Below are 72,089 nucleotides of genomic sequence, written 5' to 3' on the forward strand. Positions count from 1 at the left end.
CCAAACCCAGGGTTGTCTCCCTGGGATTTAGAAGGATCAGAAGGAATGAAAGTTTTTGAGACAATATTGGAAACTGCTGGGATGGAGAATGAGAAAGGCTTCTTGCTGCTTCTGGGTCTAGGATTAGAATCAACGTCCAAAACTCTAACAATACTCTGAAATCGTTTCAAGATTAAAATGAAGTAACAAAGCCTCCCATTTCTCTGTGTGATATTGCACAGATTATGTCTGACTGCCTCACTCACTGAACCTTTCAACCCCCTTCCCAGTCTTTCTGTCTCCTCCTTGCATCTTACTGTCCCACATCACTTAGTGTTATCAGCAAACAGAACACAGGATCCCATCATCTCAGACATTCAGAGAGACTGTGTCCAGTGCACTGTAGGTAACAGAGAATGATTCCCTCCCATCTTCTGCTGTACAGCTCGTGTCTGTCTCAGAGTCAGCTCTGAAACATCTCCAGGACACTCCCATCCTCCCTCTGCCTGTCTCTGACTCTGTATCTGTGTCTGTAACTCTCTCGCCCTGTCTCTGAAATGAGCTTCCCCATTCCGTCATTCACACTGAGGACATTACAAAACTGCTCCATTCCCTGTAACCCAGTTTGAGGTGACACTGAAGACATGAAATGTCCATTATAACTGTCCATCACTCAGTTACTTTCCAGGCCAGGCCCCTTCCCCCAAGGACATTGGGTGACTATTTTGCTCTTTATGACAAACAGAAAGCCCTCAGCCCTCACAGTCCTATTTCACTGGAATTCTGTAAATCATATTAATTGGCGGGAAGGAAGTTTGTCTGTGAGTGTTTTACTGAGATGACATCAGCAATCATGTGGAACACTTTCATCCTCAGACACCTTCCCAACGACAGTAAACAGTGTCTGCTTGTATCATCCTGACGTCGCCTGCTCTTCCCTGTTTCCTCCATTGGCAATTTGTGTATCATCGGCACATTCTGATCATGTGTCCTGTTCAATGGAGGGAGGGAAAAAGTAAAGGTCTCTTTCCACTGTCCGCATTGACTCCGTGACAGATGCAGCACAGGGAGAGCTCTGTATGATGTTGCAGTCAAATATCTGAAGGACAAGTATTCCCCAAGCAGAGACAAAGAGTTAAACTCAGTTTAAACTGTATCCAACACACACCCCCACACACAGACAGACACAAAGACATATGCCATCTCTCTCATACTCCATCTCCCGCTCTCTCTCTCTCCCATACACCATCTCACTATTGTTCTTTCCCACACCCAATCTCTCTCTTCCCCCTTTCTCTCTCTCTCTCTCTCTCTCTCTCTCTCTCACATACACTATGTTGGTTTTGTTCTTGTGTCTAAATGAAACAAGGGACATGAGTGGAGAATGGGATTAGGGAATTCAACTCCACCTTCGGCCTTGATCATGTTGCCTGCCAGAACATGCTTGAGGGGCCGAATGGCCTACTCCTGCTCCTGTCTTTTATCATCTATTGTCTATTGTTTCTATGTGATGTCTACAGGTTCATTGACAAGACCCACGATGGGTGAGAGAGAAAGATGTGGGGATGACCAAAGAGGCTGTGACCTGATATGGCAGCTTCACTGAGTGGGCAAGTCATTGGCAGATGGAATATAACGTGGAGGAATGTCCATGTACAGCACAGATTTCCAACCTCACTCAGTGACAGATTAAAATCCTCATTCCCTGCCCAGTCCACACTTCCTGACCCAGGGAGGTTTTGTCCCTGAGGGAGGGCAGGTTTCTGTCTGGATATCATTACATTGCAACATGAAAATACTGAGTGTAACAGAGTTTGCTACATCCCATCATGTCATTTACTTTGCTGTCTGTGTGTTGTGAATTATATTTAAAACGTTGGCAGGTGGAATAGAATGTAGTGGGATGTGATTTACAAGAAGAATAGAAAAAGTAGAATTTTTCTATTTAAAATGGTGAGAAATTCTGAAATGTTATTGTCCAGGGGCTTTGTCTGATCTTGTACGTTAACATCAGAAAGTTAACATGATGGTAGTGCCAACAAATAGGAGGACAAATGATACATTGAATGTTCTTATCAGGTGATTGGGTGAGGAACATGATCTTAACATGACAGTTAAGTTACAGACTGGAATCATATCGAAGTGTTCGGGGTGGTTTGTACATAGAATAACAGATAACTGGGAGTGAGTCACAAAATAGAATATAATTAAAGGTTTTAGGGTATTTTATAAACAGAGTCACATATACATGGGAGTGAGTTACACGTTGGAATCTAATCAAGGGTATTTAGTGTGGATTTTTTAAATGCAGAATAATGTACAGAGTCCCTTATCAATGGAAGTCAGCTTCAGATTGGAATTTTATCGAGGGGATTTGAGTGCTTCTATATACAGACCTGGCCAACAAGTTGGAGTTGGGGTTTGTAGACAAGCTGGAGTTGGGGTTTGCAGACAAGTTGGAGTTGGGGTTTGTAGACAAGCTGGAGTTGGGGTTGACAGGGTCTGTGAGAAAAGGGGAGGTAATTGCAGCAATAGCTCGACCTTTAACATTGCTGGGAATGCCACTGAAATCTTTGGAAATGGCTAGAATTCAAATGCAGCTTGAACATGAAAAGGAAATGCAACATTGTGAATTGCAATTAAAAGAAGAGAAAAGAGAAAGGGGGAGAGAATTTCAAATCAGAAGTTAGAGGCAAGGGTGGGGGTGGAGTTAGAAGGGAGGTTGCGTGAGCGGGATAGTGATCATGAGCAAGCCCATTGTAGCCAAAGGCCAGATGGGTATCTGTTTAAATATGTCCAAGCATTGTCTAAATTCTATGAGACAGATGTAGAAGTGTTTCTCAATTCATTTGAGAATGTGGCTGAACAAATGAAGTGGCCGGTGACCATGCGGATATTGATGATCCAAACAAAGTTGGTGGGTAGAGCAAGTGAGGTATTCGCATCAAAGGAATGGATAACGCTCTGGCTCGGAAGGTGAATAGCTGTTAATGGGGACTGTCAGTTGGTAACAGTGGGGTCTGTATACTAGTAGACTATGTGATAACACGGCCCGGCGTGTAGGGTTGAGGAGAAGGACTTGGGAGAGCTCAAGCCCTAAAGTTGTTGAACTCAATACCAAGTCCAGAAAGCTGTGGAGTTCCTGGGCGGAAGATGAAGCGCTGTTGTTCCAGCTTGCTCAGAGCTTCGCTGGGGCACTGCAGCAAGCCTGAGACAGAGATGTTGGCCAGCGAACAGGGTGGGGTGGGGACGTGGCAGGCAATTGGAAGCTCAGCGTCATTTTGTCGGGCAGAACGTAGGTGTTCTCCAAAGCAGGCACCCAGTCTACGCTTTGTTTCCCCAATATACAGGAGACCACACTGTGAGCAGCGAATACAGTAGACTAGACTGAGTGAAGTGCTTCACCGAGAAGGTGTGTTTGGGGCCTTGGATACTGAGTAGAAAGGAGGTAAATGGACAGGTATTACACCTTAGGCAGGGGAAGGCGTGGTGAGGCTGTGGGGTGGGGTGTTGGTAGTGAAGGAAGAGAAGCCCAGGGTGTCCCAGAGGGAACGGTCCCTGTGGAAGGTTGACAAGGGAGGGGAGGGGATTGCGTGTCTGGTGGTGACATCTTGCTGGAGGGGGTGGAAATGCCAGCTACCGATCCTCTGGATGTGGAGGGAGGTGGGATGGTCGGTGAGAACAAGGGGGAACCCCTCACTCGCGCGGGAGGGAGGAGAGGGGGATGAGGGCTGAAGTGTGGGAGATGGATGGGATCCGTCTGAGAATCCTGTCAACAACAGTGCCAGGGAATCCTCTGCTCAGGAAGAAGGTGGACACTTTGGAGACTCCCTTGTCGAAGTCAGCCTCTTTGGAACAAATGTGACGGAAACGGAGGGACTGGGAGAATGGGATGGAGTCTTCACAGGAAGCAGGATGTGAGGATGTATAGTGCAGGCAGCTGTGCGGTGGGTTTATAGTGTATATTGGTGCCCAGTCTATCCCCAGAAATGGAGACAGAGATGTCAAGGAAGGGAAGGGAGGAGTCAGAGATGGATGAAGTGAAGGTAAGGGTCTGGTGGAAATTGGAAGCGAAATCAATAAATGTTTCCAGTCCTAAGCTGTCATGGACCAGGCCAGAGCCCCTCAAAATATCTGAAAATGTAGCCTAGCCCCTAACTTTTTCCTATTTTAAAGGAAGACGTGAAGTGTGTGTTATCGATGTGATGCAGCTGTTCAAACCACTCGGCTTTAAACAGAATTTATTTAAACATTCCAGTTGAAACATGAGCAAAAAAAAATGGACTTCAGAACTTATATCCGACCAGATACAGTAATTATTATTAATTAACTGTTCCGAGACTGTCGCATTCCATAAAATACCACTTGGCAAAAAGATCAATTCAAACACAGATTCTTCCAGGCTGGAGGGAACCACACCCAGAGAGAGATTTCAGATAAAGACAGAGGAATCCTTTCCTGAAGCTTGTAACTCCCCTGGACTCTCACATCTTGTGATTGCTCCAGCTAAAACAAACTAGAAATAACCTGAACTGGGAGACCTTGCCACTCCCCTTCCATTATTAAACTACACGCTTCAGCCCCTCCGCCTTTATGAGCTCTCCTCAATAAAACCAAGGAACACTAAACTTCTGTTGTCCCACAGACGGGGGGAGGGAAGCAGTGCCGATGATACCGTCGATATAACGGAGACAGAATAATGGGTAGGGTCAGGAACAGGAGCGGAACAAGCAATGTTCCACATAACCCACAAAGCGGCAGAAGAAACTGGGGCTAATGCGGGTTCCCCTGGCAACCCGTCTGACCTGAAGAAAGTGAGAGGAGTCAAAGGAAAAGTTGCTCAGGGTGAGGATGAGCCCATCACAGGGATAAAACAGAGAGCTTTACAGGGTAGAGGCCGTTCAGTCTCAGGGAGTGGAAGGTCAGGACAGATGGTGAATACATGACAGGGAGGTGGGGCTGGGCTAGGGAATGGAGTCAGAGGGAACGGGAGGGGAGGAAGGTTCCAGAAGGCTGTGGGGATCTCGAAGTTGTTGCAGCTTGTGCACCTTGATGCCTCAGAGGAAAAGGAAAGGAAGAAGTTTCTCGGGTGGTGACAGGTGATACTGCAATGTAAGTCTCTCTCTTCCTCTTTCCCATTGCCATGAGCTCTGTGCTCCAATCTTTTTCCTTATCTTCACCTTCCTGTTGATCGGCTTCTTTGTCTTCACCTTCATCCCAGTGCCGGAGACTCGGAGAAAGATCTTTGACCAGATTGTGGCCATTTTCTGCAGAAACCCTTCTCTCCTGGACCAGGAATTCAAGCAGAACAGCACCGCACTCGCACACCTTGATGATGGCTCCAGAGTGTGAGAGAGGGAGTGTGAGAGAGGGAGTGTGAGAGGGGGAGTGTGAGAGATGGAGTGTGTGTGTGAGAGATGGAGTGTGAGAGAGGGAGTGTGAGAGGGGGAGTGTGAGAGAGTGTGAGAGAGGGAGTGTGTGTGTGTGAGAGAGGGAGTGTGAGAGAGGGAGTGTGAGAGAGGGAGTGTGTGTGTGAGAGAGGGATTGTGTGTGTGAGAGAGGGAGTGTGAGAGAGGGAGTGTGGGAGATGGAGTGTGTGTGTGTGAGAGAGGGAGTGTGAGAGAGAGAATGTGAGAGGGAGTGTGTGTGCGAGAGAGAGGGAGTGTTAGAGAGGGAGTGTGTGTGTGTGAGAGAGGGAGTGTGAGAGAGGGAGTGTGTGTATGCGTGTGAGAGAGAGAGAGAGACAGAGACAGAGACAGGGAGAGGGGAGGAGTGAATGTGAACATAAGGGAGCCAACAGTGGAATAAGAGGTGAGAGGACAGTTTAAACTCAGCCTCACGGTTCACTTTAAATTGACTCTTTAGCAGCTGTTATGGCTCTCCAGCTTTAAATTTAAAAAGTTTTGTGTGTCTTTTTAAAAACTCTATGACAGTGTTTGAAGGGACATAGGAGGGAAAAGATGGAGAAGGAGAGAGTGAGAGAGTGAGTGAAAGGGATTCCAGGAATCTGACTCCATCTGGTGGAAGTTACTGGGATGGGGAGGGGTGGGAGAGCGAGTGGGTGTTACTGGGATGGGGAGGGATGGGAGAGCTGGTGGAAGTTACTGGGATGTGGAGGGGTGGGAGAGCTGGTGGGAGTTACTGGGATGGGGAGGGGTGGGAGAGCTGGTGGGAGTTACTGGGATGGGGAGGGGTGGGAGAGCTGGTGGGAGTTACTGGGATTGGATGAAAAGACGCAGAGACCTCTTCCAGAAGGAGGCAAATATTTCTCCAGATGAAGAAAGTGAAACCCATTCTCTCAGTAAATAACACATTGTTGTGCGAGCGAGCTTGCTGTGCTCCTAGTGTCTGCTTGTTTCGCCCCTAAAAGAGTGTTCAGCTGCTGTCATTGAGTGAAAGCACTGGTGAACAGGAGAGAATGCTGCAAAGACAGCAGGGGTTATGCACGAAATTTTGATTCTCCTGCTCTTCGGATGCTGCCTGATCTGTTGTGGTTTTCCAGCACCACACTCTCAACTCGGATCTTCAGCATCAGCAATCCTCACTTTCTCCTAGAACGCTGCCAATACAGAGCAGCCCCTGGAAACAATTAACATAGACCCCTTTTGGAAGATTTCTCTTAAGGTACAGTTACACTCAGCCAGGTCTCTCCATTCCCCTCCCCCACCAACATAAAGGACGAAGCTTCTGGTGAGAGGCTGATCTTTCTGGCTATGAGCCAATTTGCCAGCGAGGGGATTCAGGGCAGTGGTCATCCATTGGAATGTTCAGGTTCAAGACCCACCTGCAATGGAGCAGAACATGTCCAAAAAGCAGGTTTATTTTTTAAAGACAATAATTAAAATGGAGTTTGATCACTGAGTGTGGCTGGTTTGGTTTGCAGCTAAAACCCATGAAGGAACACCAAGAGCACAGTTGTAAATGTAAGTTCATTAACTTAGTCATGTGGAAACATTGGTGCTTTTGCTAACTTCAAGTCGTGTCCGTTGAGACTTTCTGCGAATCTATTTCTATCGTTACAGTAAGACACAAGCAGCTTAATTGCCTGTTGAGGGAGTTCCTGCTGTAATTTCTGTCTGACCGTGACCCCAAAGTTGTCTTGGTGGGTGCACTGAGCTCGGCACGGCCAGCCACTGGGACGGTTTGTGAGCATGTACAAATATTTTTTCGACTACATCTATGTTTCTTATTCCCCACTCCTCACAGCTGTTGGGGTTCCTGGTAAGTGTGGGTTGGAAATAGTTTGAGACAGAGTTATTGTTTTGAGTCCAGGATGACTCTTCTTCCAAGTCCCACGGAGTTTCTCTGGGATTTCTGTTTCTCACTTCAGCTTTCCAGCAGGGCAGAGTTTCTGCATTTATTTTGCACCTCGTTCGACATTATTCTATAATGTTTACATTTGTTGGTGAAAAATGTCATGGTTTGTTGAAAGTTTTCACCTTGCGCTCATCAGGACCATTTGCAAGAATCCCAATTTTGGGCAAAGCCACCATGTAGACTTCACAAGAACATGCAGGATAACTGTTGGTGTTCCCCTTGAATTGGTATTCTTGACAATGGACTTGATGACAAGACAAAAACCACCAACAAGCTGAATTCTATTTTCAGTAAGTCATAGACTTGGAGAGATCAATGATCGAGGGAGTGGAGGGGGGTGGGTTGGGGTGAAGATTTAAGGTGAGGTGCAGGAGATTTGGGAAGGGATGTGAGGAAAGATTTTCTTTACACCCAAGATGGGGAGGGAATCTGGAACTCACTATCTGTAAGCGGGGGCAGAGGCAGGAGCTCTCATAATGTTGAAGACATATTGAGATGTACACTTGCAATGCCAAAGTATTAAAGTGTATGGGCCAAGTAGTGGAACATAGGATCAGAACAGTTAGCTGACAGTTTATGACCAACACAGACTTGAAGGGCTGAAGGGCCTTTTCCTGTTGACACAACAGACGGTCCATTGCTACTTTATCTCCTCTCGACAACAGCAAATCATCATCGCCGTTATTTCCACCTTTTCTCAATGATCTGCATTTGTTAAAAACAAACTTGTGTTAAGCATACATTTCATTTCTGAAGATGTAAAATCAGCCCATCCCACGCTGTAGGCAGCAGCATCTACACCCTATCCAGTTGCTGTGTAGAAATAATGTTCCCTTGTGTGGAACTGAGTTTCCTTCTCTTCTGATATCAGGCAGGTCTTGTTTTCCATTCCTCTGCTACAGGGGACCATGTTCGCAACTATTCTCCCCTGTTCCTGAACCCACTTGAATTCGGAATACCTTGATCAAAACTCCTTCCAGACTTCTCCGCTCCCAGGAAAATAGCTCCATCTTCTCCAATCTATCCAGGAACCAATTCTCATAAAAACCTCATTCTACACTCTCAAATCACTTCACATTGTTCCCGAGATGTTTTGCCCTGATTGAGACACAATACTGCAGTTAAGGTGGTTTTTGATACAAGTTACTTGTAAAGTCCTTGCTTTCTGTTCCCTACGCACTTAACGTCAAAGCACAAGATGCTGCAAACTTTATTCTCTGCTTTCCCAACATGCCATGCCACCTTCAATGATTTGTACTCAGATCCCCGGAGTTCTCTGACACCTTGGAATTGCAGCCGTTTCTTTTTATTGCCTCTCCTCACACCTGCTGCCAAAATGGATTAATTCCCCCTTCTCAGCATTGCCTTTTGTGTCCATGCATTCTGCCTTAGTCCTTTGGACGGTTAACACTCCCACCATCAACACTTTACAATACTCTGAAAGAATCGTCTCGTCCACAAAAGTTGAAACTGTGTCTCGTACATTCAGATCTGTGTCACTGATATTCATCAGGAAAGCCCCAGGTCCTGGAAGAGAGCCCTGGCTCTCCCCATTATATACACACATCGGGGAAGGCAGCAGATGTGTTAGGAGCAGGAGTAGGCCATTCATCTCCTTGAGTCTGTTCTGCCACTTCATGGGATCATAGCATCCAACAGGAACCTTAACACCACATTCCAATTCAACCCCCAATAAACCGAACACCCACCCCTTGTTTATCAAGAATCTATTCAACTCTGCTTAAAAATATTCCAAGACACTGCTTCCAAAACTTTGAAGAAGGTGTTAGAGTGCTTCGGGTACAGGGGAGAAAGTGGGAATGGGGACTGAGTTGGATGATCAGCCATGATCTTATGGGATAGTACAGCAGGATGGAAGGGCTGAATAGCCTACTCCTGTTGTTATATTACAGGTTTCTGTGTTTTGACAACAGTTTGAGGAATACAGTTTCAAAGGCAAACAATCCCACTGAGAGAAAAACAAACTCCTTATCTCTATGTTAAAGGGTCAATGATTCAGTTTGAAACAATGACCTCCCATGTTCTGAATTCTCCCCCAGGAGGAAATACTACCCTCTCCACATCCATCCTGAATCCTCGTGAACTTTATGTGTTTCAATCATGTAGCCTCGGATTGTTCTGAACCTCAGTGGACACTGACCCAGCTTGTCCGACATTTTCTCTGATGACATCAGGGACAGAAGGATTCGAGGGGATGTGAGCAAAACATGAGGGTGGTGGGAATCTCAAAGTCGCTGCCTGTGAGACACAGAGAGGCAGAAACCCCCACCAGGATTGAGGGGTGCACTTGTGATGCTCAACCATACAAGGTTATGGGCCAGGTATTGGAAATGGGATAGAATAGGAATGAGAATGGTGGTTGTGTTTCACTGGCGGAGATGGGATGGGCCGAAGGGCCTCCTTCTGAGCTGCAGATCCCTATGACCCTACTCCAGTCCCCTGTATAATTGAAGGGTAACCTCCCTACTTTTGTATTCAGTTCCCTAAACAATAATATCCTATGAGTTTCCCTGATTACTTGTTGTACCTGCAATATTAACCTTCTGTAATTCATGCACTCGTACACCCAGATCCCTCTGCACCTCAGAACTCTACTCTGAATAACACGGTGGCTCGGTGGTTAGCACTGTTGCCTCACAGTGCCAGGGACCCTGGATTAATTCCAACTCTCTGCGTACCGTCAGTGTGCAGTTTGCATATTCTCCCCGTGTCTGTGTGTGTTTCCTCTGGGCGCTCCGGTTTCCTCTCACAGTCCAAAGATGTGCAGGTTCAGGTGGATTGGCCATGCTAAATTGCCCCATAGTGTCTAGGTGGATTAGCCATGGGAAAGGCAGGGATACAGAGTTCGAGTAGGGGGGTGGGTATAGATGGGATTCTCTTCAGAGGGTCGGTGTGGACTCAGTAGGCTGAATGGCCTGATTCCACACTGTAGGGATTCCACACAACAGAAGCATTGTATTTATTACATTCCAATCTAATGGAACTGGATCTGAATCAATGGAATGTTGGTAAATGAGAGCCAATGTGCCAACAACCTCACTTCTATTTGACCCAAAGGATGGCGTCCATCTGGATCCTGGGGATTTTCAGTCCACAATTCCAAATATCGTCATTGGAAATATCTTTAATTCCTCTCTGCATGACATTTCCTGATTTGTGACTATTTCTGGGTCTAACGTTTCTCCCTAAATTGAAGACCAGCATTTACATAGCACCTTCTCCACGCTACTGTTAGCTCTGCTTTCCCTCCACAGATGCTGCCAGACCTGCTGAGATCTTCCGACAATTGTTGCTTGATTATCCATTTCCCTTCCTACCTGCTTCTTTCCCAAGCCTCACTTTTTGTTGAATCAACGTTCACTTTCTTGACTCCTTTCTTTTTTAACCATCCAGAGATGCTCTTGCAAAAACTTTTCGATTAGATTACTTACAGTGTGGAAACAGGCCCTTCGGCCCAACAAGTCCACACTGACCCACCGAACTGCAACCCACCTGTACCCCTACAATTACCCCTTACCTAACACTATGGGCAATATAGCATGGCCAATTCACCTGACCCGCACATCTTTGGAATGTGGGAAGAAACCGGAGCACCCGGAGGAAACCCACGCAGACACGGGGAGAACGTGCAAACTCCACACAGTCAGTCACCTGAGTCGGGAATTGAACCCAGGTCTCAGGCGCTGAGACAGCAGGGCTAACCACCGTGCCACCCTGCCGCCCATAAACTTCTGATACTTCTAGAAATGTATCCCTTCCTATTAATCTCTCAATATTTCTTTGCTGGTTTTCTTTATATCTTTTCCAATCTCCCAAACTGCCAGCAAACTCTGGACAATTCCATGCTTTCCTCTTTAAGATAGAAACATTTTGAATTTTTCTTTTCTGCTTCATAAAACCACAAACTGCAGCTCAACCCAGTCCCCGTGCCACACCATACAAACTGGAGAATGGGACACCTTTCTCAATAGTACAAGAGTACATTCCAGAGAATACAGGCAGGTCAGTTTAACACCAGGGCTGTGTACACTTGGAATAACCTGGAGCAGATCAACACAAATCCAATTGGGGAGGATGGATATGTTTAAGGAGAGTCAGTGTGGATTTCAAATTAAACTAATGTGACTGTGCCTGATGAAAGAAAATAAATGATTGATGAAGGTACGGCTGTGTCAAGTGTTTCACAAATTATTACCTGAGAGGCTGGTTAAAAACTGAAGCTATTGTAATAAATTGCAGAAGGCCACCATGGAGAAATACTGTATTCGGACTGAAAGGTGCAGTGATCATAAATCACTGTAACTGGCAGACAGCAGAGTGGAAGCCATGTTGCTTTTATTGCAAGGCTCAGCATTTTATTCTTGTTTTATATATATTTATATACGAATGCATTTGGCATTCAATACCGAGAAAAAATGTCACCATTTTCTTTGAAACAATTTTGGATTTGGCAGAGATAGTGAGGTTGATACCAGCCAACAGCATTGGGGCCCAGGCAGGCCATTCTTAATATTAGTAGGAAATAGCAGAAAGTGGAGGATGGGACTGAACAGACTTAACGATAAAATGATGGAGTCTGGCGTAATAGGCCAAAGAGAGGGAACATCGAACGAACTACAGAGTAGATACTGCTGTCACTGGAAATTTGAAATATAACCTCAGCAGGTCTAGTAGCATCTGTGATGAGAGAGCCAGAAACCAACTCTCCCACACCAGTCTTTGAGCCATCAATGGCTCTCCCTAATCTGATTGGCCCTATGCCAATTAACTCGTGGCATCGATATTAATCCAGATGGCTGAGGTTTCAGCTTCTTTATTCGACACTGAGCCCCTGACAGTGACCAGGTTGAACCTTGTTTCTTGCCTGGTATATGTTGCTTATACCTACGTGGATCCTGCCCATCCCATTGCAGACTTGTCTTTAGCCCTGACCATAGACCCTGAACCCCAGCATGGGAAGGCAACACAGCCTCGTGGACTCACATTCAGTGACAATCCCTGTGAGACCTCGACTACAATTCCAGTGCTCTCAGTTTCTCCCACTTGATTGGCTTTCGGTTCCTCTGGTGTTACAGTCGTTACTCTTGCCAAAGAATGAGCCTCCAGTTCTGCGGCAGTCTGTGTCCCTGTCCATACCTCACTCGTAATCACACTCTCCTGTCTCAGAGCACTGACCAAAATCAGACAATCCAACCCTCCTAGTTGCGACGGCCTCTTGGTGCAAATTATCCAACGACTCTTCCCCCCGAGCCAGGGCAGTGTCTATATGTCACCCTCCAGCTCATCTGCTGCAGCTGTGACAGATTGTTCATGCTGCTGGCCTTAATGTGTTCCAATTAACTGGTTCTTTTTCTCAAATTCAATACATTGAATCATGGAGTCCGACAGCACAGAGACAGGGCCTTTGTCCCAAACTGGTCCGTGCCAATCAAAATGTTCATCCCCTCTAACCCCACTACCCTGCGCTTGGCTCATATTCTTCTGAAATAAACTGAACATGCACAGGCACTCCTACACACACACGCACACACAAACACACACTCCTATGTCCACACACACAGTTGTACACAAACACACGCGCACTCACAGACAAACACTGCTGCACACACACACACTCCTACACACACACATGCACTCACGTACTCTGACACCCACACACTCCTACACACAAATACACGCAGGCACGCTCTCCTACACACACACACACTCACACATGCACTCTCTCACAGACTTGTATCCCTTTACACTCACCGACACACATATACACTCTCTCTCACGCACTCACATCCCCCTCCCCCTGCCCCCGTCAGTTCAACACCGGCATCTCCAAACCATCCTTTCCTATCCATGTATTTGTGCAAATGCCTTTCAAATGTTGTTAACATACCTGCCTCAGCACTTCTTTTTAAAATTAGATTCCCTTCAGCGTGCAAATAGGCCCTTCGGCCCGACAAGTCCATGCCGACCATCCGAAGAGTAACCCACCCAGAGCCATCTCCCTCTGACTAACGCCCCTATCACGATGGGCAACTTAGCATGGCCAATTCACCTGACTTGCACATCTGTGGACTGTGAGAGGAAGCCCATGCAGACACAGGGAGAATGTGCAAACTCCACACAGACAGTCGCTCAAGTAGGGAATCGAGCTCAGTCCCTGGCGCTCTCAGACAGCAGTGCTAACCACTGAGCTACTGTGCAGCCCCACTCTGCTGGCAGCTCATTCTATATACGTACCACGCTCTGTTTAACAAAAGTTATCCCTCAGGTTCCCTTTTATTCTTTCCCCACTAACCTTTTACTGATGCCCTCTAGTCCTCAATTGCCCAACTCGATGTAAACGAGACTGTGTGCATTGACCCAGTCTATGCTGATCATGATCTTATACATCTGTACAAGTTCACCCCCACCACACCAGTCTGCAATGCTTTAAAGAATAAAGTTTTAGCCTGTCCAAACTCTACTGAAAACTCAGACTGTTGAGTCCAGGCAACATCCTTGTAAATTTCTTCTGCACTCTTTCAAGTTTAATAACATCCTTCCAATAGCAAGGTGAGCAAAACTGAACACAGCACTCCAAGTGTGGCCTCACCAACTTCCTGTATAACTGCAACATAACTTCCGAAACTCTATACTCAGTGCCCTGACTGATGAAGGCCAGTGTGCCAAAAGCCTTCTTCCCTGCCCTGTCTAACTAGGACTCCACTTAGGGAGAACTGTGCACCTCAACACCAAGGTCCCTCTCTCCCACTACACTCGTTAAGGACCTACCATCCACTATGAAACTCCTCCCATGATTTGACTTTTCCAAAAGGCAAGATCTCATAGTTTTAATATTAAACTCCATTTGCCATTTCTCAGCCCACCTCCCCAGCTGATCAAGGTCCTGCTGCAATTTCTGATAACCTTCCTCACTGTCCATGAATCTGCCTATTTTAGTGTCATCAGTAAACTTACTAAACATGCCCTTGGACATTCTCATCCAAAACATTGACATCAATAACAAACAGCAATGGGCCCAGCTCCGACCCCTGAGGCACTCCAGTCTGACAAGCATCCTTCCACTATTACTCTCTGCTTCCTGCCATCAAGCCAATTGTGTATCCAGCTCCCCCGGATTCGATTCGATCTAATCTTCCAGAGCACCCTCCCTTGTGGAACCTTATCAAAGGTCTTCCTGAAATCCATATGGACTACGTCTTCTGCCCTGCCCTTGTCAACTTTCCTGGTCACTTCATCAAAGAACTCTAACGAATCTGTGAGGCACGGTCTCCCATTCACCAAGCCGTGCTCACTACTCCAAATCAAACCCGGACTTTGCAAACGCATGTATTTCTTATCTCTCAGAGTCTTCTCAAGTAACTTACCCACCACAGATGTTAGATTTACTGGTTGGTAGCTCACATGTCTATCTTTGCAGCTGTTCTTGAATAATGGCACAATATTCGCTACCCTCAAGGACCTCACCCGTAGCTAACGATGATGCAAAAATATCAGCCACAGCCCCTGCAGTTTCTTCTCTCACCCCTCACAGTGTTTATATATATATATTTGTCAGGACCAGGAGATTTATCCACCTTCTCCAGTAAATTCCTATATCCTCCATGTACCTCCAGGGATTCTTGAGATCCCAGATGCCTATATCTGAGCCATGCCGACATTTTTCCAGGTGAAAGCCTCAATATCTCTTGTCATCCAGGATTCCCTTTACCTGCCACCCAATCCTTTCACCCTCACAGGAACATACACACCTTGTACTCCAGCAATCTCCCTTTTAAAGGCCTCCCACTTGCCGGAGTTTCCTGAACCTGCAAACAAACTGCTCCAATCAACCCCTGTAAGCTCTTGTCTAATTCCATCAAACTTAATCTTCGTCCAATTCAGAACTTGAACCTGTGGATCAGTTTGGTCCCTCTGCATAACTATTGTGAAATGAATAGAACCGTGACCAGTGGTCACAAAGTGTTCCCCCACTGTTCAATGTTCTGTGTCCCCTCTGTGACCTGTCCTACCCCATTTCGCAAAAGGAGATCGAGGTTTGTCCCTACCTAAGTAGAACCCTTGATATACTGCTTGGGGAAACCTTCCTGAATGTACTTCACAAATTCCACCCCATCTCAGCCCTTAACGCTATGGCATTCCCAGTCTATGATCTGAAAATTAAAATCTATGTCAACCCTATTGCTCCTGCAAGTCTCCCCAGTCTCCCTGCATATTTGTTCTTTCAATTCCCGTTGACTGTTTGGGGTCCTATAATGCAACCCCAATAACATCACCATCCCCTTCTTATTTCATAGCTCCATCCACAAAGCCTCACTGACCCTTCAGTATTTCATCTGTGATTACTGCTGTGATACTCGGTTTAATCAAAAATGTATCTTCCCTCCCCTCCATCCACCCCCTCTGTCCCACCTGAAGCTCCTGTACCCTGGTACGTTAATCTGCCAGTCCTGTCCCTCCCTTAGCCATGTTTCTGTAACGGGTATAATCTACCAGCCTCACGTACCTATCCACTCCCTGAGTTCATCAGCCTTCCCAGTCAGCCCTCTTGCATGGAAGTAGATGCAATTTAATCCAATAGGTATTCCTCGCTCCCTGTCATGTTCCAGTCTGACCTGTCTCTTCAAATTCCTCTTTCTGATTCCTGTATCTCTTTGAGTCTCACATTTGCCTCCACTGAGGGAGGTCAGTGATGTATTTGGATGGACAGTGACAGTAAGGGGGAGGTCAGTGATGTACCTGATGGAGAGTAACATTAAGAGAGAGGTCAGTATTGTTCACTGTCCAACGTCCCCATTGTTGGAGGTCCATCTTGCTCACTGAGACGACTTCCCTCAGGAAAGGCAGTGTGCTGTCCTTACTTGGACCTTCATATGACTCCAGATCCTGGAAAATTGGGAATGGGGAATAAATGCTGACCTCGCAGTAATGTACACATTCAGTATGTGAGAAGAATCAGTGAGTGAAATGTTCTTGTTTAAAGTGGGCAGCTCCTACCCGAGAGGACAGAAGGACAGCTCGGAGACATATTTTCACACTTGGAATGAATTGTCTCGATGCAGCATCAGTTGAAATAATTGTCAAAAATCACACAACACCAGGTTCTAGTCCAACAGGTTGAACGTGTCAACCCCAGTCCCACCCCAGCACCTTCACATCATGAAATAGGGTGTGATCTCAGGATGGGGCTCATGGTGTTTGAGTGGTCAGTGTTATTGCTGGTAGATTCCAGTTTCTGCCTTTGTTATTTCATTATCACGTAACCCCCCTCTGTAATCAGGATTACACTTGTTATTGTAATGGGTTTGTTCATTTCCAGAAATGTGTAAAACAGCAACAAAGCCGAGCAATGCTGTCACCTCGATCTCCCCAAGGAGCTCCCACACAGTATAAGGCAGCGTCTCTGGGAATGCATCAGCTCAGAGTCTCAAACAAGGAGCTTGTCAGCTGCCTGAAGGGACAGATCACCTCACACAGAAAAATGCATCGACCAATTGATCACGTGCAGAAAGTGTTCTACACCATCCTTGCTTTTACTGGCATCCCAGGTATGGCGCTATGACAATTGAACTTGTTTTAATTTGCTGCTGATCTGCTCTCTGGTTTTCCCGTTTGAACAATAACGTCTCCAGCTCACTGACTGGTCACCCTTATCCAGGCACCGGGACAGTGACAGCAATTCACTGAGCAGCATTCTCGGTACAATCCTACACTGACAGAGACTCCCAACCTCACTGCTGCTGCAGCATTTTCTGTTCTCAGTGTTGTGTCATCTGTTCCAGTTTGATATGGCTTCAAGGTATGAGGAGAGATCAGGCAGGTTAGTTCTGAAGAAGGGTCACTCGACCCGAACTCTGTGCTCTCTCCCACAGATGCTCTAGACCTGCTGCGCTTCTTCTGATTTCATTCCGTAAATGAAGCCAGGTTGATGGAGAATTTTGAAGGTTAAGGGATGATCTGAGTGAAGTCCAACAAAATATTAAAAGGAAAACATGAACTATTTCTACTGGTTGCAGATTTAGAACAAAGGATCATAGTCTGTGAATGGGGCTGAGAGCGTTCAGGAGAGATGTCAGAAAGCTCTTCTGTGCACAGAGGGTGGGAAAGGTTTGGAACTCTCTTACACACACACAGTCATGGATGCTGCATCAGTTGGGAATTTTAAATCTCAGATTCTTTTTTTTGGCAAAGCAAAGGAATTGAAGAATTTGCGCCTTGTTCTGATTTGTAAAGCCTCATCTACCATCACTTCCCGAAATTCTCTCCTCACACTCTTTGGTCAGGAGATTGAAATTTTGACAGATTGCCCTCCTGGTCCCTCCACATTGAGATGTTGGTGGGTAGATTTACAGTGTAAATATTACAGTAAACCTAAAACTCCCACATTGTCATTAAGGGAGTCCTGCATGCTCTGCTGTACTGCCCTTGTTTAAGATATATGGCGTAGTTGTGTTTGAAATCTCACACAGGTTCTGGTGACCTGTTTTATAATCCTGTCATGGCTCCGATCAGGATTAAGTCCAATGACGGGATCAGTGGATAACTGTTTCTCTGGAGATGGGGAGAGTTTGGATTATTGACAGTCCAATTGCTAGTCCGATAACTGATTTAGGATTTAGGATTCTCATGGGGTTCTGTACCTTACCATGCAACAAAAGAAAATCATAGACTTCCTTCTGCTCTCCTAGGAGGAGGTATGAGCTCAATATCTGTCTAAACTCTAGAATCTCGAGACTGACTGGGCTGGAGGACATTCTGGAGTGAATGTTAAAATCTAATACTCAAACCCACTCACTCCCAACCACTCCCAGTCACACAGTGCATGGGAATTTGTTGGTAAAACCTTCTTGTTGCTCTCTGGAATGGGTAGGGGGTATTTCTGATCAATAATTTGTTGTTTCTTTTCCCATTTGTCTCCCATAGTAAATTTGTTAGCAGTTACAGTCCTTTCCAGGCAAAACTGTGGTGTTTCCCGTTGCACTACCCGTTACCTGGTATTTATGGCAGCTGCCGATCTGATGATCATTATTACTGAGGTTATACTGAGGAGATTACCTTTCTATTATTACCTGGAGTCTTTCCTGAAAATCACTCCTGTGTGCAGTGTTATTGGGGCACTGGGTCGTGCAGCCAGGGACTGCTCCGTCTGGTTCACCGTCACTTTCTCCTTTGACCGATTTGTGACCATTTGTTGTCAGAAGCTAAGAACAAAATATTGCACTGAGAAAGCTGCGACTGTGGTTCTGGCAACAACCTGCACCCTGTTCTGTCTGAAAAACATCCCCTTCTATTTTGAATATGAGCCTGTGAGGATAATCAACAATGTGCCATTCGACTGTAAAACAAAGCCAAGCTACTTCACTGAGACTTGGTGGGTGGTATTAGATTGGCTTGATACAGTTTTAACCCCTTTACTGCCATTCGCTTTAATTCTGTTGCTCAATGCTCTGACAGTCAGACACATTTTAGTGACCAGTCGAGTCCGGAAGAGGCTGAAGGGTGAGAGCAAAGGAGAGAATCACAGAGACCCAGAGATGGAGAGCAGAAGGAAGGCTGCGATTTTGCTCTTCACCATCTCTGGGAGCTTCATCCTCCTATGGTTAATTTTTGTTGTGATTTTCTTATATTATATCATTCAAGGAGACAATCCTAATGATTACTCGCCTTTTCTATATCACTTCAATGCAGTTGGTTTCATGCTGCAGAACCTAAGCTGTTGCACAAACACATTTATTTATGCAGCAACATTGTCTCAGTTCAGAGCGAAGATCAGTAACGCAGTAAAATACCTGGTTACACGGATTCCTTGTGTTGTGAATAAACAAAACTCCTCCGTGAAGCTCAGAAGAGGGTCCTCCTGTTTCCAAACCATGGAATGATTTTGTTTTATTCACTCGTGGGATGTGGGTATCACTGACTGAGTCTGTAGTTATTCCCCATCCCTCATTACCCCTGAGAAGGTACTGCTGAGCTGCATTTAACACTGATGGAATAACAATATATTTCGAAATCAGGATGGTGAGTGACTCAGAAGGGAATTTGAAGGGGGTGATGTTCCCATCTATCTGCTGCCCTTGTCCTTCGAGGTGGAAGTGCTCGTGGGTTTGAAATTTCTGGTGAATTTCTGCAGTGCACCATGTAGATGGTAAACACTGCTACTACTGAGTGTCAGTGATGGAGGGAGGGGATGTCTGGGGATGTGGTGACAACCAAGCGGCTGCTTCATCCTGGATGGTTTTTTGCTGGTGGCAGTTGGAGTGGGAGGAGTGACAGCGATGACCAGAGGCCGGACAGGAAGGTCAATTTAATCAGATATAAAGGTTTACCTCTTGTATAGGTGGAGCGTACACTGAGCACGAGCAGACACGGGACTGCTGGTTAAGTAAGGCTTTATATTTGGGCAGTTGCTTTCCCCCAAACAGTACTCGGGAATGTCTCCAAACCGTCTTCCTCCTCTCACCAAAACAAAAGGGCTCTGTGCCCCAATTGGGAAGTTGACTGGTTTCAGTATTTTCCTTTAGTTTCTCAGTAGTCTCGGGAATTTAGAACAGTGGGAATGGAGGTTCGGGCAGTTGAATGTCCCTCTTGTAGAATGTGGGAGGTAAGGGTCACCACTAGTGTCCCTGCGAACTGCATCTGTGGGAAGTGCCCCCAACTCCAGCTGCTCAAAAACAGTGTTAAAGAACTGATTGATTCCCACAGGTGAGGTGGGACTGACTACCTTTAATATCAAGGCCACATTTGTTTGAGGTTTGGAATGTTGCTCCAAGTAACTCACCTCCTGACTCCCCAAAGCCTGTCCACCATCTACAGAGCGCAAGTCAAGAGTGTGACAGAATGCTCCCCACTTGTCTGGATGACTTCAACTCCAACAACAGCGAGTAAGTTTGATACCATCCAGGACAAAGCAGCTGCTTAGTTGGCACCACATCCACAAACACCCACTCCCCTCCACCACTGTTTCTCAGCAGCAGCAGTGTGGACCATCTCCAAGATGAACTGCAGAAATTCACCAAAGGTCCTCAGACAGCATCTTCCTAACCCACAAACTCTACCATCCAGAAGGACAAGAGCAGCAGATAGATGAGAACGGAAATCACTGCACATTCACCTCAAAGCCACTCACAATCCTGACTTGGAAATATATCACCGTCCCTTCACTGGGTCAGAATCCTGGAGCTCCCTCCCTAACAGCATTGTGGGTCTACCTACACCACACGGACTGCAGTGGTTCTACAAGGCAGCTCACCCCCACACATTATGGAGGAGCAACTGGGAACAGACAGCGTTCCCAGCCAGGTCTGGACCAGCAATGCTCACGTCCCGTGAGTGAATAAGACAAAGTGCATGCAGGTAAATGCAGAAACAGCAATGACTCTGATCAGCACACCACCGTCTTCACTGGGGATGTTAGGGATGGGCCAGAAATGCTATTTTAGTCAGAGATCCCCCACATCTCATGTACAAAGTAATAATGGTTGATATTGACAGTAGAATTTAGGATTAGGAACATCATCAAAAAATTGAAATTGAGCATCAGGTATATAAGAGTGTCAAAGAATAGATAATGATAATAGATTGGCAGCTGATGTAAAACTTTGGTCATTATGCAAATCAGATAATGGTAATAAGGCAAGGACTAATTCTGTCCCAAAATTGCAAATGTAGATCGTACACTCCAAGCTGAGGTAATAAATGAGAAATTAAGATTTGTTTTATGGGTGATGAATAAGATGGGAGAAAGTGAGGACTGCAGATGCTGGAGATGAGAGCTGAAAATGTGTTGCTGGAAAAACGCAGCAGGTCAGGCAGCATCCAAGGAGCAGGAGAATCAACGTTTCGGGCGTGAGCCCTTCTTCAGGAATGAGGAAAGTGAATAAGATGGGACAGCCACAGGGAGAGCTGTGGGAGCAGAGTCCCTGCGTATATTTAAGAATGAGAGAGTTGGATCCTTGTCAGAGCTAATTACTGCAGATGCTGGGATCTGTACTGAAAACAAAAAATGCCTGAAATCACAGCAGTCAGGCAGCATCCATGGAGAGAGGGCAGGCTAATGCTTTAAGTGTATCTCCATCAGAGATAGATCCTTGATCAGTTGGGGAATCGAAGATTAAAGGGAAAAGGCAGGAACGTAGCCCTGAGGAATGTTGGATCAGCCACGTTCCCATGAATGGTGGAACAGTCTGGTGAGGCCAAATAAATAGTAGGTCCGAGGGGAGTACTGAGGATCAAAGGGAGCTTGGATCGCTGAAGCTGTTAGCACAGGTAGACAGAATGGTTAAGAAAGCGTACGGGATGCTAGTCTTCATTAGCCAGCGATTAGAATATCGAATATAGAACACAGAATCTGTAGAGACCCCAGAATGTTACTATCTTATAAATGAGGCCTTCCTGAGGAATTGGAGACCATCACACATTCAGGCGGATGGGAAATGGGCAGCAGGTTATCAAGTTGTATTCCCGGTGGGTTGTGGAAAGGAAATGTTGTGGATATAAATTAGCAGGAGGAGGTTATTTGGGAGTAAGGAGAACTCATGTCAAAATCCAAGAAAATTTTTATTGGCCTGAACTGTATAAAGATGTAGTCGAATTTTGGAGGATATTTCATATGTGTCAGGAAATTGGAAACTTTCAGGCAGTGATAAAGCCAGCAACTTTAATATCAATTCCCGCATTTGGGGAACATTTTACAAGGGTGTTAATTGATTGGGTGGTGTTGTACCAAAATTAATAAAATTCACATTTAGAAGTAAGTAAATCAAATTTATTAAATCCAAACCTATTGGGAGGGGCAGCGTGATTGTGCCCCTAACCGTGGAACTTGACCAGGCCGTCCCTCCTTGAACATCAGGGACAGCAGTTTTTATAGTCTGGATGGCACGTACAACAAAAGACCGCGAAAGATGGTTTCTTGTGTTCTGTACATGCACACACAGAGATCACCATTGTGTTCTGTAAGTATTTCTTGTTTAGTTCATTCCTGTTTTCAGTTTCCCCCTTGTGGTCCGAGACATGCAGGAGCATGATGAACAGACCACCACCATCCAGTAATAATCAGTGGGGTAGGATTATAATCATGAAACTGTTTCCCTTCCTGCTGGATATTATCAGCCTCCAGGCGGATGTGATCCGCTTGGTCAGTTATATTGTCTGAGGTATTCGGAATGTATGTGCCGCACTAGGCCCCAATAACAGCACAGGGGCCACCTTGTCCCACTCGCAAATAGGAGAAAGTGAAGACTGCAGATGCTGGAGATCAGAGCTTTTTTAGATTAGATTAGACTTACAGTGTGGAAACAGGCCCTTCGGCCCAACAAGTCCACACCGACCCGCCGAAGCGCAACCCACCCATACCCCTACATTTACCCCTTACCTAACACTACGGGCAATTTAGCTTGGCCAATTCACCTGACCTGCACATCTTTGGTCTGTGGGAGGAAACCGGAGCACCCGGAGGAAACCCACGCAGACACGGAGAGAACGTGCAAACTCCACACAGTCAGTCACCTGAGTCGGGAATTGAACCCGGGTCTACAGGTGCTGTGAGGCAGCAGTGCTAACCACTGTGCCACCGTGCCGCCCATGACAATGTGTTGCTGGAAAAGCACAGCAGGTCAGGCAGCATCCAAGGAGCAGGAGAATCGACATTTCGGGCATCACTCATTCTTCAGGAAAAAGAGCTCATGCCCGAAACGTCAATTCTCCTGCTCCTTGGATGCTGCCTGACCTGCTGCGCTTTTCCAGCAACATTTTCAGCTCCACTCGCAAAACAACACAACAGTACGGGTGGCAATGACCTCAGCCGACACCTCAGAGATGGCCATGCTTACCGCTGCAAAGCCATCGGCAGTCTCATTAGCCAGCCTTTCCAAGGTGGAGGCCATATTGATCAGTTCCCTAGCAGCCTTAGCACTCCCATAGGCGGGGAAGGCGAACTTACAGAATCGCTCGTCTCAGTGATGGACCGTTTGGATTGAGGTGGATGCAGTTTGGGATGAACGCGGAGGGAACTGTAATGGAGAACAAAAGGTAGCACATAGGCAAGTGAGCAAGATCCAGACCAATATGGAGGGAGCCAAGGGTAGGCCTTGACAGCACGGTCAGAGTAGTTCTCATTGTAATGCCTCAGGTAATCAGTCGGAATTGAAGTCCAAATGGTTTTGTATGTTTTCCCTGTCATCATGTTGACAACCTCAAGGCTCAGAATATTCCAGAAAGAAACAATCGGTGGGCGGACGGGGTAAGGAGCAGGGAACGGGAACATTTGCTGGTTCCAGCATTCCACCCTGATGTGGAATTAAAACAAATCGCCCCCGTGGGCGTTCCTTCACCCGCGGTGTTTGTGAGGGTCAGAGCCAGAGAGGTGTATGTTAAAGGATGTAGTGAGGCTGGAACCAACCTTTATAGTTTTGCATGTTATAACCCGTGGTCTCCCAGGTGACCTCATCATTGGCAGCAGAAATGGTCTGGTCAGGGCCTCACATGAATGACCGGGGAGATTCTCTGTCAGACCTAACCCCCACCCATCCCCCAAATGGGTAAATGTGAGGATCTGTTCTGGTCCAATCACCATTCCACCGTTTTGGATTTATTAAACGGGATGGGACTCAGGGGAATCCCCCCAATAGAGTGTGCAGGGATTCGAGTCCACACCCAGCATTTCGAGATGTTATTTTGCTGTGTGTGCTGATAGAACATGGTTAGGTATGTATTAACATGGAACCCCGCGCCGACTCCGGGGAGCAGGACTGAGGGTGGCACAATTCATTTGGTGCTGCCCCCCCAGTGGCTACCAGGCAAAGGGTGAAGGCAACAATAAACAGGAACATCCCGGAGCTTCCCAAACGGAGTTATACAATGGTCCAAAGGCGATACCGCCTGCACACAACAGCCCACGCTCTCGGACCCGGACCGTTCACAACAACCGCACACACACGGAAATCGTCAGCAGGTCCCGAGAGGAGTCAGTCTGAAAAGAAAGCAGAGTGTGAGGATGATCAACCAGTGTCTGGATATTTCTTCAGTTGTGACCAGTGTTTCCAGACTCCCCCTTCCCTCACATGTCAATACAGGTGGGTGTGTCACCGCTAATGATAACCTCAGAGGGACCATTCTACTGAGGGGCGAAGCCTGGTTTAACGGGGAGAGTCTTAACCATAACCTTCCTACCCACCGCTGGGACCTCCACACAATCCTCTAATTGCCTCTGTTCATCCCTCCCTCACCTTCCTGTTTGTCCCGAACTGTTTTCCACATCTCCTTCAGCTGGGTGCTCAGTTCGAGCACATAGCGATGTATTCTATCGCAGCGAGGGCCAGCATCGGAACCCTCCCATGATGATGGAATCGGGCAGTAACATTGCCCGACCTGTCATTGACTCGTAAGGGGTCAAACCATTCGACCGGCTTGTGGTGGACTGGAGTTTGTCAGAGTCCTGCATGGCCTTAGCAAGGGAGGGTTTAAGAGTTCTGTTCATTCACCCCACCATGCCTGAACTTTGTGGATGGTCAGGTGAGTGAAATTTCAGTTTAATGCCCATCAGCTGACATGTGGTTTTTACAACTCTTACAGTGAAATGGGTCCCCGGTCGGAGTCAATCTGGGACGGCACCCAACTCCCCCACCTGGGCATCCCCTCCTCAGCTACAACCCTTGCCACAGTGTTAGCTGATCAGTTCTGGGTAGGGTAGGCCCCGACCCTCCTGGTAAATTGGTCAATAATCACAAGGTAATCCGTCTTCCCATGGGATTGGGGAAGAGCTCCCATAAAATCCATCTGTAACTGCTCCCAGAGTCCCTTTGGGTGTGGCTGGGGCCCCATTCTAATTTTAATGGGCCAGCCTGGGTTGTACTGGGCACACGTCACACAGCGGTGACAGAATCGAGTGAAATCTCTGCCCATGCCCTTCCACCACCATTGCTTCCAGATGTTGGTTATCATATCATTGATATGGGTGATGTTTCTGCAGTTTAACTAAGGGTTAATGAGTAAGGGCGAACTGTGAGACTGAATGTAAGTTAGCTTGGGAACAGGGAGAAACTGTTATGTCAAAAACATGGCGGTTTGTAACCTTGGATAAAACTGATGTAAGTTGTTAATTAAAACTAGGCTGCTATGAAGCTAGATAACCTTGGCCAGGATACAATAGAAGCTCTTAAAATATTAGAAACATACAGATAACCAAGGCCTGCGATAGAGAGGCGAGAAATGCTTTAGCCAATAGAATTGTTAAAAATAATGTAATGTTTAAGAACATACAGATAATCAAAGGGTTGGCAGAGAGAAGCGTGAAATGTTTTAACCAATGGAATTGTTACTATCCTTTTCAGATGTAAAAATAATGTATAAATATTACTGCTGTAATCCTTTCAGTGTGGTCCTTTCCCTTCTTTTTTGGAAGGCATCCAAACTTGCAAGTTTGAATAAACATTCGTTGCCTCATCTGTGTGTCTCGTAGTATTTCGATTTGCCACGCGATAGCGGTAGCTGGTGGGTATAAGGGTTGGTGTTGACAGCTTGGAGTTCGCCTCCTAGGACGGGACCTTGTGGACAGTCTCCCTTAAACTGGGTGTGAGAGCGGTTCGTCCGCCACACGGAAGTCGAGGGTTAAAGGACAGTCCGCGGTCAGAGGAGTGTGGAGGCAGAACCCGGCTGATCTGAATCATACCCATAGTGTAGAGTAGTTAGCCGAGTGTCAGGGACTATTCTCCGGAGATTTAGAATACCTAGACAGAAGTCACTCATAACAGCATCACGCCCCCACCTGGGAAATGCCAATGTGTAATTACATCCTGAGAAGGATCCTTTTATCCCCACTTTCAGCTCACCCCAGCCTCTCTGACTCTCACTGTGTCTGTGTCTGACCCCATTGCGTTCAAAGTGATACAATGCCACCCTCTGGTGGCCTCCCTCTGCCACTGCACAAGGGCAGGTTTTTTTCTCTCAGGACAATTTGCTCCTGTCCCTGTCCATTCCATTGTCTGTAAACTGCAGGCCCTGTTCCCTGTCCAAATTAATTCCAGCAATAACAACCACCCCCCCGGCCCTGACTTTACCCCCTCATATTTTATGCCCCATCTTGCAGTGCCCACTATTTTACGTCTCTCACTTTTGCCCTCCACATTCCCACCGCCAACAATTTTGCCCCCTGCCAATTGCGCCCAGAGCTGGGGGAGTCAAAAATGGGGGGTGGGGGGAATATATTTTCTCTCATTTTGTACTGCTCCAGTTTTTTTGTCCCTCCCCAGTTTTTTGAAACTGCCGCAATTGAGCAACTTCCTCCCCCACCGACCCCACCCCCGGTTTTCTGCCCTGGCATTTTTGTCCATCCCCAGAGTTGTTACCCCCACCCAAGTGTTGCACTTTCCCCCAAACATTTTGCCCCCCACCACCTTGTCCTGGTCTAATTGCCCTTTCTCCATACTGCCCCCACTGCCATTCCTACCTGCATCCCCCCACTGGATATAAAAACCCCCTCTGTGTCTCCATCGTGTACAATAACCGTCTCCCCTCCCCTCCCCCCTTCACTGGGCCCTCACCCCTGGGCTGGAGGGGGTGGGGCATGGGGAGGATGCACACTCACTGACTGGCCTATAAAGTGTGTGCTTTTTCATGCACAGCAAGATCCCATGCACCCACTCCACCCTCCTCAGTGAGACAGGGGCTTTCCCTCCCCCACTCCCATCCCCCGTTGGGACAGCAATGGGAGACACAGGGAACAGCAAGATCCCACTGTGATAACAGCATGTGCAGCACCAAGTGCTACTGAGTTCAAATCAACCCTGGGACAGGAACAGCAGGACAGAGGGAGGGAGGGACAGATAGGGAGGGGGAGAGAAAGCGAGTGAGATGGGGGACAAAGAGAAAGGGAGTAGAGAAAGTGAGTGAGATGAGGGACAGAGACTGAGGGAGGGACACAGAGCGAGCCAAGGGCAGAGAAAGATCCCAGGGAGAGACAGAAGGACAGAGATGGGGAGAGAGAGAGAGAGAGGCACAGTATGAAACCGGGGAAAGAGAGAGAGAAACCCCCAGGCAGAGAGAACAAAGGACAGAGAAAGATCCCAGGGAATGAAACTCCAAGGGAGAGAAACAGAGGACAGACAGGAGAGCGTGTAAAACCCAGGGAGAGAACAGGGCAGAGAGAACAAAACACTTAGGGAGGGGTAGACAGGGCAGAGAGAGACAGAGACAGAGAGAGAGAGAGAGAGAGAGAGAGAGAGACAGCCAGAGAGAGGGAGAGAATGAGGGAAGAGCAGCCACAGGAGAGAGATACAATAGACAGCTAGTGAAAGAGAGGGGGGTTGATGGTATGAAGCAGATAGAATGATCCTCAGGCAGGAACAACAAGATCCCGCAGGGCTGACACAGAGAGGGGTGTGGGGAGAGGTTAGCAGGGAGGTTGGAGATTGAACAATTCAACAGTTCCAGGAAAGAGGGAGGATCCAGAGTGTTGTAGGAAGGGAATCTACAGGGGAATGTGAACAGGGAGGAGATGGGAAGGATGGGGATTGAAGGAAAGATGTGGGACAGACAGAGACAGAGAGAGTGAGCTGGGGACACAAAGGGAGAGGTGGGAACTGGACAGCAAGAGGGAGGCAGTGACATCTGTGGGATCAGACTGTGCAGCAGCTCCCTCTCCATCTTTCTGCCCCTTTGCCCCCAACCCAGAACTTGCCCCTTGTGATAAATATCCTACAGAGACGGCCTGAACCCCACAATTCTAATGTGTGTGTGTGTGTGTGTGTGTGTGTGTGTGTGTAAATGAACAAGGAGACAGGCCAGTTTCTGATTGTTCTCTCTCTCTCTCTGAATGTTTCTGGCTCTTGTCTGACGATTCCAGGCGGCAGAAATGATTTGATTCTCTCGGTCTCTGCACCGTCCTGAGGTTCAGCTCCTGGATCCAATCTCCTCCTCTGGGAACTGACAGAGACAAATAAAAATTGATTTGAAATAAAATTCAACAGTGGTACTAAAAGCACAGCAAGATCCCACTGCTCTTTGGCCTTCCACAATCTCTCACTTTACTGTGATACTGGTTCAGTTTAATTATTGCATCATTAATGCATTGCATCACATCACAGCAACATCGAAACACAAAGAAATCACAATAGACCAGTTAACCTGAGGCTAGAAATACACACAGCAAGATCCCACTGCAGCAGTGTGACATCAGACAGATCGTGTGTGTCACTGGCGTTGGTTTAGGGTTCGATTCTGTCTCCAGGACAACAGAGGGACCAACCCAACTGCTCAACAAATTCCAAACACTTGTCCCTCTGTTCGCCCCTCTCTGTAACCCCCTCACTCTCTCTCCATCTCTGATACCTCTATCTGTTACTCCCCACCCTGTGTTCCTTCTCTCTCTCTCTCTGTTCCTCCTAGCTTACTCCCCATCTCTGAGATCTCTTTGTTCCCTCTCGCTCTCTCTCTCTGTCCCCTCTCTCCCCATCTCTGAGATCTCTCTTTGTGTGTTTCTCTCTAATTTAATCCTGTACACTGTAATCTTTATTCCCCTCCACTTTAAATAACGACGGCTCATTTATCATCCTACCCTCTCTATGACCAACATTCCTCTCACATTGTGACAAGACTTTACAGAGGGTCAGATATTTTGGGTATTATTTCCCTCCTCTGGAGTCCTGCCTCACAGATCCTGCAGGTTAACCTGTTTGCGTCACAATCCCAAAACCCTGGTTACTTTAAACCCAGGCTTCAAACCCATTTTAAAAACGACAGGGCCACAATCTGACAGGACTCAATTAACCAGAGGGACCTACAAACCAGGCCTCCACACTCCCCCCACCCCCACAGTGGAGAATAAACTTCGGGGTTATAAACAGACCACCTCTCACCTGGGCAACGGGGGAAAAAATAAACCCAATGCCACCCTCACCCTGATGGCCACCTTTGTGCATGGCTGCATCAAGCTGTGCGTGGATCCCCGGTACGCAAACACCAAGTGTCACTACGTACTGAGGTTCTACCTGTCCCCGGTGTTGCGAAGGATGGGCCTGGCCTCGCTGCCGTAGTTGGATCGTTCCGTATCACCTGTCCTTCGTGGAGAAGTTTATGAAGAAAGTTTGTGAGAAGATTTGTAGCTCGGGTGCTCGTTGTTGTGGTTCTGTTCGCCGAGCTGGGAGTTTTTGTTGCAAACGTTTTGTCCCCTTTCTAGGTGACATCTTCAGTGCTTGGGCGCCTCCTGTGAAGCGCTTCTGTGCTGATTCCTCCAGCATTTATAGTAGTTTGAATCTGCCGCTTCCGGTTGTCAGTTGCTGTCCGCTGTAGTGGCCGGTATATAGGGTCTAGGTCAATGTGTCTGTTGATCGAATTTGTGGATGAGTGCCATGCCTCTAGGAATTCCCTGGCTGTTCTCTGTTTGGCCTGCCCTATAATAGTGGTGTTGTCCCAATCAAATTCATGTTGTTTGTCATCTGAGTGTATGGCTACTAGGGATAGCTGGTCGTGTCGTTTCGTGGCTAGTTGGTGTTGATATGGTTAATGTAATTTCTGCAGTTTCACACACACACACATATTTCTTTATTCACACATATACACACACACACACACCCAATTCACGCGCATACACACACACACAGATACACACTAGACCCACACACACATACAAAGACCCACACACATATACACACTAGACCCACACTACCTTCACACACACATATACATTCACACACCACACACATATTACACACACACACACCCAATTCACACACACACACACACACACACACACTCTCTTGGTATAAGTGGGGTAATTTCTATACTAAAACAGAAATTTAATGAATAAAAGTTGAAATTGTAAGACTAATAATTTACTAAGGCCATAAAGAAGCATGAACTGTAAGTCACCTCTGTAAAGCCAGGAACATGGTAACCTTGGGCAAGAAACCAAGGAATGCTTCAGTTAGACACAGAGGGCAAAATACAATGAAAGCTCTTTTCATGGCATACACAAAAATCAATAAATGTTATAACTAGTAGAACATGAAGATAAGGGAATGTGCCAAATAGCAGAAATTGTAAAATAATATAACATTTTAATTAAAGAAATTGGCAGAGAAAAGCGTGAAATGCTTTAACCAATGGAATTGTCATTAATGATTTTTAATGTAAGAAAATCCATAGCGTGAGATGTTTAAACCAATGAAATTATCACCAATGTATTTGAATGGAAAAATAATGTATAAGTGTTAGTGCTGTAAAATTTCCCGTTGCGATTTCTGAAGTCCTTTTTGGAAACTCGCCCAATCTTCGAAGATTGAATAAACATCTGTTGCTCCGTTTGTGTGTGTCTCGCAGTATTTCGATTTGCCACGGGAGAAGTGATAGCCGGTGGGGATAAGGGCTGATACCAGTCAACTTGGAGTTCGCCTTTTTGAACTTAACCTTGCGGACAGTCTCCCTTGATACAAGGGTTAAAGGACAGTCCGCGGTTGGCAGAGTTCGGAGGCAGGACCCGGTTGTTCTGAATCAGAACCCTAGAGTAGAATAGTTAGCCAAGTGTCAGGAACTATTCTCCGGAGATTCAGAAAGCCTAGACAGAAAACACTTATAACAGTGTTCATGGATGCGGGTTGTTAGCTGTCTTCCTGTTTGTCCTATGTAGTGTTTTGTGCAGTCCTTGCATGGGATTTTGTACACTACGTTGGTTTTGCTCATGCTGGGTATCGGGTCCTTTGTCCTGGTGAGTTGTTGACTGAGAGTGGCTGTTGGTTTGTGTGCTGTTATGAGTCCTAGTGGTCGCAGCAGTTGGCTGTCAGTTCAGAAATGCTCCTGATGTATGGGAGTGTGGCCAGTCCTTTGGGTTGTGGCATGTCCTCTTCTCGTTGTCTTTCCTTTAGGCATCTGTTGATGAAATTGCGCAGGTATGCGTTTTTGGTGAATACCTTGTATAGGTGTTCTTCTTCCTCTTTTTGCAGTTCAGGTGTGCTGCAGTGTGTTGTGGCCCTTTTGAATAATGTCCTGATGCAACTTCGTTTGTGTGTGTTGGGGTGGTTGCTTTCATAGTTCAGGACTTGGTCTGTGTGTGTGGCTTTCCTGTATACCTTCGTGGTGAATTCTCCGTTCGGTGTTCTTTGTACCATCACGTCTAGGAATGGGAGCTGGTTGTCCTTTTCTTCCTCTCTGGTGAATCGGATTCCTGTGAGTGTGGCGTTGATGATCCGGTGTGTGTTCTCTATTTCTGTGTTTTTAATGATGACAAAGGTGTCCTCTACGTATCTGTAATTGCGTTAAAACTGTTTTTCCTAACCTTTGCATTACTGCTTCTGCTATGAGTCCGGAGATCGGTGAGCCCATGGGTGTTCCGTTGATTTGTTCATATATCTGGTTGTTGAATGTGAAGTGTGTTGTGAGGCACAGGTCCAGTAGTTTAAGATTGCCATCTTTGTTAATAGGTTCAGCGTCCTGTTGTCTGTTCTGTATGTCCAGCAGGTTGGACATTGTTTCTCTGGCTAGGGTTTTGTCAATAGAATTGAACAGTGCCGTTACATCGAATGAGACCATGGTTTCTTCCTTGTCTATGTGTATATTTCTGATGATGTCCAAGAATTCTTGTGTTGACTGTATAGTGTGTCTGGATCCGCTGATTAGGTGTTTCAGTTTTTGTTGTAGCTCTTTAGCCAGTTTGTGTGATGGTGTTCCGGGTAGTGATACTATGGGTCTGAGTGGGATGTCTGGTTTGTGTACTTTAGGTAGTCCATAGAATCTGGGGGTGTTGTTGCTTTCCGGTTTCATTCTTTGTAGGTCAGTCCTGGTTATCTGTCCTTTTTTTCGTAGATTCCTCAGTGTGTTGTTTATTCTATTGGTGAGCTGTGGAGTGGGGTCAAACTCCCTCTTTTGGTAGGTGTTGGTGTCTGCAAGTAGTTGTTCTGCTTTATGAATGTAATCTGCTTTGTCCAGTATCACCGTCATTCTGCATTTGTCTGCTGGTAGTATGATCATGGTCTTATCGTTTCTTAGTCATTTTAGTGCTTCTTTCTCCTTAGTGTTGAGGTTGTGTGTTTGTCTTTTCCTTGTTATCAGAGGTACGATACTTTGTCTCACTATTTGTTGTGTCTCTTCTGTCAATCCATTGTTCCTGAGTGTGCATTCTAGTGCTGCTAGGAAGTCTGCTATCTTGGTGTCCCTGTGGTTGTAGTTAAGTCCCTTGGCCAGTATTGTTCTTTCCGTGTCTATGAGCTGTCTGTGGGAAAGGTTTTTAACCCAGGTTTGTGCTGCGGTGCTATTTTTATGTGATATCTAGCCAACTTACCCACTCTATTGAATCTATCCTTAAAATTTAACAAATAATCCAAATATGTGGTCTCTGAGCTCTGACTCAACAATTTTTCCTTCATTAATTTTAGTGGTCCTCTCATCTCACAACTAACAACTAATGCAAATGAACTAAATTTGGAAGATTTATTTGGTCCAATCCATTTCAAAAGTACAAGTGGAATGCCTTTATCCAAATCCTCTGCACAGACTCGACTCTGCTCATCCGACAAGGTCTTTAAAGTTTGATGTTACTGTTCTAAACCTCCCTGCTATTCTGGATTTGCGCTGTATTATTTCTAAGCCGTCCTTTACTTCCTGGAATAAGTCTGATGAAAATGTAACACTTCATTTTATTGCATTTCTGAGTGTAGTCTACATCTAGTAAAAGGTTTGAGTAACTTCTATAATCCGTTTTCCCATGGTACTATGCAATGGAACGGCTTCTGGAAATCTAGTGGATGCAGCCATTATGGTCAACAAATGTTGATTCTCACTTCCTGTTTTAAGTAAGGGCCCTCTGCAATCACTTAAGAACCTTGTAAATGGTCCCTCAAATGCAGTAATGGATATTAAAGGTGTTGGCTTTATCTGTGTCACGTTTTCCAATTACCTGACATGCTTGACATGTTCAACCACATCTCTATGCAGTCCAGACCAATAAGTTTTTTCTTAAAAAAATGTAGCTAGAGTTTTCCTTCCTCCCAAATGACCCTCCTACTGGTAATTCATTTCCTACCCTCAACACCACCTTTGTATAAACCACCGGTAATACAATCGGAGATCTCTTACCCATTTCCCATCCACCTGAATGTCTGATGGTTTCCATTTCCTCAGGAAGACCTCATTTATAAGACAGTAACATTCGGGGATACACTCAGATTCTATATTCTATATTCTATTCCTTGTCTAATGAAGACCTGATGTGTAGGTGCCAGTGTTGGATTGCAATAGAACATTGTTCAATATATCGTTTTAGTTGCATGACACTGAGATGTTTTGCTATAAAGTCTGTGCCATATGATCCTTCTACACAGCTACCTGATGAAGGAGCAGTGCTTCGAAAACTAATATTTCCCAATAAACACATTGGAATATAACCTGGTGCTGTGGGTTTTTTTTAAACTCTGGCTAATGAAGATTAACATATTGTATACCATTTAAACCATCCTGTCTACACGTGCTAACAGCATCAGCGATCTATGGACCTGTACACCAAGCTCCCTTTGATCCTCAGTACTCCCCTAGGACCAAACATTTATTTGGCCCCTCCAGCCTATTCCACCATTCAACAGGAACGTGGCTGATCTGACATTCCTCACCGCCACATTCCTGCCTTTTCCCTGTCACCCTTGATACCCCGACTGATCAAGTGTCTATCTCTGATGGAGATAAACACAAAGCATTAGCCTGCCCTTTCTCCACGGATGCTGCCTGACCTGCTGTGATTTCCAGCATTTTTGTTTTCAGTACAAATTTCAGCATTTGCAGTAATTAACTCCAACTCTATCTATCTCGGTCCTAAACATACACAAATACTCTGCTCCTACAACTCTCACTGTGTCTGTCCCATCCTATTCATCCCCCATAAATCAAATCTTAATTTCTCATTTATTACCTTAGCTCGGTGTGTATGATCTATATTTGCAATGTTGGGACAGAATCAGCCCTTGTCTTATTCCCATTACCCGATCTGAATAACAACCACATTTTTGCATGAGCTGCCAATCCATTATCATTTACTTTTCTTTGACACTCTTATGTTCAATGTCTGATTGATTTTTTTTGTAGATTTTTGTTATTATAAATTGTACTGTCCTCCTCTGTTATTATCATTTTGTACACAGGATGTGGGGATCCCTGAGTAAAACAACATTTATGGCCCATCCCTAACATCCCCACTGAAGACAGTGGTGTGCTGCTCAGATTCACTGCTGTTTCTGCATTTACCTGCATGCACTTTGTGTTATTCACTCGCGGGACGTGGTCATCGCTGATCCGGTATTTATTGCCTGTCCCCAGTTGCTCCTTCATAAAGTGTGGGGGTGAGCTGCCTTCTTGAACCGCTGCAGTCCGTGTGGTGTAGGTAGACCCACAATGCTGTTGGGGGGGGGAGGGGAGTTCCAAGGTTCTTACCCAGTGACACTGAAGAAACTGTGATATATTTTCAAGTCAGGATGCTCAGTCGCTTTGAGGATAACATGCAGGGGTTGGTGGTCTCATCCATCTGATGCCCTTCCCCTTCTGGATGTGAGAGGTTGTCTTTGGAAGGTGCTGTCTAAGGAGCTTTGGTGAAGTTCTGCAATCAATCTCGTCGCTGGTGGACACTGCTACTATTATGCAGCAGTGGTGGAGGGAGAGGATAGTTGTGGATGTGATGATAATTAAGCAGGTTGCTTTGTCCTGGATGGCATCAAGCTTCTTGAGTGTTGTTGGTGCTGCACTCATCCAGGCAATTGGAGAATATTCTGTCACACCTTTGACTTGTGCTTTGCAAGCTTTGGGGAGCCAGGAGGTGAGTTACTTGTAGCAGCATTTTAAGCCTCTAATCGACTTTTTGTAAAAAAAGATCATTTTTATTTGGCAAATCGAATTCAGTTTCAGGTCAATGCTAACCCCAAGGATGTTAATCGTGGGGAATGCAGTGACCGTAGCATCATTGAATGTCAAGAATCGGTTGCTAGATTGTCTATTATTTGCTGTCTCTTACCTCTGAGACAGGTAAGAAGGGGTATAATTAAGGAACCTTGGATGACGAGAACAGAGGAGCTTCTCATCAAAAGGAAGAAGGCAGCTTACATAAGGTGGAGGAAGCAAGGATCTAGCATAGTTTTAGAGGACTACAGGCTTGCTAGAAAGGAGCTCAGAAATAGGCTGAGGAGAGCCAGGAGGGGGCACAAAAAAGGCTTGGCAAGAGGAATTAGGGAGAATCCAACGGTATTTTACTCGCATGTGAGGAATAAGGTAATGATCAGGGAGAAGGTAGGGCTGATAAGGGATAGCATATGGAACTTGTGCGTGGAGTCTGAGCAGATAGGGAAAGCCATAAATGAGTTTTTTTTTTGTTTCAGCTTTCACTAAGGAAAGGGACCTTGTTGTGTATGAGAACTTTGAGGAGCTGGGATGCGGGCTTGAACAGATCAAGATAGATGAAGTTGATATGCTGGAAATTTTGGCAAACATTAAGATTGATAAGTCCCCCGGGCCAGATGAGATTTATCCTAGGCTGCTCCAGGAAGCGAAAAATGAGGTTGCTAAACCACTGGCGAAGATCTTTTCCTCTTCACTTTTCATGGGAGTTGTACCAGCTGATTGGAGAGAGGCGAATGTTGTCCCTCATTTCCAAAAGGATAATTGGGAAATCCCTGACAATTACAGACCAGTCAGTCTTACGGCTGTAGTCAGCAACGTTTTGGAAAGTATTCTGAGTGTTGAGTGGAGTCCCGCAGAGCTCTGTTCTTGGGCTTCTGCTCTTTGTCGTTTTTATAAATGATTAGATGAGGAGGTTGAGGGGTAAGTTAGTAAATTTTCAGATGGCTCAAAGGTTGGGGATGCCGTTGATAGTATTGAGGGCTATTGCAGGCTACAATGTGACATAGACAGCATGCAGAGCTGGGCTGAGAAATGGCAGATTGAGTTCAACCTGGGAAAATGCGAAACGATGTATTTTAAAAGGTCGAACTCAAATGTTGAATTTCGGATTAAAAACGGGATTCTTGGCAGTGTGGAGCAACAGAGGGATCTTGGTGTTCGAATGCATAAATCCCTCAAAGTTGCCACCTTAGTGGATAGGGTTGTTAAGAAGGAATATGGTGTTTTGGCTTTCATTAACAGGGGAATCGAGTTTAAGAGCCGTGAGATTTAGCTTAAAGTTCTACAAGTCTCTGGTGACACCACACTTGGAATATTGTGTCCACTTCTGGTCACCCTCCTATAGGAAAGACACAGAGGCTTTGGAGAGGGGGCAAAGAAGGTTTACCAGGATGCTGCCTGGACTGGAGGGTTTGCCTTATGAAGAGAGGTTGACTAGGCTTGGACTTTTCTCTCTGGAGAGAAGGAGGAAGAGAGGTGACCTGATCGAGGTATACAAGATAATGAGAGGCATGGATAGACTCAACAGCTAGAGACTTTTCCCCAGGGCAGGATTGACTGGCACGAGGGGTCATAGCTTTAAGATATTAGGAGAAAAGTAAGGCGAGGACGTCAAAGAAAGGTTCTTTACACAGAGAGTTGGGAATGCATGGAGTGCATGATGCTGGAAGCAGAGTCATTAGGGACATTTAAATGACTGCTGGATGTGCACATGGATAGCAGTGAATTGAGGGGTGCACAGATTAAGTTATTTTACTTTACATTAGGATTAATCCTTAGCATGACATGTGCTGTACTTTTCTATGTTTGATGTTCTATGATGGTTATTGAATGGCATTTGAGTGACGAGAATGTTAGGGCACTACCCTGAGGAACTCTTTCAGAGATGTTTTGGAGCTGAGCTGACTGACCTGTGACAACATCATTTTCTTATGGACCAGGTATGATTGTAACCAGGAGAGAGTTATCCCCCAATTCCCCTTGCCACCGGGTTTGCTGGGGCTCCTTGAAGCCACACCCAGTAAATTGTGGCTTTTGATATTAAAGGTACTCTGACTCATCGCACCTCTGGAATCCACATCATCTTGGCATTACAGTTTTTCAGTCTTTTCCATTCTGTCATTTACCTTTTTAATGAAATACCCTCTGTCTCTCCTATGTCTAAGTGGATCTCCATGCAGAGTCACAGCAGTGTGTCCCATCCAATTATAGTAACTCATCAAAGCTGTTTTGGCAACAAACTGAGTTCTGAAAAAGTATTAAACCAGACTCAAAACACTGACTCTCCGTCCAGATGCTGCCAGACCATTGAGGTTCTCCAACAATCTCTCTGTTTGCTGGAAGTGTTGACTCTATTCTTTTGTTCCTAAATGATTTTTTTCTGAGGATATGTGATGGGGATGAGACAGGAGTCATTCACATTTCAGCTTTGGTGCAAATGATTTCAAGCCACAGACATTTCAAAACAGCTTATTTTCTGTTGCGATTTCACACTGTCCAAACGCAAAACACCTACTTGCTCCTGGGTGCCTGATGTCAGATATTAATGTCTCACCCACTTCCTGTGGAGTAGCGAATCTTACCGCAATGCATGGTCTGCTTTTTGCCATTGATTATTCCATCCTTGCAGCTATTGGGGTGACTTGCTTTGTAAGTCATTTTGATTTTAGCTGCCATGAAACAGGATTGCTGTGATCACTAGTTCGTTTTATGTATCTTCTTCCTTTTTAGCATTATAATGTCTTTCTTGGAAACATATTTTCTTCGAGCACATTAGTGTATCTCTTGAGCTACAATTCTATCTTTTGATTTTATCATTGATTTGGCTATACTATAATTTCTCTCGTTCAATTGCTTCTTTTCTTGACCCGTACATGATAGTTTGCCCCATAATAGCATTTCCTTTGAAATGCCGTCTAATGTATGTTTCTCCCGGTGATTCATCAATCTCCTGTTTGAGCTTGCAATATTTTTGTGTTAATGTGTCAAGCCTTGCCTTTAAGTGTTTCCTTTATCATTCCTGGTAGTGTGACTGTAGGTGACCTTCCAGGGGTTAAACCATCAATTTTAGTGAATGATAGCCACCAGCTACAAAAGAATGTTGTGCATTTGTGTTGCCTGTAACATATGAGAGTATGCTGTCAAATTAACATGTTATTTTGTCCTTTTTTTTAAGAGCGTTTGTAATGCTGAAGTCACAAATTGCCTGCTGAAGATGGTTTAAGCAAAGTTTGTGAAGCTTTTGAGTTCTTAAACTAAAGTTGGAACAATGGAAGCAACCTGAATGAGTGTGGCCAGCTGTCATGGACCAGGCTTCATAGTTTCCTTTTACCTTTGATGCTGCAGAAGCTTTTGGGGTTTGAAAAGTGATGAAGCTTCAGTGAATGTTTCCTCGATGCTATTCATGGTATCGAGTCAGCTGAACACACCCTGAGCAGCAGTAATGGGGAAGGCATGTCAGATGTGCACAAGAGAAACTCTCAAAGGCAATTCTCAGGGCAACTGGTGTCATGGAGAAAATGTAGAGAATCACCAGGAGACGCAGAGAGTTCTTCAAGAGGTAGGTCTTTAATTTGCAAACAAAAAAATTGTGACACTGAGAAAGCAGATTCTCCATCATTTCTGGAAAGATCATTCTACCTCCTGTAAAAATGCCATTCCGTATTCCCAATTCCTCTGCTCCACCATATCTGCTCCCAGGAGGACCACTTCCACCACAGAACACACCAGATGGGCTCCTTCTTTAGAGATCGCAATTTCCCTTCCCACGTCGTTAAAGATGCCCTCCAACGCATCTCGTCCACATCCCGCACCACCGCCCTCCGACCGTAACAAGGACAGAACCCCCCCGGTGCTCACCTTCCACCCTACCAACCTTCGCATAAACCAAATCATCCGCCGACATTTCTGCCATCTCCAAACGGACCCCACCACCAGGGATATATTTCCCTCCCCACCCCTTTCTGCCATGCACAAAGACTATCTGGTCAGGTCCAAACCCCCCTACAACCCACCCTCCCGTCCTGGCACCTTCCCTTGCCACCGCAGGAATTGCAAAACCTGTGCCCACACCTCCTCCCTCACCTCCATCCAAGGCCCTAAAGGAGCATTCCACATCCATCAAAGTTTTACCTGTGCATCCACCAATATCATTTATTGTATCCATTGCTCCCGATGCGGTCTCCTCTACATTGGGGAGGCTGGACACCTCCTAGCAGAGTGCTTTAGGGAACATCTCTGGGACACCCGCACCAATCAACCACACTGTCCTGTGGCCCAACATTTCAACTCCCCCTCCCACTCAGCCGAGGACATGGAGGTCCTTAGCCCCCTTCACCGGCACTTCCTCACCACCCGACGCCTGGAGGAAGAACGCCTCTTCTTCCGCCTCAGAACACTTCAACCCCAGGGATTCAATGTGGACTTCAACAGTTTCCTCATTTTCCCTTCCCCCATCTCACTCCAGTTCCAAACTCCCAGCTCAGCACTGTCCCCATGACTTGTCCTACCTGCCTATCTTCTCTTCCACCTATCCACTCCACCCTTCTCTCTGACCTATCTCATCCCACTCCCATCACCCATTGTACTCTTTGCTACCTTCTCCCACCCTCCTTCCTGACCTATCACCTTCATCCCCACACCCACTCACCTATTGTATTCTATGCTACTTTCTCCCCACCCCACCCTCCTCTCATTTATCTCTCCACCCTCCAGGCACTCTGCCTGTATTCCTGATGAAGGGCTTTTGGCCAAAGCATCGATTTTACTGCTGCTCGGATGCTGCCTGTACTGCTGTGCTTTTCCAGCACCACTAATCCAGAATCTGGTTTCCAGCATCTGCAGTCATTGTTTTTACCTAAGTGCACTGCTGACCGTTGTAAGTAAAAGCAAACTGATACTGGCAGTGCTCTGCTAGGGGAATGCTAAAAAGTGCAGAACATAAATCTACCACCGAAAACCAAGCTGCCTGTGGGGAAACATTAGTCAGCAGTATGTGTGGATTAGGAACAACTGCTGACCAATCCTCCACTACCTCATTTCCTGTTCTTAAATCATGTACAATTCTCCATTTTGACACGTCTGCCTTTAAGACTGGTAACAAAGGAGTGTTGCAGGGAATACAAGTTTCTTTAAGTATCTCTGCCTTCAGAAATCCTTGTATTGTTGCTGCTATTCCCTCTACAGCCTCTGGTTTTAAAGGGTACTGCGGTCTCCTCGGCAGAATAGCTCCTGGTTTCAACCTTATTTCCACTGGGCTCGCTGATCTCACTCTCCCCACATCTGTATCATGCTGTGACCACAAAGTGGCTGGTAATGTATCCAACTGCTCATGAACGTATTGATCATCTTCCTCCACTGTCACTGGCATGCTCCGCTGTGGTGTTACCTTGACTTCCTTCGGATTTCCTGTCAAGTTGCAGCATGCTAGGAGTTGAATATAGCTGCCATCTCCGGATTCCCAAACCCCTGTCGTGAACATATGCAATTCTCTAACTGTTTCTACATGCCTAGCCATAGGCCCTAAGTCTTTAGATTAATATCCCTTATTTACCAGTAAGGTTACATGTGGTGCAGTGCCTGATACTCAATACCACTTTTCCAGGAATACATTTCTCTCTATTTGCAGGATCACTCCCTGCTCCCCTAACACTATTGCTTCACTTCTCATATGATATGGAGCAGTGCCTTCCTGCTGCCACTGCCTCTCTAACACCTCACCCTGAGACTCATCAAATATCACTGTACAGTGCAGCTCAGACTTAGGTGGTTTTGCTTAAGTCAACATTGTCAACACTTCTTCTTCCCATAACCCCCAAATGTCTTGAATATCACTTGCTATATCCCCGATCCAATAAACATTAACATCTCTAACTTCTTGCATCACTAATTGTGTATTAGCCTTTTCTACAACCAAGCCCTGCTGTGTCCATCCCAATCTTACTTCTAACCGTAGTAAAACATCCCTATCTAATATGTTAATTGACTTCCCTTTAGACACTAATATTGGCAGAACTTTCTCCCTATCTTTCATTTCTAATCTTACTGGAGCTGTAAATCAAGTTAACTTATTTCCCTAAGAACCCTACAGTTTTAACAAATTTATTTGACATGGGAAGGTGAGAGGCATACCGCGGCTGTATATAAGTGTATGTAACTCCAGTATCTATGACCAGCGGTGTCTGACGCCCTTCTATATTACCTTGCCTGACTGGTTCTTTATCAGCCTCCCATGCTATTACAAGGTAATGCCACTTCCTACCCAGGTTCTCATGGCATCCCTACCACATCACAGAGGGGTTAACAGGTCCTGCTGGACCTGTAGGTGTCTGGGAAGTGGCCAATGGGGATTCCCGCCATCTACGCCTGCTGTAGGGCAGAGAGGGTTCAGTCTAATAAGAACAATTCCTCCTTATGTGGCCTGGTGATGGCATCCCCAGCACATCATTCCTGGCCCCCCTTAGTCCCCCATCCCTGCGTCCCTGTCCTTGGGGACTCCAGTTCTGTTTAGGCTGTTGTTTAAATCTGTCCTGCCCTGGATATGTCACCTGCGGGAAAGCTTATCTAAAAAAAACCCAATGCTGACATGGGAGTTTCTGGGCCCTGTCTGGCTACCTGCCCCCCTGCCCCTGCCCTCCCAACTTGCGATGGCACTTGGTTCACACCAGTGTTGATTACTGTGTTGGTTCTCACTGACAACACCTTTTTAGTCTTCTCTTTTTCTTTCTTTTTAAGCTCGTCGAGTTACATTTGCGCCAGCTTCCTTTGTACTGCCTCCTGTTGTTCAGACAGGTTTCTCTTTGTCTTTTTGACACCTTTCAACTGCATGAGCTTCATGATTTCGAAATTTCTGGTGGCACATTGATGATGTCAGACCCACCACCTCCTCCATTCTTGACTTGATTTGGGAGGGCATTGCCTCAATTATGGAATTCCAGAACACTGTGGTCAGCAACTGAATGGTCTCTATGTCTTGTTCTGTTTCCAGCCTCCACTTTTTAAACTGTTTCTCCAAGTAGGCACCCGGGTTTTCACTTTCTCCCTCCCAATGCCTGATGGTCCATTTTGGGTGGATTACAGTCTGTTAAGGCCTGCCATACATTCTGTCACAATCGATCAAACCCGACCCCATTATTCTTTGGATTGTCTGCTGTATTTTTTAAATGGGCTGGGGCCATTAATTCATTTAACTTCGGGAGTCCTACCAACCTCACCAGCAAGTCCCTTATAGCCAGCAATCGCCCTGTGATTTCATCGTCAAAAGCCCTGATCCACCTTCCTGCTCCCTCATGTAAACTGGGCAGCACATTCTGCAGCCCTTCCAGACCCTGAGTTCCCCAAGGAATGTATTGTGGGTTTCTCCCCTCTTATATAAGCAGTGGGAACATCCTTCCCTGTTCGCCCTTTTTTGCTTCTTATTTTTAGATTTATCTTTCGGCTCACAGTTCTGAATTAGTCCTTCCATCTCATTGCACATATGCATCTCAAAGGTGCCTTCTTTTGACCATTTAGTCAATAAATCCTTAGTTCTTTTTCCCCATTACTCAGAACGTTTTGCAATATGATTTGCTGCCACTGGATTTTTTTTTACTCAGTATCTCAACTGCTGTCCCTTTATCCATCCTGACATATATTTCAGTCCAGCTAATATATTATCTCTGCTCTCACAAATCACTTCCTTATAGCATTCAAGTCCGGTAGGGCTTTGTCCACAGTATAAGCAATCCCTAACTTTATAACTTGCAATTGTCCCTTACCAATCTATCAATTCCTAAACCTCCGCAATTGCAGCTAGTTAATACAAACAACCTATTCTCATTCAGTCAGCATAAACCAATCTAACACTGCATCTTCTAAATGCATCATCACTAACAGTTTCTTGAAAAATCTCTCTCTCTCAAAATAACACTATCTTTAATTCTTACAGTGCAAAACAAAGTCAAAATACCCCTGGGTCTCGTGCTCCTGGGAAACAAAACACAAACATTTAACCACCAACAAACAATTATACATTCAAAGATCACAATTAAACTATAAAATGTCTCTCTCTCTCACACACACACACACACACACACACACACACACACACACACACACACACACACACACACACACACAAACATTCTGCAGTTTCTGCACAGTTTTCTTAACCAATTTCCACATCTTCTTCAGCTGCAATTTACCCCTCGGCCTTGGGATCTTGGTTCGGAGAAACCTCCGAGTCCCCAAGGACCACTCCAAGCCGACAGAATATAGTCCGAATTCACAGCAAAAATTGCTAACCTTCTATTTGTTGGGTACCCTTATTCTGCCCGTTTCGGGTGTGCCCCAGGGGACCGAGAAGTGCCCTGTTACTGCCGCCCTCTTTCCAGGTAGGTGTCTGTACGACCCTGCTCGCAGCGCCACATTTGTCATGGAGAAAATGTCGAGAATCACCAGGAGACGCAGAGATTTCCTCAAGTAGTAGGTCTTTTATTTGCAAACAAAAAACCGTTATATTGAGAAAGCAGATTCTCGAATGCCCACAAACCTCAGGCTCCTTTTTTTTTATCATGTTTCTGCTAGCTTATCAGCATGCCCACCAATATTAATGAAAGTACCTCACTCTAGCTACACAATAAACCAGTGAAGTTAGTTCCCATTATCTCTTTAGTTGTACATTCTACTTAATGTTACCCTAATGCCACGGTTAGATATTTAGTGCTAACTCTTGCGACAATAGTCTTTCATTCCAGACCCTACATAATATTTTCCGAATGACATGATTAGATATTTATTATCACCTATGCGACAGTGATCTTCCATTCCGGACTGAAATGTCATTATTAGATAATTAGCTATTCCACCTACTACAATAGTCTCCTGTCTCAAACTGATTGTACTAACCCCTAATTAGATATTTAATTTCATGTCCCAAATATTTGTGGTCCCAATCTTGTCATAATGACACTTAACAGGGGGACTACCTTCACTAACTGTTTTCTCATCTCACCATAGTGACCTTTCAGCTTCAACCTTACTCTGCTCATTGGTGTAAGAGTATTCCACTATTCTTATCCCATCCTGCCTTCCACAGAACACAGATTGCCAGTGGTCTTCACACTTTAACCTTTCCCATGATTTCATGCTCTTTATTTTCCATACTGGGAGAGGCAATAAATGCTGGTCCAGTCAGTTAAGATAGCTACATTCCCTGAAGGAATAGGTAAACTTTGGGAACATGTAAGTTTCTCGGACGCACATGTTGATTTTATAACATAACATAAACTATGTATCTGCGGAAAGCTTTGAGGGGATCATCTCTTGATCCTTTAGTATTGAGAAATCTAACCTAAAAATGACCTTGTGGCAACGTAGTTGGGTCTCTTTCACTGTGCCATGAAGTTTGGATACAAGTCCCAACTGTACCTGAGGTGTGTCGGAACTTGCATGAACTAGTGGTACAAAAATAATTGCATGTTTGTCCTGTCGTACAGGGAAGTTCACTTGACATGCAAAGATCCCTGGTTGAGCATCGATCTTGCTCAACCGTAATATTCTGTGGTGTAAAGGTGAGCTCTCTGGGCTCTGAATCCTGTCATTTTGATTCAAATTCTGGTGGAAACCCAGTTCTTCCTAAGGTGGGGACTGAGGCAAAGGACCATTGACGAGCTGTGCCCAACAGTGGTGGGTTGGACTGCCACCCCGATCGTTATGACAAAAGATCATGTGAGACAGTGTCCCAACGTCTGGGTCAGATCTTGAAGTCCCATCTGCATTGTAGTTATTTCACAATCTATCCCAACAGTTTGATTTGAAATGATTATGAAGGAAAACACGTTGACACTAGCATGGAGTGAAGATGGTAAGTATCTATATGTAAGGTTTCACTCTGAAATATAAGCTAAAACTCAGTGAATACTTGATTCTGGTGTGCAACTTCATTCTCTGGACAACAAGACTGTAACCAGAGAAACATAGAACCATATAGTGTAGAAATGGCTCATCAAGTCTGCATCATCAAAAATTACTCTAAATCTACACTAGTCCCACTTTCAAACCCATAGCCTTGAATGTTATGCCAGCCTTTGAACGATGTGAGCTTTTCCGTCTCTTCCATCCCAGGCAGAACATTCCAGACCTCATCGCCCTCTGGGTAAAAGAGAATTATCCTCAGAACCTCTCTGAACCTCCTGCCTTTTGTGACAGATTGACATGCTGGATTAGATTGGAAAGGTATTGAATTTAATGATTGGATTGGTGATTGATTTGCTGCAATTAAGCGGTAGTTGTGTGATCACTATTTTTTGCTCTACCTAATATAACATGCATTATGTGAAGTCACAATATTCAGGGGATTAAACTTTCTTGGCTGAATTTCATAAATGACTGCAGTGAAATGATGTTATTTTTGCACTCAGGGACAGAAATGAAATAAACTTTCTAACTGTGCTTTACCGCTGTTAAAGTTCTGTGTGTCCGAGGTCAAGTCATTTGATTGGGGAATGAGGGGAGCAGGGTACCAGTAAAATTGAGGGAATGGTGGAGGAACTCACTGAGGGGCATCTCTGAAGGTTGGAATTGGAAAGATGTTATTCAGTATTGAAACAGTTTAAGGTGAATTCATGGTTACATGGAGATTGCAAACATAAATTCTTTAAAGATTGTCTTGTTCAGAATTTGGAGCCATGACAGGAAGAAGTAGTGTCCAAAGGTTTATCCAGCTGTAACCCGAGTGCGATTGTAAATGGCTGCACTGCCAGCATCTCTGACCCTCTCGTGCACTGTGCACATGTTCAGAAGGACCTCTTGGTTCAGACAAACTAACTCCTTACTTTTGAAGATTGTTACAGAATGTTAAACAGACAAGAAATGAAAGACTCTCTGCTCGTGTATTTTCAACCTGTCAATACTCTTCCCGAAGTGTCAATTCTCCCTGTGCCTCTTGCCCATTTCCAAAAGCAAATTGTGGCCTGTGTTTAACTTCCTGCTCAATCTGATATTTTCTGATGCCAGTCGAAGTCCAGTGGTAGATTTAAGTGAAACTGTATTTTAGTACAACTTTGTCCCAGCTTTATCTCATCTTTCCCCCCACCCCACCAGGATTACTATTAGTCAACAGAGCTGAGTTATGGATAGGCTTATGGTCCATCCCTGGGGCTTCATGATGTTTTCCAGAACCTATCTCCTTTCTTGAGGCTTTTCACAATGGATACTGTATTCAAGTAACATGTGCCAACTGTGCCATATTTACTGCTAATTAATTAGGTATTGTCTATTACTTCAGCAATCTATTAAATTCCTCATTATCGAAGATGTAAAGGAATGTTGATCTTTGTCCAGTTCCAACAAAGTTATCTGGTTACAGCTGATGTAAGAATCCTTTACTAACATGTCACGTTTTAATGTGCTCATTCAATCTACATTCCAGTGTCTGCTCATCTCTATATTCATTCCGCCCTGTAGGGTTTAAGGGGTTGTGTTTACCGACTGAAACTGGGTTGAACTTTTTCCATTCATGATTTTTAATGAATGTAATTAATACAGAATCAATATTTATAATGGTTGCCTTAACAATTAATCAGTGTGAGATGTCCTTATCTCTATCTTATGTGTGAGCTTCAACCTTGAGCTGCTATTGTTCCCAAATGTGCAATATTATTATCTATGTTTAACAGAGCTGCTATTGTTCTACTTGATAAAACTATATTAATAACTGTTACATTTATTATCTATGTCTGATGCACATTCAGCAACTTGAGTAAATGTTGCTGCCCACCCTGTTCTGCTGCATTACCAATGGGCTGCTGTCAGCCATTTTGTGCTCCTCAGTCATGGGCATCCCTAACAATACCCCTTTGATTCCCTCTTAAGTGAATCATAAAGTGCACCAATATTTGCAAGAATGGTTGCCTCGCTGGCTGCTTCATTTTCAAGAGCCTAACCTGCGGGGTTGCGATAGAAGTCACCTGTTGGCAGCAACATTTGATTAATAAAAAGAGACAACACAAGATAAGAATCATTATAACAAAGAAGGCCATTCCCTTTTCCTTCATTTCCTTCTGGTGTACGGGATTGGCGAGTTATTAGTCACTCAAAATACAGACAGTTAATAATACAACCAAATTCCCCACCTTGGGCTAAATGTAACAGTTCTTACATCTTTGCTTTTAAATATTTGTGTTTCTATTTACATGTGATATGCAGAACTAAATTTTGTTTCTTTAAAATTTCGATCACCGCCGTTGTAGTGATCAGCAGCACTTGGTAGTTTGCTTCCCACTGGGTTCTTTATGGATTTTCATCACATTGATCCACGTTCCTGAGACAATATTCTGTCCTCCGTCAGGGGGTCACTCTGAGCAGCCGATACCTTTTGGGATGCAGACTTGTCAGAATTGGTTAGACTTGACAATATTTCAACAGTGTGCCATTAATTAGTTATGAATCAACTTTCCAAAAATCAATTGTTCCTGGCAGTAACATAAGCCTTCCGGTGATTACTTTAAAAGGGTTTGGTCCTGTTGTCTGACTGGGAGTTGCTTGGATGTTGCATAGTTCTACTGACAGGGCTTTTTGTCCAAGACACTCCCTCTTGTTGGTACCTTAGAAAACCTTTGTTTTACTGTCGGTTGATCCACTTGCCCTGATGTCTGGGGGTGATGAGGGAATTTACTGGCAGACAGCCCCTGTTAAGTATATCCATTGGTCAGAGTCTCTGCTGAGCAGGACTCCCCACCGAGGAATGTAATCCCAACACAAAAGCTGATTGGCTGTGGTTCCTCGGGTTGGAGAGGCTTCTACCCATCTGGAGAACATGTTAACAATAACTAGGATGTCAGTACAGCTTCGACGTGGTGGGAGAGATGTGTTATCGACTTGTAGATGATGGAACAGTCCTGCAGGGGGCGGAGGAGGGTCTGATTTGGGACATGTCTGTGAAGGGTCTGGGGTTGTTCTTTTCACAGGGCACACAGCTATCTGCTACCACCTGGGCATGGTTTGTAAAACCCAGCCCCACCAGCTCCTTGGGAATCGTGCCCCCATTTGTTGTGGAGCTGAATATGCCCATGAGTGGGTCTGTTCTGCGATGAAGAGCAAATGCCTGCAGGGCGACAGGTTTGTCAGTCTCTCTTCATCTCCAGATCCCAGCGTCACACAGTTTCATTTCTGCTTTAATCCAAGCCCATTTTTTTTTTCCCTCAGGATCATTGACTCTGCATATCCTTTAGGCTCTTTGTTAAAGTCCTGAGCATCTTTAATTTACCGTTTTGGATCAAAAGTCATCGTGCTTATCAAGCTTCAAGTTCAGTCGTTGGTTGCTCATTAACATCATACATGGACTCAAAATTCCCCAGTCCCCTTAGCTGCATCAATCTTGAGGATATTCCTTCAATATTTTTCTTTCTTTGTTAATGTTATGTGTGATTGCAACATTGAGTGGCAACTATCTCCATTCACAGGGAACCGCTCAGAGCTGCAATGTCCATGTTCTCAAATTATATCATTCTAACAGAGTGCTCATCAGGCTTTCCCTTCAGATAATGTTTCCCCTCTCTTTTTCTGAGGTGCCTGTATGTCAGCATTTTGAACCCTTTCACTCCAGCTCACTATCGCTGTTTTAAAATTAGTTTCTCAATGGATAATGTCAGTGTCTTATCATTTAAATTATGTTTTGGAGCTCTTCCAAGCCACACTAATCTGTTTGTCAAGTCGGTGTACATGTCTGAGACCCATTCTCCAGTGCATTTTCTTTTTCCCATGCATTCCCTCATGTTTGGTACTTCCGAGGTAGCAATCACTTTCGTACACTCCCATCAGTATTCCAAGACCATGTCACACCTTCTTGCTTCTTGTATAATTTTATCAAAAGATTGATGAGATTGTACTTATCTTTCCAAGTACAGTCCCGATGCAGCAGGTAAGGGTTTGATTTTCAAATTTAATTTTCTTGAAAAGAAAGACAAGAACGCAAACATCACCAAGAGAAACAAACAGTTTAATACTCTCACCGAAACTTCCCTTTCACTAAAATGCATGGTCACTTCAAGTGCCATTTCAACCCATTACCCTAACTTGTCCCTTTTCTGTCAGAACTCACCATCCCTACTTCCTTACTCTCAACCGATTTTGCAATTTAACTATTGGCCCCTTTCTAATTCCAGAGCTCTGGAGATATTTGCCGTCTGTGGAACATCATTGATTAATAAACCAGAAGTCAAGCATTTCTGTTTGATTCAGGCAAAACATCCTTTGTTTGTTCTTTCTTTCTCTCAGACGACCCACAGTTTTGTTAAAGTTCCTCAATAACTCACCCTAGACACTTGATATATCCCTGTGTAAATGTGTCTTAATTCAAAATTCAATTCACTCCTTCAAAGTCACGTACAGTTTTTTGTTATGCATTGAAATTCCGGATGCCCAATATATCTAATATTTTCAGAGAACTTCTCCGATGCTGAGCTGTGTTGTTAACGAATGGCTTGATGGGTTGAGGATGCCTCATCCATCACTGTGTTGTGATGTTTCAAAGTTTGCAGACAGTTTCAGAAATGTGGAGCCATTGGTGCAGGCCTTCAGTATCTGAAGAAAATAAAGCATCCGTCCATTCCACTGCAAACAAAATGGGGGGGCAAGTTGGGTGGGGGGCTATATTGCAAACGCAAAATAGTGGCACAGGGAAATGGGGGACATAAAACCTGGGGAGATACAAATCTGGTCAGATGTGGAGTATATTTGGGGGCATTTGTGGAGGGGAATGAAGCTACACTGAGAAGGGACAATTGGACAGGGGCCCAGGGGAAATTTGCCAGGGAGCTGTAAGATTGGGAACAGAAGCAACTTCGAGTGCATGTGAAGCTGGCAAAAGTTTGGGTGGGAAAACTGGAAGGCAGGGGTCAGATAAAGCCCCGTTCTCATTGAGGGGGGTGACAGGGATTGGCTTGAGTGTGGAATCTTGTTGTGCATCACCACAGTCAGTCAAAAGGCTAGTGAGCTCTGCACATGCTCACTGAGTGCAGTCGGGTGGGCTATCAGGGAGGAACTGCCTCCACAGGAAGGGGATTCAATAAGGGCCATTTGGATGCAAATCCTGAGGAGCCGGACAGATCCTAGACCATTTAATGATGGGTTAGATCACGATGGACTGAACATCCCCCTCCTGGGCCATGAAGCTTCAGCGATTTTGAGATTTGGGATCCTACTGTGTATGTCAGGTAGACAAAGGGAGGTCAGTCCTTAGGGCCGAGGGATTGGGCCTCAGCAAGGGGGTTATATAGGACACGGTGGGAGATAAAGAAGGGCTTTTATGTCGGGGTAACGAAGGGTCTGGGGCAGAAAGGACACTGCATGGGGGGGGTGATTACACAGGGCATGGGGAAAACGTTTGAAGGCTAAAATGCTATTCGCCGCTAAAGACAAGGGGGTAAGCTTCGGGGTATTGAATGGAAATCGGACTGCAGCGGTTCAAGAAGGCAGCTCAGCACAACATTCTCAAGGGGCAATTAGGGATGGTTAATAAATGCTGGGCCCAGCCAGTGATTCTCACATTTCTTGAGTGAATAATTTTTAAAAAATCATGGTTTGGAAACAGTCGGACCCTCCTGTGGGCTTCACGGGGGAGTTTTATTTATTCACAACACAAGGAATCCGTGTAACCAGGTATTTTACTGCGTTACTGATCTTCGCTCTGAACTGAGACAATGTTGCTGCATAAATAAATGTGTTTGTGCAACAGCTTAGGTTCTGCAGCATGTAACCAACTGCACTGAAGTGATCTAGAAAAGGTGAGTAATCAACAGGATTGATTCCTTGAATGATATAACATAAGAAATACACAACATAGATTAACCACAGGAGGATGAAGCTCCCAGAGATGGTGAAGAGTAAAATCACAGCCTTCCTTCTGCTCTCCATCTCTGGGTCTCTGTGATTCTCTCCTTTGCTCTCACCCTTCAGCCTCTTCCGGACTCGACTGGTCACTAAAATGTGTCTGACTGTCAGAGCATTGAGCAACAGAATTAAAGCGAATGGCAGTAAAGGGGTTAAAACTGTATCAAGCCAATCTAATACCACCCACCAAGTCTCAGTGAAGTAGCTTAGCTTTGTTATACAGTAGAATGGCACATTGTTGATTATCCTCACAGGCTCATATTGAAAATAGAAGGGGATGTTTTTCAGACAGAACAGGGTGCAGGTTGTTGCCAGAACCACAGTCGCAGCTTTCTCAGTGCAATATTTTGTTCTCAGCTTCTGACAACAAATGGTCACAAATCGGTCAAAGGAGAAAGTGACGGTGAACCAGACAAAGCAGTCCGTGGCTGCACGTAACAGGACCCCAATAACACTGCACACAGGAGTGATGTCCAAGAAAGACCACCTGTAATAATACACGGGAAATCTCCACAATATTATCCCAGTGATAATAACCATCAGATCAGCAGCTGCCATAACCACCAGGTAGCGAGTAGTGCAAGGGGAAACACCACACCTTCCCCGGGAAAGGATAGCAACCGCTAGCACATTAACTGTGGGAGACATATGGGAAAAGAAGCAGTGAATTATTCATCGCAAATTTCCACTATCTGTTCCAGAATGCAACAATAAGTTTTTACCATCAAAACCGGCACACTATGTAAGTTGAATTGTTTTGGTTTGAGTGATTTCAAATTTTAAGACTGTCACACCCACCTCAGACTGTCCTTTAATCCAATCACTCCAGAGATTATGGAGTTTGGACAGAGACTGACCCCCACAGTCCCTCCAAAGAGAGCAGAAGTGATTCTGTCATTATGGCTGGTTGCAAGTTAACTACTTGAATGTCTATAGTAGATTCTTATAGTTCTCAGCTCCAACTTTGGCAGGTGGAGAGCCCCATGAATAAACCTCACTCACAACTCAGTTATAGGACTGGAACTTGGACGGTCAATAAACCAAACTCTCCCCTTTTCCATGGAAGAGGTCAGCCCCTGCTCTTACCAATGGACCAAATCCTGATTGAAGCCACAACTGGACTAACAAACAGATCATTAGAACCTGCATGAGATTTCAAACAAGACTACTCCTTCTGTTCTTCACAAGCGTAGCATAACAGAGTATGCATGGCACCCTCAGTGATAACGTGTGAGAGTTGGGACTGCTGTGATATTTATACTGTCGATCTACACATCTGTACACGACAAACATCTCAACCTGGAAGGATCAGGTGGTCAATCTGTCAAGATTTAAATATCCTGACCAGAGACGGTGAGGAGCACAGAATTTCCAGAAGGGATTATTGTTACACAAAGCTTCTTAATTCAAAAATGGTCCATATCACTCAATTAGTTTCTTTCACAAAAAAGACTTACCTCACTTAAACTGACCGAATGCTCCAGTACCTATTGCCATTTGTGGAAGGAGTTCCAAAGCTCTCCCACCCGTCTTGTGTAGAAGTGCTTCCTAACATCTCGACTAAACACACTTGACCTCATTGATGGCCTATATTCCCTCGTGCTGGAATGCCCAACCATCGGGAATTGTTAACCCCGAGCTGTCTTTTCCCTTCAATATCTTGCAAGACTTTGCTGAAACCACCCCTTCAAGCTTTAAACTTCTCGTGAAAACAGGTGTGAGTGAAAACAGTTTGTCTTTCTCTGTCCGATTGTTTCGGAGCAATATCTTGTGGAACATCGCACCGGTCACATCTTAACCTTCAAACCTCTGGCGATAATATGCCTCATTTATGGAACAAAAACAGAAATTGCTCAGCAAGTCGAGCAGCATTTGTGGGAGAGAAAACAGGGATAACATCTCAGGTCCCGTGACCCTTCTTCAGAACTAACCTGCCTGATCTCTCCTCAAACCTTCAAGCCGTATGGAACTGGAACAGATGACACAACACTGAGAACAGAAAATGCTGCAGCAGCAGTGAGGTTGGGAGTCTCTGTCAGTGTAGGATTGTACCGAGAATGCTGCTCAGTGAATTGCTGTCACTGTCCCGGTGTCTGGATAAGGGTGACCAGTCAGTGAGCTGGAGACGTTATTGTTCAAACGGTAAAACCAGAGAGCAGATCAGCAGCAGATTAAGACAAGTTCAATTGTCATAGCGCCATACCTGGGATGCCAGTAAAAGCAAGGATGGTGTAAAACACCTTCTGCACGTGTTGAATTGGCAGGTACATTTTTCTGTGTGAGGTGATCTGTCCCTTCAGGCAGCTGACAAGCTCCTTGTTTGAGACTCTGAGCTGATGCATTCCCAGAGACGCTGCCTTATACTGTGTGGGAGCTCCTTGGGGAGATCGAGGTGACAGCATTGCTCGGCTTTGTTGCTGTTTTATACATTTCTGGAAATGAACAAACCCATTACAATAACAAGTGTAATCCTGATTACAGAGGGGGGTTACGTGATAATAAATAACAAAAGCAGAATCTGGAATCTGCCAGCAATAACACTGTCCACTCAAACACCATGAGCCCCATCCTGCGATCACACCCTATTTCATGATGTGAAGGTGCTGGTGTGGGATTGGGGTGGACACGTTCAACCTGTTGGACTGGAAACAGCTTTGTTGCTGTTCTGCAATTTTTTTGTGAATGAACAAACTAAACACAATATTCCCAATGACAAAAGAGTCTTGCTGCTCAGTCCATCTTAATGAAATAACAAAACCAGAATCTGTAATGTGCCAGCGATAACACTGTCGACTTAAACATCATGAGACTCATCCCAAGGTCACAAATTAAGTCAATGCTGCATTAAGCCAGTTTATTCCAGAAGTAAAAGTCTGTCTTTGAACTCTCCTTTGTATTCTGGATAGAAGCTGTCCACTTTAGACAAGAACATTTCACTCACTGAGTCTTCTCACACACTGAATGTGTACATTACTGTGAGGTCAGCATTTATTCCCCATTCCCAATTGTCCAGGGTCTGGAATCACCTGAAAGACCAAGTGAGGAGAACATACTGCATTTCCTGAGGGAAGGGGACTCAGTGAGCAAGATGGACTTCCAACATTGGACACATCACAGACCTCACTCTAGCATTGCAGGGACAACGGCTAACAAGGAAGACAAGTGGAATTTTCACATTTATTATGAAAGGAATAAAGCATAAAATCCTGGGAATGTTGCTGCTAGTGGAGAAGGCATTAGTGCAACCTCAGCTGGATACTGTGAACACTGTTAGTCCCCTCGCTTAAGAAAGGATATAACTGCATTGGAGGCAGTTCAGAGGAAGTTCATGAGAGAGTTCCAGAGGTGAACATGTCTTCGAATTCCTCTTAAAACAAGTTAGTCACCACAACCAGCATGTTCTGTCTGAATTTGCCCAGGTGCCACCCAATACTGGAAAGGTCAAATCACGAGGAACACAAGTTAATACCAGTTTAATCAGTTCCTTCTTTATCAGGAAACTTGTTACAATACCCTTTAATTCTATACATACTATCTCTCATCCTATTTGGCTCCTTAAGCTTACAGTAACTTCCAGGTCTCTTGTAGCCAGACACAGATGCTCACTCTCTCTCTGGCTCTGTGGCTGGGCCCGTGAAGCTGCTTTCTGTCTCCCTCACTCTCTCTCTGGCTGGTCAGCTGCTCCCTGGTTGGTAAAAAACAACGACTGCAGAAGCTTGAAACCAGAGTCCAGATTGGAGTGGTGCTGGAAAAGCACAGCAGGTCAGGCAGCATCCGAGGAGCAGGAAAATCGACGTTTTGGGCAAAAGCATCTCGTCCACATCCCACACCTCTGCCCTCAGACCCCACCCCTCCAACCGTAACAAGGACAGAACCCCCCCCCCCCCGGTGCTCACCTTCCACCCCACCAACCTTCGCACAAACCAAATCATCTGACGACATTTCCGCCACCTCCAAATGGACCCCACCGCCAGGGATATATTTCCCTCCCCACCCTTTCCCACCTTCCACAAAGACCATTCCCTCCATGACTATCTGGTCGAGTCCATGTCCCCCAACAACCCACCCTCCCATCCTGGCACCTTCCCCTGCCACTGCAGGAACTGTAAAACTTCCAACCCCACCCCATTCACCTATTGTACTCTATGCTACTTTCTCCCCACCCACACCCTCCTCTCATTTATCTCTCCACCCTACAGTCACTCTGTCTCTATTCCTGATGAAGGGCTTTTGCCAGAAACGTCGATTCTCCTGCTCCTCGGATGCTGCCTGAACTGCTGTGCTTTTCCAGCCCCACTCTAATCTATTAACCTGGTTTCCAGCATCTGCAGTCCTTGTTTTTACCTTGTTGTCAGAGTAGCAAACTGTTTCTGCCAAACCCCTATATACATTGGTCACACCTATAATCTTCCATCTCAGAAGTTATATAATTATTTGTACAAAATAAGACCTATTTCAATACTCCCTACAGGATTGTGTAATCAGAATAAATACAAGTGCACGAGACCCACTGGCTCAATATCCTGGAACGCCCTCCCTAAGGGCATTGTGGGTAAACCTACAGCAATGGTTCATGAAGGCAGCTCCCCGCCATGTTTTCAATGGCGAGTAGGGACTGGCAATCACTACTGGCCAGCCGGCGATGCTCATAGCATGCAAATTCAGAAAAATAAAGTGATAACATCCATCTACCTTACAATCCCTGGGTGTGTGCCCAGGCATTATTCACAGTGATCCTACCCATCTATTGGGATAACTACCTAATGCAACCTGCATTCATAACCACCGATATCCATGGATATATCAAGATGAGTGCAGTTAGGAACACAGCTTGATGTGAGCGGAGCTGACTTCATGGATGACATGCTCAGGCCATGTGATGGTATGGCCTGTTCGTTCACATTTATTGAAGAGTGGTCCCTGTCAATGTCCCCTGTCTCTCCACAGCATATCGGAGGGTGTCATGGTAACCCATCCAAATATCTTTCTTTATGTAATTCTGAATTTTTCAAAGGTCCTCATCCCAACTTTGTCCCTCGGGATGAGTGGAATCCCGAGCACCACGCCCAGTGCCTCACCGAGAGTGTCCTTGCAGCTGGTATTAACCCTGACCTTGGTAAGCTGCTGTCACTGACAGTGAGTGATGTTAGTGTGGATCATAGAACATAGAACATAGAACATAGAACAATACAGCACAGAACAGGCCCTTCGGCCCACGATGTTGTGCCGAACATCTATCCTAGATTAAGCACCCATCCATGTACCTATCCAATTGCCGCTTAAAGGTCGCCAATGATTCTGACTCTACCACTCCCACGGGCAGCGCATCCATGCCCCCACCACTCTCTGGGTAAAGAACCCACCCCTGACATCTCCCCTATACCTTCCACCCTTCACCTTAAATTTATGTCCCCTTGTAACACTCTGTTGTACCCGGGGAAAAAGTTTCTGACTGTTTACTCTATCTATTCCTCTGATCATCTTATAAACCTCTATCAAGTCACCCCTCATCCTTCGCCGTTCCAACGAGAAAAGGCCGAGAACTCTCAACCTATCCTCGTACGACCTATTCTCCATTCCAGGCAACATCCTGGTAAATCTTCTCTGCACCCTCTCCAAAGCTTCCACATCTTTCCTAAAGTGAGGCGACCAGAACTGCACACAGTACTCCAAATGTGGCCTAACCAAAGTCCTGTACAGCTGCAGCATCACTTCACGACTCTTGAATTCAATCCCTCGGCTAATGAACGCTAATACACCATAGGCCTTCTTACAAGCTCTATCCACCTGAATGGCAACTTTCAAAGATCTATGTACATAGACCCCAAGATCCCTCTGTTCCTCCACCTGACTAAGAACCCTACCGTTAACCCTGTATTCCGCATTCTTATTTGTTCTTCCAAAATGGACAACCTCACACTTGGCAGGGTTGAACTCCATCTGCCACTCCTCAGCCCAGCTCTGCATCATATCTAAGTCCCTTTGCAGCCGTCAACAACCCTCCTCACTGTCCACAACTCCACCAATCTTCGTATCATCTGCAAATTTACTGACCCACCCTTCGACTCCCTCATCCAAGTCATTAATAAAAATTACAAACAGCAGAGGACCCAGAACTGATTCCTGCGGAACTCCACTTGTAACTGGGCTCCAGGCTGAATATTTACCATCTACCACCACTCTCTGACTTCGAGGGTTAGCCAGTTTCCGATCCAATTTGCCAAATTTCCCTCTATCTCATGCCTCCTGACTTTCCGCATAAGCCTACCATGGGGAATCTTATCAAATGCCTTACTAAAATCCATGTACACGACATCCACTGCTCTACCCTCATCCACATGCTTGGTCACCTCCTCAAAGAATTCAATAAGACTTGTAAGGCAAAACCTACCCCTCACAAATCCGTGCTGGCTGTCCCTAATCAAGCAGTGTCTTTCCAGATACTCATAAATTCTATCCCTCAGTACCCTTTCCATTACTTTGCCTACCACAGAAGTAAGACTAACTGGCCTGTAATTCCCGGGGTTATCCCTATTCCCTTTTTTGAACAGGGGCACAACATTCGCTACTCTCCAGTCCCCTGGTACCACCCCCGTTGACAGTGAAGACGAAAAGATCATTGCCAACGGTACTGCAATTTCCTCTCTTGCTTCCCACATAATCCTAGGATATATCTTGTCAGGCCCGGGGGACTTGTCTATCCTCAAGTTGTTCAAAATGTCCAACACATCTTCCTTCCTAACAAGTATCTCTTCTAGCTTACCAGTCCGTTTCACACTCTCCTCTTCAACAATACGGTCCCTCTCGTTCGTAAATACTGAAGAAAAGTACTCATTCAAGACCTCTGCTATCTCCTCCAACTCAATACACAATCTCCCACTACTGTCCTTGATCGGACCTACCCTCGTTCTCGTCATTCTCATGTTTCTCACATACGCATAAAATGCCTTGGGATTATCCTTGATCCTATCCGCCAAGGGTTTTTCATGCCCTCTCCCAGAACAAATGGTGACGCTGTTTGTCACTAATCCAGGGCGGGGCTTTCCCTTGGCTCGCCTGCCTGAGCTCCTCCCTCAGCTGTTCAATCATCCCGTTACCGTAGATACTGCACTGGGTGTGGCTTTGCTGCTCAACATCATCCCTGATTGGGCCCTGGATGACCTGGTTAATTGTCTTGGTGTGACCCTGTAGTTTGGCCTCTAAGTAATGGCTAGCCGGATTATCCACTCCTTGTCCCGTGGTCTGTATTCAGTCCTTCTAGGGCTTGTTACACTTGTTGGAGACAGATTCTGAGTTCATTGTGTAAATTAACCAGGTCAAGGGTATTGACTGGTGACCCTCCTGTCCCGTACACTGTGGCTAGATCATTAAGGAGTTCCCTTCTCTTTTATCTATTAACTGCTGGCCTGGGTTTTCCCTCATATTTCCCTGTCCCTCGTCCCACTATCCTGTGGATCATGTGAGAATATTATCATTGTAATGGGGAAGGACACCACTCTGGTAACTGTCTACTTGATAATCTGTTCTGATTGGTATTAGTTCATGGTGAATGTGCAGAACAGGGTATATCCTGTGGGTTCAATGTGTAGTCCATTGTGAGGGCCTGGTGTGTGTGAGACAGGCTGGAGGAGGAGCCTTCACTCCTGATCTCAGCTCATTTTTAATTTTGTTCGAGAGGAGTTCTCCCTGGTGTGGCTTTGTGAGGCATCTCTGTCTGAACTCTGACCTATTGTTCGAGTTGTGTGTTCGGTGTCCCACTATCATGCACCTTATCTCAGGGAAACCCCACGCATCGTCTGTGATCCCTGTGCTCCTGTCACACAATGTGGAAATCCCATGGGGTTTCCTGTATACCACCAGCTGATATTCACACCTGAATCCCAACTCTTCCATAGGATGGACCCAGACATTCCCAGTTACACCCACTGGTGTCTGGAGAATCATTCCACAGGGATCCTGTGGACATCCTTTTCCCTTGTGTCTGTGCTACATCTTTATATGCAGTCATTATAAAGCTCATGGACAATATGCAATAAACACTCCAGAGGGGCATATCTGTGCAGTTTTGGTCTCCTTACTTGAGAAAGGATGTACTGGCACTGGAGGGGGTGCAGAGGAGGTTCACGAGATTGATTCTGTATTTGGGGGAGCTGGTTTATGAGGAAAGACTGAGTAGATTGGGATGATATTAATTGGAATTCAGAAGATTGAAGGGGGAGTTCATAGAAATGTGCAAAATTATGAGGGGAATAGATAAGATAAAGGTAGAGAGGATGTTTCCACTTGCAGGTGAAACTAGGACAACAGGGCACAGCCTCAAGATTAGAGGGAGCATATTTTGGATTAAATTGAGAAGGAACGTCTTCACCCAGAGGGTTGTGAATCTGTGGAATTCCTTTTCCAATGAAGTAGTAGATGCGACTTCAGGAAACTTTTTAAAGCTGAGGGAGTTTTTTTTAACAGTAAAGGAATGAAGAGATATGGTGAGAGGTTGTGGAAATGGAGCTGAGGCCCTGAAAAGATCAGCCATGATCTTATTGAATGACGGAGCAGATACGAAGAGCTGGACGGCCGACTCATACTCCTGGTCCTAATGTTCTTATCTTCATCACTGCCTTGGAGTAACCGCTCCGGTGTGCTTACGGCAAAGAGAACATGAGGAATTTCTGAAAATAGCTTGGTCTCATACCTCGCGCCATGTTCTACATGACATTGGAAAATGATCCAATTCTCCAAATGTCACCCATTCCCTGTTCCTTCCTCCATGATAGAATAAATTAGCCCCGTGTGCAGGATGAGATGGAGAGGGCTGGATAGTCCCCCAGGATGTAAATGGATGGTTCCCAGCGATGGAGCTGTTCGTGATTGGCTCCCACGTGGCAACTTGTGCACTCATGTTTGTGGGGAACTTGGAAGCTGTTCCCATTATAGGGTTGTCCCTGTCATCCTCAATATCTAACCCACAGCTTGGTTTCACTCCAGCCTTTGGTGCCAGGATGGTTCTCTGGGTCATGCCCGGTGAGAATTTTAGGAGCCTGTCAGTCCTAAATGAAATGGCTGGTTCAGCCACAGTTAGACCAAAGATTGGGTTTGGGGTTCATTTGCAGGAATTCCCTTCTTTGATGGGCGGGTACTTGTATTTGGGGGGGGGGGGGTAAGTCTGGCTGGACTCCTTGCTGTATTCCTGCCCTTCCCTTTGCTCTTCCAGATTGGAGGGTTCTATAAGAATTCCGGGCTGTGCTGATGTGGACTGATTTTCAGGATGACTGCTGTGCCCTTAACTCCCTTTCCCACACAGCAATTAGTGTGCGGAGGACCCAAGGCATCAAATCTGAGATATGTGTCCCTCCCGCTTTCTGAGGTTCGGGAGATAAGGGTTTAGACCTAGTTTCTCATCGCTAAGAGAGGTGAGGGTCATGTCCCTGAAAACCCAAACCAATTGGACCCAGAGTTTCCAGGGAAAGCACGTGGGAGCTTCCTCTTGTTGTTGTCTGCAGTTATGTAGCGCCTCCATAGAACCACGACAGTGTGGAAACAGGCCATTTGGCCCGACAAGTCCATACAGACCCTCCAAAGAGTATCCCACCCAGACTCATCCCCTTACCCTATAACCTTGCATTTCCTCTGACTAATGCAGCTAACCTACACATCCCTGAACACTAGGGGCAACTTAGCTTGGCCAATTCATGCTTTTGGACTGTGGGAGGAAATCGGAGCACCGGAGTAAACCCACGCAGACATGGGGAGAATGTGCAAACTCCACAGAGACAGTTGACACAGATTAGAATCGAACCCTGGTCCCTGGCGCTGTGTGGTAGCAGAGCTAACCACTGAGCCACTGTGCCTCACTGGATTCTGTCTTATCCTGCCCTACTGCAGTGAGGACCACAGGCTTCATCTCTTCAAGGGTCTCTCTCCCCTGAGCTGTTGACCCTTGGTGATGGCTGAATGGCCCCCTGGATTAAAGCATATTGGGATTAATTTGGTTTGTTCTTCAGTGTCCAGTCCGTGTGTATGACAGACTGTCCAGAGATCTCATCCAAATAATGTCTGGGTTCTAGGTGGAATGAAAGAGAGTCCCCTTTTTGGTGCTGCCCACCAGCTGGGTGGCTGCAATGGGGTTTATGTACGGTGTGTGACCATTCGATGTTTGAGCTGGGAAAACCACAAGGTTCATGAGACTTGATATCTGCTGTGAGTCAGGGGTGGTGGCTAAAGGTGTAGTCCCCTAGGAGAAAGGCTGGGGGGGTTCCCCATCTGTGGGTGGCTGTGGATGTGTCAGTGTGGGCCCTCTCGTTATGTCCCTGGGGTGATAGCACATCGAAGGCACACATTACCCCGTTCTGGTCAGAGGCCTGGTTCCCTCGGGATTGTATTTGGTCCTGGCACGTTGAACACTTCCTACTCGGGCCCGATGAGCGTTGCTTATAGGGCACGGACTGCTTCTTGCATCTCGCTGTCGTGTCCATCCAGCTTGTCAATGTATACTGAGGCTGACCCCTTGGCCCCCAATGGCCCTTCACTCAAAAGACTCAATCTTTCTGATTGTAACTGGAACTCTCCCATGTGGGTGAGGTTTTCCTGGTATCATTAATACAACTCTGACATTATCCACAGTGTTTTATCTTAAAGAGCTGTGTGAAACATCACACATTAGCATCACATCTGTGTTGCTGCTGCTGATGCTGCTGTTATTTTTGATCGATGCTGCACTCCCTCTTACTGACTCATTGATAATTCAGCCCCAGAATTTCTCCCTGTGCAGTCGCATTGATCCACCAGCAGAGGGTAGCATCATATCACATTCATCAGAAGAGACAAAAATATGGAGAGGAATTTTGACAGGGTTTTAGTTCATCCCCACCTCTCCATTCAAAATACCCCCCATTACAGGGGAAAGCTGCTCCTGAAACATGTGTATGTGACTCTGTGTTTGTGTGTAAGGGACTGTATGTGAGTTTGTAAAGATTTTTGTGTCTGAGCGTTCAGGTATTTGAGTGAGAAAATGTGTGTGAGCTGATGTGGGTTTGTTTGTTTCAGCGTCTGCCGGAGTGTGTGAGGGTCTAAATGTGTTGGAGAGTGTACGTGTTTGTGATAGATGCAGTGTGAGGCCATATGTGTGTGTGCACATGTGTATGTGCGTGTATGCGCACATGTGTGCGTGTGTGCAAGTGTGTGTGTGGTTGCAAATGTGTATGTGAGGTTGTGAGTGCAAGACTTAAAGTGTGCATGTGTGTGAGATTGTGTGTGTGTACATGTGTAATGACATGTGCGAGTGTATGTGTGAGGGTGTGTGTGGCTACGTGCCTGTTTCTCTGCCAGTGTGTGTGTGTGTGTGTGTGAGAGAGAGAGAGAGAGAGACTGTCTGACAGTGTGGTTTGATGTGTGCACAAAACTGCATTAGAGAGTGAACTTGTGAGAATGTATGAGTGTGAGAGTATTTGTGTAAATAGGTGAGAGTGAGGGCTTTGAAGATGTCCGAGTGTATCAACAGAGTGTGAGTGCATGTACTAAGTACTGGTGTGTGAGTGGGAGAGTATGTGTGAGTGCATGGGGTCTCTCAGAGACATATGCAAAGAGACACACACAATGAAAAATACAGTCTGACCAACCCACACATACCTATACGTATGCACACACACATAGACATATGTTTGAATAAGGCATGCTGGCTTTCATAGTGAGAGGATTTGAATACAGGAGTATCTTGCTGCAGTTAGACAGAGACTTGGTGAGACCACACTCCTTGGGTATTATGCGCAGTTTTAGTCTCCTAGTCTGAGGAAGGACAGTCTTGTTATTGAGAGAGTCTAGCGAAGGGTCACCAGGCTGATTCCCAAGATGGGAAGACTGACATATGAGGAAAGACTGGATCGACTGGTTTTGTACTCACTGGAATTTAGAAGAATGAGGGGGCATCTCATAGAAACATAAAATCCTGATGGGACTGGACAGGCTGGATGTGGGAAGAATGTTCCCATGTTGGAGAAGTCCAGTAGGAGGGTTCACAATCTAAGATAATCACATCTGGCCAGTCCGCATGGTAACAGGCTAATGTTCGACTTAAATAGTCCAAGGCTCCCTCACTCAAAATCGATCTCTTCCCAAATCCCTGTTCATCTAGTCAGCTCTTAGCTCCCTGTCAATAAGTGTGGTGCTGGAAAAGCACAGCCGGTCAGGCAGCATCCGAGGAGCAGGAGAGTCGATTCTTCGAGCTTAAGATCTTCAGAAATATAGCAGGGGGCACATGGTGGGGTGGGGGGGGAGGTGTATCCCAGCTCCCTGTACCTGGGACACACCTCTCCCATGTACGGAACATATCAACACTCATCTTTGTTAGATTAGAGGGGTGTGTGGGAAAAAGTAACAGGTCAATAGTTTAGCCAGGTCTGTCCCTGTCCATCCACCCACCCCCACTGCACCCAGACTTGGAATACACACACACACACACACACACACACAAAGCTGAAGTTTCACACCAGGAGCAGCAAGAACACACAGTTCCAGCTCAAATTGACACAAGATCTTTGGACAAATTAGTGCCAATTTATTTCACCAAAAAAACAAGATGTTTGTGTTAATGTATACAAGATTACTACAGAAATGAACACAAGATCTCTGCGCAAATTTAATCAAACTAAAATAAATATTTCAAGTCAGCAAGTATAATGATCTTGAGATTTATATAAATAATGATAAATGCATTATAAATTAACCAGACTGTATTTCCAATTTCACACAAGTTTTATACAAATGAAGGGAAGATTATTGCAGAATTGAACAGAAATTCACTTGGAGGTGCGGTGGACAGCGCAGATGGTTATCTCAGAGTACAATGGGATCCTGATCAGATTGGCCAATGGGACGAGGAGTGGCAAATGTGAGGTGTTGCATTTTAGAAAGGCAAATCAGGGCAGAACTTATACACTTAACGGTGAGGTCCTGAGGAGTGTTGCTGAACAAAGTACAGGTTTATTGTTCCTTGAAAGTGGAGTCACAGGTAGATAGGATTGTGAAGAAGGCATTTGGTATGCATTGGAGGCTGAGGGGTGACCTCACAGAGGTTGATAAATCATTAAAGGTATGGACAGTATAAATAGACAAGATCATTTCCCTGGGAGTGGGGCAGTGCAAAATTAGATTACTTACAGTGTGGAAACAGGCCCTTCGGCCCAACAAGTCCACACCGACCCGCCGAAGCACAACCCACCCATACCCCTACATTTACCGCATACCTAACATTATGGGCAATTTAGCATGGCCAATTCACCTGACCCACACATCTTTGGACTGTGGGAGGAAACCGGAGCAAACCCACGCAGACACGGGGAGAATATGCAAACTCCACACAATCAGTCGCCTGAGTCAGGAATTGACCCGGGTCTCAGGCGCTGTGAGACAGCAGTGCTAACCACTGTGCCACCGTGCCACCCACAAAATTAGAGTGCTTAGGTTTAGGGCCTCAAACTGCATGTATCCCACACACACGTGCACACTCTAACACAAGTAAAACCTCACACACTGTGGCAGACACTGAAATAAAACACTCACACAAGCTCACACACGTTTTGTCACTCTCACACATTAATGCTCAGACAAAAATCATCTTACAAATTCACATACAGTCCCAAACACACAAACACCGTGTCACATAAACATGTTTCAGGAGCAGCTCCCCGCTATAATTGGGAATATTTTGCCTGGGGAGGTGGGGATGAACTAAAACAGGGTCAAAGTCCCTCTCCCTATTTCTGTTTCTTGTGATGAATGTGATACGATGCCACCCTCTGCTGGTGGATCGATGCGATTGCAGAGACAGACGGTCTGGGCTGGAATCATGATAGGTTTATGGTGGCTCAGAGAGTGGTGTGTGTATGGAATGAGCTGCCACAGGAAGTGGTGGAATTTGGTACAACATTTAAAAATATATGAATAGTAAGGATTTGGAGGGCGATGAGCCAAATAGTGGAAAATGTGACTAGATTTATTTTTGATATCTGATTGGCATGGGCAGGTTGGATTTAAGGGTCTGTTTCTGTGCTTCATATCTCTGTGACTCTGAGCTTATGACAGAATTGGACATAAGATTATTAAACAAATATACTTCGTTCTCAGAAGCAAGGGACATGACAATGTGGTTCCATATTTTCAATGATGGTTTATCAACAGCTAATGCTCGGAAGTCACTGCTTGGCACAAACTGTGTTGGTGATGTTTATACATTGGACAGTGTCAGTTCCTGCACACACAGCACCAATAGGAATATCCCTCGACTGGACTCTGTGAAAATCACTCCCTCACAGACAGACAGTCACAGCATGACCCCTGTCTGCTAGTGATTGTCAATGTTAAATACAGACAGACAAACACATGCGCACACGCATCTACACAGACACAGACACAGAGACACACACAGACACGTGCGCACACATATATCTACACACACACACACACTAACACAGACACACACACACACACACACACACAACCAGACAACCACAGTAATATCTCACTCTGCTGGGGAGAGTAAATGTTATATTCAGGCACATACACACAGTCACAGCATCAACCCCTCTGGGGGACTGTAAATTTTAAAAACAGATGCTATAACAGTCCTGAAACGTTTCTCTATTTAAATTGAAGTCTCTCTGTCGATTCTTCCCGCCAAACATCACCCCCTGCTGCTGCTGCTGCTGCCTGAATCCTGGAGAACCCCCCCTGGTCCGGAGAAGGCAGCTGTGATCCATTCGCTCCAGGGAAAATGACAGACTGTGACAAACAGATGAGTGGGGCTTGGAAGAGCATAAAAACGTAGTTTAAATGATAAGACACTAACACATGATCCATCAAGAAATTAACTTTAAAACAGTGATAGTGAGCTGGAGTGGAAGGTCCCAAAATGCTGACATACAGACACCTCGGAAAAAGAGAGAGGAACACTGTACAATTATCGCCGAACATTCCCACTTCTGACCTTATGACAGAGGAAAGGTCATTGATGAAGGAACTGAAAAATGTTGAGCCTAGGACACTCCACAGTCACAACCATCTTCCGAGGTGTCAGGTATGACTCTAACCAGCGGAGCATTTGACCCCTGATACCCAATGATTCCAGTTTTCCCGGTGAGCCTGACACTGAGCGTGGTTGGCAAGTTGTCGGAGAACATCCTGAAGGATAGGCTTTCCACGTACTTGGAAAGACAAGGACTGATTAGGGATAGTCAGCATGGCTTTGTGAATGGGAAATCGTGTCTATGAACTTAATTGAGATTTTGTTTGAAAAGTAACAAAGAGGATTGATGAGGGCAGAGCAGTAGACGTGGTCTGGCAGACTAGTTGGCAAGGGTAGATCGCATGGTATACAGGAAGAATTAGCCGTGGATACAGAACTGATTCGAAGTTAGAGGACAGAGGGTGGTGGCGGACGGTTATTTTTCAGACTGAAGGCCTGTGATCAGTGGAGTGCCCCAAGGATTGGTGCTGGGCCCACTGCTTTTCATCATTTATATAAATGATTTGGCCATGAACATAGGAGGTATAGTTAGTAAGTTTGCAGATGACACCACAACTGGAGGTGGACTGGACTGCGAAGAAGGTAACCTCAGATTACAACAGGAACTTGTTCAGATGGGCCAATGGGCTGAGGAGGGCAGATGGAGTTTTATTCAGATAAATGTGAGGTGCTACATTTTGGGAAAGCAAATCAGTGCAGGACTTATCCACTTAATGGTAAGGTCCAAGAGAGTATCGTTGAACAAATTGACCTTGGAGGCAGGTTCAAAGTTCCTTGAAAGTAGATTTGCAGGTGGAAAGGATATTGAAGAAGGTGTTTGGTATGCTTTCCTTTATTGGTCAGAGCACTGAGTATAGGAGTTCGAAGGTCATGTTGCAGCTGTACAGGAGATTATTTCAGCTACTTTTGGAATGTTGAGTGCAACTCTGTTCTCCTTCCTATCTGTAAGGGTGTCCTTGGAAGGGTTCAGAAAAGACTGACAAGGATGTCACCAAGGTTAGAGGGCTTGAGCTATAGGGAGAGGCTGCATAGGCTAGGGCTGTTTGCCCTGGAGTGTCAGGGGCTGAGGGGTGACCTTATAGAGGTTTATAAAATCGTGAGGGGCATGAATAAAATAAGTAGATAAGGTCTTTTACCTCGTGTGGGGGAATCCAGAATTAGAGAGCATGGGTTTAGGGTGTGAGGACAAAGATATAAAAGGGGCCTAAGGGATAACATTTTAACACAGAGAGTGGTGCGTGTATGGAATGAACTGCCAGAGGAAGTGGTGGAGGCTGGTACAAGGGCAACATTTAAAAGACATCTTGATGTATTTTATGAATATGAATAGGAAGGGTTTGGAGTAATATGGGCCAAATGTTTGCCAATGGGACAAGATTAGGTTATGATATCTGGTCGGCTTGGATGAGCTGGACTGAAGGGTTTGTGTCTGTGCTGTCTCCCTCTCTATGACTCGCTGACTCTAAATATCATCATTCTTTTACATATGCTGTAACGAGGAATTTAACAGGTTCCTGAAGTAATAGGCAAATACCTAATTAATTGGCAGTTAACATGGTACAGTTGGCACACGTTACTTTAATACAATATCCATTGTGAAAAGCCTCAAGAAAAGAGATTAGATTCTGGAAAACATCATGAAGCCCAGGGGGTGGACCACAAACCTGTCCATCTCTGTTGTTTTGCTGAGGCAATGATCGATTGTACAAAGTGCAGTACCACAGAGTCAATTACAAAGGGATAACTCAGCTCTGCTGTCTAATAGTAATCCCGGGATGGAGTGGTGTGGGGGAGTGGTGGGGAAGGTGGGAGCATGTGCGCTTAAATTTTAAACTGCACAAACTAAGATAGTCTGGCCCTTATTGCTGTGCCTGACTAAACGGTGCGAAGCTGGGACAAAGTTGTACCAAAATAAAGTTCTGCTCGAATCGACCACTGGACTCCGACTGTCATCAGAAAATACAAGATTGAGCAGGAAGTTAAACATAGGCCACAATTTGCTTTTGGAAATAGGCAAGAGGCACAGGGAGAATTGACACTTATGAAAGGTTGTTGACAGGTTGAAAATGCATCAGCAGAGAGTCTTTCATTTCTTGTCTGTTTGACACTCTGTAACAATCTACAAAAGTAAGGAGTTAATTTGTTTGAGCCACGAGGTTCTTCTTAACATGTGCACGAGAGGGTCAGAGATGCTGGAGGAGCAGCCATTTACAATCGTACTCGAGTTCCAACTGGATAAGCCTTTGGACACTACTTCTTCCTTTTATGGCTCCAAATTCGAAACAAGACAATCTTTATATAATTTCTGTTTGCCATCTCCATGTATCTATGAATTCACCTTAAACTTTTACAATACGGAATAGCATCTTTCTGATTCCAACTTTCAGAGATGGCCCTCAGTGAGCTCCTCCACCATTCCCTCCATTTCACTGGTGTCCTGTCACTCCCATTCCCCAATCAAATGACTTGAACTCGGACACACAGAACTTTAACAGCGATAAAGCACAGTTAGAAAGTTTATTTCATTTCTGTCCCTGAGTACAGCCTTTATTCAGTGATAGTCAGGGCTTCATGTCTTGAACATGAGACAGAACCTGCTTCTGGTGAGTGTCTTCATTCAGTGAGAAGGAGCAGGGTGGCCCAGTGGGTTTTGGGATTGTATTTGGGATTTTCTGCTCAGTCTGCAGCATTCCAGCCCATGGGAGCAGTGCAGTGGGAAAGACTCCTCTTGTGGATTACAATAGCCCGATCAACACAGTGTTCCAGGCCAGTTACAGAGCTCCGAGAATTCGGAGTTAGACCCTGAAAACTACATTGATTAAAGGAGGAGGAACAAGAAAACAGTTTCAAGCTGATGAGGTCATCGGTATCTCTGTGCCGAACTCTGCACCACGTTTTATTTTCTGCTTCATAAACCCACAAACTGCAGCTCAACCCAGTCCCCCTGCCCCACCATACAGACTGGAGAATGGGACACCTTTCTCAATAGTACAGGAGTACATTCCAGAGACTACAGGCAGGTCAGGTTAACACCAGGGCTGTGTACACTTGGAATAACCTGGAGCAGATCAACACAAATCCAATTGGGGAGGGTGGGTCTGTTTAAGGAGAGTCAGTGTGGGTTTAAGATGAAACAAATGTGACTGTGCCTGATGAAAGAAAATAAAAGAAGGGACGGTTTCCAAAGTGTTTCACAAATTATTACCTGAGAGGCTGGATAAAAACTGAAGCTAATGTTCATGGTGTTTGAGTGGACAGTGTTATTGCTGATAGATTCCAGATTCTGCTTTTGTTATTTCATTATCACGTAACCCCCCTCTGTAATGAGGATTACACTTGTTATTGTAATGGGTTTGTACATTTCCAGAAATGTATAAAACAGCAACAAAGCCGAGCAATGCTGTCACCTCGATCTCCCCAAGGAGCTCCCACACAGTATAAGGCAGCGTCTCTGGGAATGCATCAGCTCAGAGTCTCAAACGAGGAGCTTGTCAGCTGCCTGAAGGGACAGATCACCTCACACAGAAAAATGCATCGACCAATTGATCACGTGCAGAAAGTGTTCTACACCATCCTTGCTTTTACTGGCATCCCAGGTATGGCGCTATGACAATTGAACTTGTTTTAATCTGCTGCTGATCTGCTCTCTGGTTTTACCGTTTGAACAATAACGTCTCCAGCTCACTGACTGGTCACCCTTATCCAGGCACCAGGACAGTGACAGCAATTCACTGAGCAGCATTCTCGGTACAATCCTACACTGACAGAGACTCCCAACCTCACTGCTGCTGCAGCATTTTCTGTTCTCAGTGTTGTGTCATCTGTTCCAGTTTGATATGGCTTCAAGGTATGAGGAGAGATCAGGCAGGTTAGTTCTGAAGAAGGGTCACTCGACCCGAACTCTGTGCTCTCTCCCACAGATGCTCTGGGCCTGCTGCGCTTCTTCTGGTTTCATTACGTAAATGAAGCCAGGTTGATGGAGAATTTTGAAGGTTAAGGGATGATCTGAGTGAAGTCCAACAAAATATTAAAAGGAAAACATGAACTATTTCTACTGGTTGCAGATTTAGAACAAAGGATCATAGTCTGTGAATGGGGCTGAGAGCGTTCAGGAGAGATGTCAGAAAGCTCTTCTGTGCACAGAGGGTGGGAAAGGTTTGGAACTCTCTTACACACACACAGTCATGGATGCTGCATCAGTTGGGAATTTTCAATCTCAGATTGTTCTTTTTGTTGCAAAGCAAAGGAATTGAAGAATTTGCGCCTTGTTCTGATTTGTAAAGCTTCATCTACCATCGCTTCCTGAAATTCTCTCCTCACACTCTTTGGTCAGGAGATTGACATTTTGACAGATTGCCCTCCTGGTCCCTCCACACTGAGATGTTGGTGGGTAGGTTTACAGTGTAAATATTACAGTCAACCTAAAACTCCCACATTGTCATTAAGGGAGTCCTGCATTCTCTGCTGTACTGCCCTTATTTAAGATACATGGTGTAGTTATGTTTGAAATCTCACACAGGTTCTGGTGACCTGTTTTGTAATCCTGCCATTATTGACAGTCCAATTGCTAGTCCTCCAACAGATTTTGGATTGAGGATTCTAATGGTGTTCTGCACCTTACCATGCAACCAAAGAAAATCATAGACTTCCTTCTGCTCTCCGAGGTGTGGCTGTCAGATCAATATCTGTCTAACCTCTAGAATCTTGAGACTGACTGGGCTGGAGGACAATCTGGAGTGAGTGTTAAAGTCTGATACTCAAACTCACTCACACCCAACTACTCCCAGTCACACAGTGCATGGGAATTTGTTGGTAAAACCTTGTTGTTGCTCTCTGGAATGGGAAGGGGGTATTTCTGATCAATAATTTGTTGTTTCTTTTCCCATTTGTCTCCCACAGTAAATTTGCTCGCAGTTACAGTCCTTTCCAGGCAAAACTGTGGTGTTTCCCCTTGCACTACCCGTTACCTGGTGTTTATGGCAGCTGCCGATCTGATGGTCATTATGACTGAGGTTATACTGTTGAGATTACCTATCTATTATTACCCGCAGTCTTTCCTGAACATCACTCCTGTGTGCAGTGTTATTGGGACACTGTGTCGTGCAACCACGGACTGCTCTGTCTGGTTCACCGTCACTTTCTCCTTTGACCGATTGTGACCATTTGTTGTCAGAAGCTGAGAACAAAATATTGCACTGAGAAAGCTGCGACTGTGGTTCTGGCAACAACCTGCACCCTGTTCTGTCTGAAAAACATCCCCTTCTACTTTCAATATGAGCCTGTGAGGATCATCAACAATGTGCCATTCTACTGCAAAATAAAGTTAATCTACTATACTGAGACTTGGTGGGTGGTATTAGATTGGCTCGATACAGTTTTAACCCCTTTACTGCCATTCGCTTTAATTCTGTTGCTCAACGCTCTGACAGTCAGACACATTTTAGTGACCAGTCGAGTCTGGAAGAGGCTGAAGGGTGAGAGCAAAGGAGAGAATCACAGAGACCCAGAGATGGAGAGCAGAAGGAAGGCTGTGATTTTGCTCTTCACCATCTCTGGGAGCTTCATCCTCCTCTGGTTAATTTTTGTTGTCGTTTTCTTATATTATATCATTCAAGGAATCAATCCTGTTGGTTACTCACCTTTTCTAGATCACTTCAGAGCAGTTGGTTACATGCTGCAGAACCTAAGCTGTTGCACAAACACATTTATTTATGCAGCAACATTGTCTCAGTTCAGAGCGAAGATCAGTAACGCAGTAAAATACCTGGTTACACGGATTCCTTGTGTTGTGAATAAATAAAACTCCTCCGTGAAACCCACAAGAGGTTCCAACTGTTTCCAAACCATGAAATGATTTTGTTTTATTCACTCGTGGGACGTGGGTATCACTGACTGAGTCTGTAGTTACTCCCCATGCCGAATTGCCCCTGAGAAGGTACTGCTGAGCTGCCTTTAACACTGATGGAATCACAATATATTTCTAAATCAGGATGGTGAGTGACTCAGAGGGGAATTTGAAGGGGGTTATGCTCCC

This window comes from Hemiscyllium ocellatum, chromosome 44 (assembly GCF_020745735.1).
Source record: "Hemiscyllium ocellatum isolate sHemOce1 chromosome 44, sHemOce1.pat.X.cur, whole genome shotgun sequence".
NCBI lineage: Eukaryota > Metazoa > Chordata > Chondrichthyes > Orectolobiformes > Hemiscylliidae > Hemiscyllium > Hemiscyllium ocellatum.